The sequence below is a fragment of the Orcinus orca genome, chromosome 5 (assembly GCF_937001465.1).
Source record: "Orcinus orca chromosome 5, mOrcOrc1.1, whole genome shotgun sequence".
Lineage (NCBI taxonomy): Eukaryota > Metazoa > Chordata > Mammalia > Artiodactyla > Delphinidae > Orcinus > Orcinus orca.
The window spans coordinates 19,276,229-19,348,317 of NC_064563.1; the positions used below are offsets into that span (position 1 = coordinate 19,276,229).

General features: G+C 43.5%; 1 protein-coding gene across 1 annotated transcript; it reads left to right on the forward strand.

Annotated features, from left to right (window-relative positions):
* The first annotated feature begins 3,424 nt into the window (after positions 1-3,424).
* MINDY4B (MINDY family member 4B) lies at positions 3,425-44,469 on the forward strand. Its single transcript, XM_033402716.2, has 12 exons — positions 3,425-3,531; positions 3,769-3,796; positions 5,604-5,771; positions 13,722-13,841; positions 14,773-14,864; positions 17,498-17,663; positions 18,538-18,603; positions 23,338-23,408; positions 25,168-25,240; positions 26,014-26,175; positions 41,792-41,972; positions 43,619-44,469. Exons 1-12 carry the CDS (start codon positions 3,425-3,427, stop codon positions 43,759-43,761), a joined length of 1,377 nt encoding a protein of 458 aa, XP_033258607.1. The 3' UTR covers positions 43,762-44,469.
* The last annotated feature ends 27,620 nt before the right edge of the window (positions 44,470-72,089 follow it).

Here is a 72,089-nt window from a genome sequence, read left to right on the forward strand (position 1 = left end):
GGATAACCCCAAATTCTACATATTTGTGTACACCTTTCCTGCCCTATCTCTCCAGATCTGGCCCGAGATGCCCCAATCCCATCCTTTCTTTCTACCCTACTTCTTACACCCAGCTCCTACTCTAAGTCTTTTGACAAAATGCCCGAGAGAGGGGTGGCTTCCTCTGGATGTAGCTGAGTCACATTCTTAACTCCTGGTGTGGTCCAGAGGCCAGCCCTTTCCATTTATGGAACTCTTATCAACATCTAACTGAAAAGAAAAAGAAAGGAAGGGTAGTAAAGACAGCACTTTCTTGATTGAAAAGAATGGGACCATGAATTCCAACTTAGAAATAAAAGGAGCAAAAGGGGTTGGGCAAGGAATGCTCTCAATAACAAAATTTGGCAGTAGCAAAACTCTTTACAATAACCATATCATTTGGTTCAGGCATTCTACTTTTAAGGATTAAACAATGGAAAGATAAATAAGATCTACATAAGTAGAGTGATATACCATTTTCATCTATTAGAAGTCTCAACATGGTGAAGATATGGAACTATCCCCATTTCACAGATAAATAAACTGGGCACAGAGAGGTTAAATAACTTGCCCAAGGCCACACAGCTATCAAGTGGTGAAACCATGATTCAAAACTAAGCAGCTGGGGCCCAGAGGCCATGCCCTTTACCACTCGGCTTTCCTACCTGCCCCCTGTGCTCCCACAGCCCCGAGCCACTGTTCTCACAGCATTTTCCCCTCCCTGTGTGCCTGTTTCCTCTGCTAGAAAGAGCAAGAACCGTATCTTACTCAACTTGGCATCTCCAAGTGCCTGACACACAGGAAGTACTCAAAATATTTTTATTGAACCCAACAAAATGGTACATTAGTAAGTTGTCTAGTCAATGGGGCTTATGCTTCTACCTTTATAGAATTCTCTGCAAACCAGGACACAGACATAGTTCCAAATATACAGACTTAATAATGATTCTTAAGAAAAATAGTTTTCTCAGCTACTCCTCTTTCTTGGTTTGGGTTGTTAAATTATTTAAATGGTAGATCCAGAATTAATTTTTTAATATGACTTTCTAAATTGGAAATTCCAAGACATTTCTCACCTTTATATTATTCGAGAGCAAGGATCAAGTATTTTCATTGGTATTCTATAGCGGGGGTTAGGGGGTGCCCCATAAATATTAAATACTGATGCCCCCATTAAAACTATAAAATTATAAAGAGGAAAGCAGAGGAAAGCTTTTTTTAAAGGAGGATGTATGGTTAGAGGAGGGAGATAAGAAAGGATTTCTTTATGCCTCTTATGTTTACAATAAAAGTACTGAACCTGGTGGAAGTTGATGAGACCTGTGAATATGAAATGATTAAACAATCCCTAAAAGTTAGTTTAAGAAACTGGAAGTAGAGCGTTCCCAAGCAAAACTGCGGACATTTAAATCTGCCTCTGGTTGATGTGGTGACTTGCTGTGTTTCAAGATATAACCGGTCCCCTCAGCCCTGACTACTCTAGTCATCATAAATCCACATAGCCTCTTTGCTTTGACCTCTTAGTATTACCAGAATTTTACAAAACTCATGATCAGATATGTCATAGAGAAAGTGACCTCCGGCTGAAGAGGTCCAATTTAGGTCAGAAAAGACAGGAACCCTTTTCTGGTAATCATTATTTGTTTTGATAAAACCATTGTACTTCTCAGGGTTCTCCAGAGAAACAGAACCAATAGGACATGTGGATCTCTCTCTCTCTCTCTCTCTCTCTCTCTCTCTCTCTCTCTATATATATATATATATATATATATATAATATATTTCCTTAAACTAATTGGCCACATGATTGTGGGGACTGGCAAGTCTGAAATATGCACGGCAGGCTGGCAGGCTGGGGGCCCAGGGAAGAGTTGATGTTGCAGGCTCAGGTCTAAAGGCAGTTCAGAGGTCAAATTCCTTCTTTCTCTGCGGACCTTGGTCTTTTCTCTTAAGGCCTTCAACTGATTGGATAAGACTCACCCACATTACAAAGGATAATCTGCTTTACTCAAAATCACTAATTTAAATGTTTTTTGAATTTTTGAATTTTATTTATTTTTTATACAGCAGGTTCTTGTTAGTTATCCATTTTATACACATTAGTGTATATATGTCAATCTCAATCTTCAATTCATCACACCACCACCACCATCTCCCACCCCCACTTCCTCCCCTTGGTGTCCATACATTTGTTCTCTATATCTATGTCTCTATTTCTGCCCTGCAAACCGGTTCATCTGTACCATTTTCCTAGGTTCCACATTTATGCGTTAATATACGATATTTGTTTTTCTCTTTCTGACTTACTTCACTCTGTATGACAGTCTCTAGATCCATCCACGTCTCTACAAATGACCCAATTTCATTCCTTTTTATGGCTGAGCAATATTCCATTGTATATTCTTTATCCATTCATCTGTCACACCTGTCAGAATGGCCGTCATCAAAAAAATCTATAAACAATAAATGCTGGAGAGGGTGTGGAGAAAAGGGAACCCTCTTGCACTGCTGGTGGGAATGTAAATTGGTACAGCCACTATGGAGAACAGTATGGAGGTTCCTTAAAAAACTAAAAATAGAACTACCATATGACCCAGCAATCCCACTACTGGGCATATACCCAGAGAAACCATAATTCTACCATTTAAATGTTAATCATATCTAAAAAATATCTTTACAGCAACATCTGGACTGGTATTTGACCAAAAACTCGGTACCATAGTCTAGCAAGTTGACACATAAAATTAACCAACACAACCATCAGTATTCTTTTTTATGCCAGTTATTACAGCTACAATTCATTCAGCCAATAGGAAGAGACATACCTTTAAATTTCTCCCCAAAACAAATCAAACCAGTCCCTCTTCAAATTGTGTAATATTTCTGTGGACTAAAATCTATATCAAATATCCTTTGGCCAGATTCTTCCTCGGCCTACGTATTACCCAATAGTGGTTGCTATCATTTTTCAATATCAGCATGATGGCTTTTATCCTCTTTGACTACGTATTTCCAAGGAGGTACCACAGAATAAGGTGCTATCACATTCCACCAGCATGGTATCTCTCATCGATTAAATTATCCCAGTTGCTCTGATACAGGTAAGTAATTGCAGTCCCTTTGTTTATAAATCTGTGTCTTGGATTAAACATTCATGGCGTCCATACAGTGAATAAAAACACAAAAGTATTCTACCTCTAATGAAAGTTTAATCATTATCTGATAGCGGGGGCTTACAAAACGCCCAAAGCTGCAACTGGGTGGTGTGATCTCCTTGCTGGTCAAAAAGCAGGGGTTGCACACACTTCACCTGGGCATCTATGCCAGCCATCTCACTTCACTGCCAGCTCTCTCTCTCCCACCTGAACAACTTCCTTCTTCTAATTCCTTACATTATCTAAACAGCCATGGAGCCCTCGGACCGGGAACAGAGCTCCCAAGAGCTGGATTTAGAGGAGATAACTAGGAAGATTTCATTTCTGGACAAGTGGAGGGAAATCTTTAGTTATCACCGGTAAGATGTTCTCATTTTCTCATTTCTGGAGAACCAGAGGGATTTTAGGTGTTTAAGTAATCAGCTTTTATGCTTGCCACGTGAGAAGTGTCCGTTACAGATTTACATTTTAAATGCTTCAGGTATGACTGTTTGCAGAAAGAGCCATCCCTAGCAAGGTTGAAGTTGAAGAGGTTTGAGGGTATAAGGGTTGAACATAGTGAGTAATTTTCTTGATGTTTTCTCTTTCATTTATAGGTTGGGAACCAATAATACAACTTCTCAGGTAATTATTTTTCTCAGAGCCAGTGTGTTTTCCTCTAGCTGCTTCTTCAAAACAATCACATTAACAGCATAATCTGCATTTATTCTGTGCACATAATGTCACTCAGGCACCCAGCATTTAACGTGTGAAAACACAAAACTAGAAACCTTGTTGAAGATCTTTTCTTGCGCCTTCTTTTTTCATAAAAATCTCTTCCTACTTTTTCTTTTTAATTGGGGTATAGTTGCTTTACAATGTTGTGTTAGTTTCTGCCGTACAATGAAGTGAATCAGCTATATGTATACATATGTCCCCTCCCTCTTGGACCTCCCTCCCGCCCCACCCCATCCCACCCATCTAGGTCACCACAGAGCACGGAGCTGATCTCCTCTTCATCATTAAAAGCACCATGTGGTTATTATTTTAGAAAAAAAAAAATGAGAATCTAGAGTTCCTACACTTGTGAAATAACACTAGATTCTGACACCCAAGTGCTTCAGTGATCCTGGAGAAAAGTAGTTCTGAAAATAGTTATTGTCTTGTTTCAGCTTCTGAAAAATTGTTTTCCTTACCATCTTCAAATAAGGAAAAGATGACTGAATTCAGGTGTTAACATGTATTTTAAAATCTGTTATACAGTATAAGATGAAAGATGTTTTTCTCTCATATCACCTGAAAAGGTTAGAAGGTAATGGACTTTGTGTTTCAGATATTAATTCAATCACTGAACAAACACAGCATAAAATATTAAGGTGATTTTCTTGGCACTAATATATGATACAATCAAACAACTGAATTATTAATATTTTAACTATTACCACTAAAGCACCTTGCTCCAAGTAACCTGTGATCAAAAGCCTTATTATATGTGCTGAAACTCTCTGACCCAGTCTGTTAGAATTGGGGAGATAATACCTCTGTTTTAGTCCTGAAAGTATTAAATGGAGGTAGCTATCATTTGGGGGAACAGAATAGTCAAAAGATAAAACAATCTTTACAAGGAAAAAGAAATAAATGTCAAGTTATGCTTTACACAAGGTGGGGGAAACCCCCTGCCAAAAATGTAAAGATTTTCCATGTGATTTGCGAAATGCATCTTATCCCACCAGTAGTCTGTGACTTGGATGCTGTGTTTCTGAGATAAGAAAGCATCTTAGCCTCTAGGAATCCAGAAAAACTAGGAAGGCAGTTTCCTTCATGTTTCAGCTACCAACTGGGCAAATTTGTTTCATGAAATTAGGATAGAAGTAAATTGGAAGAAGAATCAATGCTAACTTATATTTAAATGCCGTAAGAATCAGTTAAGAAAAGTAAAAATAGATGTTTTTCTCAAAGGTAGGGGGTGGATTTTTTTAAGGAAGAAAATTATTATATTCACTTGCTAGGCAACAGGAATCTGAGAGAATTAAAAGGAGGTAACCTGACTTTGTTTACTGGCCAGTTAACAACGTAATGAGAAATACCTCATATAGACTGGAAAGATTCACTCATTGTTTATAAAATGTTGCCTTCTCAAAACAAGAGACAGTGACATTTACATTCTTCTATAAACATAATTTCAAGTCAAGGTCTTGATAGCGTTAATTATGTTTCCATAGTTACACTTAACCTCTCCGAGTCACATAAAACTTAGGAGAAACCCTTTTGACACAGACACTGGGATTTTTCTGCCTCTTTTATTGCTATTTATGAAAATTTTCAGACAGCTTTAAAAGGGAGACAACATTTTCTGAACACTGATATTTCAGAGAGAAAGAGAGAAAAGAGAGGAAAAAAGGTCATCACCAGCTCCGTTTGCTTTGTTTTTTGGTGGTGGCACTTTACACAGAATCGTGAAGGCAACCATATATCTGCCGGTGAAACTGAAGATGGAACAGGGATACCTCAGCCAAAAGGACACGGACATTGGCCATCGAGTAGCCTTTGTTCTATTCCCAAAGCCTCTATCATCTCTTCAAAATCGGGCGGCCTTCCTATCTCCCTAGCAGTGGCCACGGTAAGTATAGCTTGTCAATTAAACATGAAATGAAACGTAATCTTCCCCAAACAACAAGGCTGGGGAATCTTATCTGCTGTCATGTGAGAGTATTATGGAAGATAAGACTACAGACGGTGGTTACTGGTAAAAGGGGAATATAATTAAAATGACTTATTTATGGTATTTTTCAAGGACACCGGTGACGTTACAGGTTTTCCTCCCAAACTCTCAGTCTCTCTTTATTTACTCCCTCAGTGTGACAGTCAAGTGTGAAGCCATGAGGGAGTTAAATTCAAATAATTTACATATAAGGTAGGACAGGGCAGCCGGTGAGGACTGCAAAGGTGGAAGACGAGGTAGATGTGGGAGACAGGACCCCTGTCCTGTGTGGGCAGGAAGGAGGGAGATGGGGACACATGTCCAGGCCCAGTCTTGGGGCAAAGAGATGATCTCAAGAAAGAAACGTTCCCTGGGGCTGCCAACAAATAAGCAGATTTGAAAAGAACCCGATGTGTAAGAATCCAAGTGGACCTGGAAGCTACTGTTCCCAGGGACTGTTTGTTCCATTCAAAACTTGACCAGGGCTGGGGAGAGGGGCTGAGGCAGAGACCCAGACACACCTCATTGCATGGGCTGGGGGCAATGCCTTGACGAATGGCCAAAGGACCAGCTGTCATGGTCAAAGAGGCATGATCGGGAATTGGGGAAGTGAAGCCAGGGGTCGAGGCAGGGACAAAGCACCAGAGAGGGTGAGAGATCCCACCAATAGGATTGTCCTGTAATATGGCCCTTTCAATCATAGTGAAAAGCAGGGCTTTGAGGGACAGTTTTCTCACATTCACCCCATTTCCTCAGCCTCCAGACCACATTCTAGATACTTAGGCAGAAACCTCTCCTTGGGGCCCTAAGGACAAAAGTCGGAAGAAGCACTTCCTTTCTGAGGACACGCGGCCCTGCACCTGGGCACGCTTGCAGAACCCACCCGGGACCAGCCTGGTCTTCTGGGTAAAGACCAGCAAGGCCTACGGTCAGACCTGCCATGGACATAAAGCTCTGTAGTCTGTGCCCTGCAGGCAGGGTCCCTGATGAGAGGCAGGCGTGGGGGCCAGACCCCCTCTGGGGAAACCTCACAGTCTCCGCCTGCTTGTCGAGCCCAGAGGCCAGGCTGGCCCCGCAGTATTTCTAACCCTCAGTGTAGCTGTTCCTGAGGCTCCCCAGGTGGAACATCATCGTACACAGGGACTAGAGTCCCCGTGTTCTTTTTCATCACGCACATCCGCGCAGGCTTCACAGAGCAACTCTCTCCACTGCCGTTGTTGCGGCACAAACGTGCTGGGAGGCCCACGTGCTCTTTCTTATCTTCACAGATCTTTCTGCCTCAATCCACCTTCCCTCTTGTGCTCCAGTGCCAGATGTCACAGGAAGACAGGCCAGCAGGGCTCCCTTGAGATGCTGCACGTTGCTCATTGGCCTCACAGTTCCTGGATGGTGCCTTAACTTGTGTCTTAGGTGTCTAGTTCATCACTCTCCTTTTGAGGAATGAAGACAGGTAACGTGTAATCCTATTAGCATCTCCAGGCTCGGTGGATATTCTGCCTACACTGTGCTGTAGAAACAGTAGTTAGAGCAACTACAGTGTCCCTCAATATCCTCAGGAGATTGGTTTCAGGAGCCCCCAGAGGAAACCAAAATCCTCCGATGCTCGAGTCCCTTACAGAAAATGGCCTAATACCATTGCCCCCCCGCCATATCCGCAGATACAGAGGGCCGAGTGTATACACATTTTACTGTAAAAGGTTTTTAATGAACACTTTAATAAAAAAGTATTATTGGCTACTAATGAATTTCTATGGAGAATGTCATTTTAAAATTTACACATATCAGGAAATAGGCTACCTTTTGTATGGAAAATAGAGAAAGCTGATTCTACACTGATACCGTATTTGCCTGTATATGCACACAGAAATTCCAGAAGACTTCCTAAAATGTGACAGTAGGCGGAGGGAGAGGGGCAAGTGCCCTGGGTCGGGGGGAGTCTTCTCAGCATAGCTTTTTGTACTCTCTGGATTTTGAACCATGTGAATGGACAATCTATTTCTAAAAACACCGTCATGCCTTTTAAGAACAGGAAAAGAAAGGCATTCACAGGTGTTTCCAAAGTCTTCTAGTTCCTCTCTATATTGTGGAGGCAGGAGAGTCTGGGTCCCACTTGTCTACAAACACAGACGTGATGCAATTGGAGACCTCCTCAGTGACTTTTCCAAGGTAATTCTCTCCCTTTGGAAAAGGCTGGGAGACGAAAGAATCAGACCTGATGGAGGGTTCAGGAAGTCCCAGAAGCAAAGAGAATTGATTTTTCTTCAAAAAAAAAAAAAAACAAATTTGGACGTATTCCCATTATGAGGACCAGATGATAATGTATCCTTTAAGTAACAGTAGCATTAATTAAACACACCCTGGGATTTCAAGATGATGAGCCTTGCGGTTCTGAAGATTCTGAATACTCGTGTCCAGGGAGGCAGTTTGGAAGCTTGACCAATTCTAATCGACACTTTGGCCGTGCAGCCGCCTGGCAAACTATTAGAGCGATTGGATCCTAGCACTCACATGAGAGTGTTTTTCGTTGTCATTCTGCTGTTCACATTTCCCGCCTCCATTTGGAATTGCGATTCACAGGATTTCCTGACATTGGCACACACTTTTTGCTGGGAATCTGCTGAGAAAGTAGGGAGTGGGCAAAACAGCCAATGCCCCTTTGCTTTCCCCAGCTCTCCTGTTTCTCGCCTTTTGTTGCCCTATTTCCAGTACCACAGGGTTCTTCCTTCCCCCAGCCGCACGTCTTATAGTGTGTGTGGTGTAATGAACGGCGGGCAAGGCTGCTGGCCCAGGTGGCATCATCGGAGAAGGTGAGAGTCCTCCTCTGGGCTCTTCCACAGCAACACCCCCTCCCCCGCTGTGCTTCCCACCAGCAGGAGTTTTTCATCCTCCTTCACAGTCAGACCCTTCTGCAGGACCCAGCCTGGAATACATTCCTATTGCCTCTTTTATCAGCAGCCAATAAACAAACCCCTAGTGTATTTGCAATATCACCCAGCAGGATCATATTAAAACTGTAATACTGGGAGATCAAAATATTCTGGGGGAGAACCAGAAAAATGAAGCTCTAATCGAGGGTAACAGGCAATGGGCTGGCTTTAGGGGAGCAGGAAGCAGAGCCTGGTAACCCCAACATAGGTCTGGCTGATAGATGGTCCTCAGTAGATGTTTCATTCATTCATTCATTCATTCATTGCCTCTTGGGTGATCCCCAAGAGAGGCATCGCTGTACAGGGTAGTGGGTGTCATTTGTGTGCCCCTTCAGAAGCATACTCTACCCCTGTCCGCCCTGCTTTCTGCGCTGGAGACTGAGCTGTACTCACCCCATCAGTAGGGCTCCCTCCTCTGACTTCCTGTTGAGTTTGACCAATGGGAGCCCTGGAGGGAGCCTGGAGGGACGGAAGGGAATGAAGTCAGGTGTGCAAAGCTGGCTGAATCCCTCTCCTCAGAAGGCAGTCCTCTCCCAGGACTCTCTTATCCCTTCCACCCCTCCAGGTGTCAGCGACATAAAAACTTCTCACTCTTGCTAACCCTGGGGCCCTGCATTAGCCGCTGTTGCTGCCCCACATGCAGCCCACCTCTTTGTAAATGGTCCCTGAATTAAAGTTTCCTCAAGTTAATTATCCTGACTCCAGTGCCATCTGTTTCCTGCTGGGACCCTGACTGGTACCAGTTGAAAGGCTTGCATTTGATTCCTGGCACTACCATTTACTATCTATGTGACCTTGGGCATGCCACTTCACTGCTCTGGGCCCCAAGTCCTTTAACTGTAAAACAAGAGAGCCGAATCAGATTTTTAAAAATTCAACAACTACTTCTTGCGAGCCTACTAGGTACCAGGTACTGCACCAGATGCTGAGAAATTGATGGTGAACACAACCAGGTAAAGAGACTACCACTCTATTTGATGGGCTAGTTTAGAAATGTCTTCTTAGGACACAGTAATTCTAACCTCTCTGATTCCATGATGGTCCAGTAATTTCTAAAGCAGGAAAAGATTTAGGGAAGGAGCTTCAAAGCGAATTATTCTACTTCAAATTGTGGGCAGGGACCATGTGGGAGAGGACTGGACAGGGACAGGTGGTCACAAGAGGTCCCTCTAAGACCAGGGACAATGGACAAGGCAGTCAGGGTAAGGAAATGAAATCTGTTGGGAAGAATGATCCAGGACGTGTGTGTGTGTGTGTGTGTGTGTATGTGTGTGTGTGTGTGAGAGAGAGAGAGAGAGAGAGAGAGAGAGACAGAGACAGAGAGAGACAGAGAGACAGAGAGAATGAGCACCATCGTTATCATCATCACAGCAATCAGGGAAGAGAGGTATTCCTGGAAAACTAACAAAGTGAAGAGAGAAAAACCGTGCTTGATTGTGTTAAGTAATAACAATCATTATAGTCATTTATTAGGACCATTTGCCATTTGTGTCTAGTTACCAGGCAGCACAACAACATACATGTATCATTGATTATGTGTCAGGGTAATCTTGTTATAAATTATACCGATATGAAAGTCAGTGTTGGGAGGAGGGATAAATTGGGAGATTGGGATTGACATACACACACTACTATATATAAAATAGATAAATAATAAGGACCTACTGAACAGCACAGGGACCTCTACTCGGTACTCTGTAATGGCCTATATGGGAAAAGAATCTTAAAAAGAGTGGGTATATGTATACGTATAACTGATTCACTTTTGCCGTACAGCAGAAACTAACACAACATTCTAAATCAACTATACTCCAATAAAAATTTTAAAAAAAAGAAAAGAGGGCTTCCCTGGTGGCGCAGTGGTTGAGAGTCCGCCTGCCGATGCAGGGGACACGGGTTCGTGCCCCAGTCCGGGAAGATCCCACGTGCCACGGAGCAGCTGGGCCCGTGAGCCATGGCTGCTGAGCCTGCGCGTCCGGAGCCTGTGCTCCGCAGAGGGAGAGGCCACAGCAGTGAGAGGCCCGTGTACAGCAAAAAAATAAAATAAAATAAATAAAATTTAAAAAAGAAAAGAAAAGAAAGTCAGTGTTACATAAGTAAGGTGAGTCATCTCTGTTGCCACCCTGGACACTGGGGGCTCCCTGAGAAGCCTGCAGCCCCCCTGTTCTAGGCCTTCCCGAGGTGAACCTGGACAGTGGCTCTCCCTAAGTTGGAGGGGGCAGCTGGCAACAGAAACGGGAGTTTGATTTGGCTTACTGAGCTTTTTTAATTGAATTTGAATTCTCAGCTTTCTCAGCCACAATTGTCTTAGGCTGTCACATTATCCATGGCTTCTCCTCCCTTACCCCTGCCAGTGTCTGGGCTTTTTCCATCTGGGCTGGGACTTTCTTCCATGCAACATGAGAGGTTCCAGTGTAGACAGGCTGTGTTTTCACAAAGGTAATAACAGCACTTATGGTTCCCACAGTCCTTTCCATACTTCTCCTCTTGCAGTGGTAGCTTTCAATTTCAGTGATGGGGACAGAGCCGGGGTTATCCCCATTTCAGGATAAGCAAAGAAAGCCTTAGAGAGGTTTGACAATCTGTCCCCGTTCATGTGGTCGGCATGTTCAAGCAGAGCTGGGGCTTCTCAACCCTGGAGTCAGGAGTGAGCAGTTTTCTTCTGTGCAGTCTTGATGTCAGGGAGACACTTTCTGTCCATACTCAGGGCTCTGCTGGGGATGTCCGGGGTTGGTGGCCCTCTTTGGTTGCGGTGCACACCGAGTCTGTGTCTCCCAAGAGCAGCCTTCTCCTCCCTCTCCTTGATGGCCACCGGACAGATAATTTTCCTTCAGGTGCAATTCTAGGCTCTTGCTTATTCTGAAATGCACCTGTCTCTATTTCTCTGTAGAGGCAATCTTTTCTTTTGAGGGTGGGTACAGAGGTGGCCAGGAAATAAACTCCAGCCATGGAACCAGACCCTGGTTTGAGATGGGGAAGACCATTCCAGAGGCATGCTTCTCCTGCACCTGTCCTTCTCGGAAACCATTAGAGCCCACGCTATGCACAGCTGGGAAGAGGTACCCTGGCTCTGACCGGTTGGGCTCCATGTTCCTTTTGTCCACACTCTTCAACTGGCTCCAAATGCCTGAGTGTGATATTCAAAGCCCTCCAGGATCAGACACAAGGTACTTTCCATTCTGAGCTTCCACTGACTTCCTGCCCTGTGGCCCCAGAACACACAGTGTTCTAGACCCAGTGAACCACTCACTGTCCCTGGATACCCTGGAACCATGTGTGTGTGTTTGCAGATCTCTCTCTACCCAGCCTCCCCGCCTTTACAGGCGACAGACCACTGTGTGGTCTGTCACAGAGTGTGGGACATGTGCCTGTGCTGGAGCATGGGGTGCTTTGGGGATATGGCAGTAAGCGACACTGAATAGCACTGAGTTACCTCGTGGGAAAGTCAGCCCCTTCTCCACTCTGGCAGGCCAGGGAGAAGACCCGGTAAAGGGCAGCACACATTGACACCTCTTTAACACCTCTTATCTCCCTTTTAATTACAAAGAGCGCAGGGCTCAGTCAGAGCTTTCACAGGCAACAGTTTCTAGCATAATCTAATAACATCGTTATATCTCTATATTTTTTATTATGGCAAGTGATTTTGATTCTCATTTAAGGATGTGGTATAAAGTGTCCTTTTAAATAAACGCTTTATTTATTTATTTAAATGAATGTTTCCTTGTAAAATGGGGATTAAATGAGATAATGCACATATCTGACCCTTTGTAAGCTCTTAATGACGGTGAACTGATTTGAAATAAACGAGAAACTGCCAACTTCCCTACCAAGAAAGAAAGAAAGAAAGAAAGAAAGAAAGAAATGCTTTAAATAAATGTTTTCTAAGTTATAAAAGAATGGCCCAAGCTAATGAGAAATATTAATTCAATAATTATTGGCATACAAAAATGACAGCAGTTATAAGGATGGTACATACACGATTAAAGCTGGGGAGGCAGATCAGTGGTGTTAGCATGGGTACGAATACCAGCTCTGCCTGACTTGCTGGGTGACCTTAGGCAAATACTTTCCTGTAAAAGGAGGATGATAACAGTACCTTTCTCAAGGAATTGAATTAACATAATGAATGCAAAGCACTTAGCCCAGTGCCTGGTGCGTAGAAAATACTCAATAAATGCTAGACACCATCTGCCAGCCTAGTTTAAATGCCACCTCTTCCACGAAGCCTTCCTGAGTACTTCAGTCGGAAGTTCTCTCTCCATACCCGTACCCCACACAGGACCTAGCACAAGCTGAATGATTAATATGCCTCTGATTATAAAGGGATTCTCTTTTTGTCACGGGTTTGGTTTACAAAGGCTTGTACCCAATTTTCTGGGATTTTCTAAAAGACCCTCTCCAATCTTAACATGCTGCAGAGTATCCAGAAAAAAACTTAAAGATTCTAGGGCAAAAAAACAGAGGCTGCTTGTTTAATACCAATTTACACCACTATTGTACTCAGACTGCTGGAATCAGAGTCCTGCCTATTCCTTTTTTCTGGAGCAAGAGAGAAAGACCCTAACGTGGGAGAGATAGGAGTTACAGAGTCATGGTTAGAGGAATGAGAGGCATAAGGAGAGCGTAGTCGCCCGTCGTGGATCTTAAGGGGGTACAGGGAAGATGGCTGGCAATGGAAGGTGAGACAGACACAGAGACAGAACTCGGATGGGGATAAAAAGGTGCAGAGTTGACACTCTCAGCCTTCAGGATAAAAGGTCCTAAGTGAACCCTATGCAAACCTTTTGCACAGAGCTGGACAATTACAATCAGGGAATAGAGTAATGTGTGAACCTGACTCCAGGAAGGCGACAGGCCCTCCTCCATGGTTTCACCACCTTGCTTAAGTCTGTTTGCTGAGGCCTTGTGTCTTGTTTGAACCATTTATTTCCCCTCTTTTCAGAAACTGCGCCAGATCCTCTTTGGAAATACAGCCCAGGTCTTCAGCTCTGACTGGACAAAGGCCTATTTCCGGTTTCATGATCCTTTTTCTGACCTGGCTTTCGCTTTGGAAGTGGGAAAGGTAATAGCAGGTGATAATTTTTTTTTTTTTTTTTTGGTGGTACGTGGGCCTCTCACTGTCACGGCCTCTCCCGTTGGGGAGCACAGGCTCCGGACGCGCAGGCTCAGCGGCCATGGCTCACAGGCCCAGCCGCTCCACGGCACGGCATGTGGGATCTTCCAGGACCGGGGCACGAACCCGTGTCCCCTGCATCGGCAGGCAGACTCTCAACCACTGCGCCACCAGGGAAGCCCAGGTGATAATTTTTTAAAGTCCTAATCCCATGCTCCCTGTCTGTGTTTCCTTCCATCCTCCTCCATACGAGGCATGTTTTCATTATCATCATATGTAGAAACATATCGACGATTTAAAATGTAACCTTAAATGATAACAGACTGTTGAAAATTATGACACGCTATCTAGGATGTCACAAAGTCTCAAACTCCTCCCCACTCTCTTCCAAATTTTCGTTTTCCTGGCACTTTTCTCCAGGTCCTAAGCATTCCTAAGAATCTAGAGGCAGGAAGAGATCTAGGAGTTTCTTTCTGGCTTGTTTAAAACCTCAGTAATTCAAACCATTGATCCCTAGCCAGGCAGAATTTCAAGAGCTAGCCGACTGGTTCCTTACCTCCTGCAAATCTAACGGTTGGACATGAGGCACGAGCCCAGTGAAGGTGGGGCGGAGGGGGACAGGCATCCCGGAGTGCCAGTCTATGGGGCTCCACAGAGAAGCTAGTCATTGCAGATTCTAGCCCAGCCCATGGGGAGGGGTGGCACATGTAGAGAACAGTGGCCCTTCACTAAGCCTAGGGGATGCTGTGTCCCAGAAGGGAAAAGGTTGCCGAGAAGAATAAATAATGACATCCATTTCCAAGACTTCTCTTTTATAACGTGGGCCCTGAGGGTTCCACCACCATTGTAAACTCCTCACTGCTGACCCTCTGCTTTTCAGGGAGGTGCCCGAAGCATTCAGATGGCTGTACAAGGATGCATCATTAAATATTTGTTGTTTACAAGGAAGGGAAAAGACTGTAACTTTCTCAGGTAAGAGGCCTATGAAAAGTATTTGCAAAGAATTACCCATTTCCCGAGAACCTTTGTAGGCTAGATAACCACCAGGGAAAATTCCCCAGGTTGCCTCAGGAAGGAGACTTGCCTCATAAGAGGACTTGCCTCGTAAGACAGAAATGGCTCTGGCTCTCCCAGTGGGACTGAATTTCGTGAGTAGGTAGAGCTCTTCCAGAGTCCCTTTCAGTGTTCAGTGGCAGGGATAACACTGACAGTTTTTATGCTCCACTGCAGAGCACCCTGACAGAGGAGACGAAGCACCAGGTCTCCAGACAGGCTTACCTGACAACATTTGATAGGAAGTCCCAAACTAACAGTTCCAGAGAGAGAACAAAAGGGGTGATGACAAACCTAATAAATGAAGGATTCGTCCTCCTCTTTAATCACGCTGACAAAGTACAGTATTTGGTAGTTGCCTATTTAAAAAATCAGTTCAAATTATTTTGTTCTTAGATGCTAATAAACCCCTATCAAACTCTATGGTTGGTATTAGAGGAAACAGAAATAATTAAAAGGCATCTACCTACCCTCAGGCAGGGTAACTTATCACCCAGAACAGGAACTGAACGTCTAATCTATTCTAAGAACGTGAATTACCAGCTTCCTTAGAAGCAGAGCCAGAGATGGGAATTCTTCATGCAGGTGATTTATTAAGGGAATGCATGCCCTCAGGAGAAACCCCTAAGAGAGCAGGGGAGCAGGCTAGGGAAGGAGGAGAAGCAGAGGAGGACTGTGGCTGCCAGTGATGTCTAGCCTCCGCCTGAGCCATGGGAGCTCTGGGGGGCAACTGCTCCATCTGCAGATAAGGGGGCGGGGCCTTTACACCTCCCACCCTCATCAGGCATCCGCTATGGACCCTCCTATGGGCAGGTGGCACAACTCCCAGTCACTTCCAGGGAAGGTGGCTCCAGTTCATCAGAGAAAGTTGAAAAGTATGAGCCCCTAGCAGCAGTGCCCAAAGCAATGGGGGGGGGGGGGGGGCGTGTCCACCAACTGAGTAAAAGGGATCCCAAGGGATCTAGATGGAACACATACAGCATTTGCTCCATGAATAGCAAGCAGTTAGCACAGTACCTGGCTTGTGGCAGGTATTACATAAATGCTAATGAGTAATTGCTATTATCGACCTGCTCCATGAAGCCTTCCTGAACCTTCCCAATCACAAGTTCTCCCTCCTGCCCCTGTAGTCTCACAGCACTTTGTTTGACTCATTCTACCTTGGACAAGGGTTTTGGAGTGTGAGGGTCCTGCTACTGATTTCGATATCACCATAGAGCTAGATGGATTCTATATATCAGGAGTCCCCAACCACCGGGCCACAGACTGGTAGCAGTCCGTGGCCTGTTAGGAACCGGGCCACACAGCAGGAGGTGAGTGGCAGGCGAGCGAGCGAAGCTTCATCTGTATTTACAGCCGCTCCCCATTGCTCGCGTTACTGCCTGAGCTCCACCTCCAGTCAGCATTATGGTGAGCTGTATAATTACTTCATTATATATTACAATGTAATCATAATAGAAATAAAGTGCACAATGAATGTAATGTGCTTGAATCATCCCCAAGCCACCCCCCCACCCGTTCATGGAAAAATTGTCTTCCACGAAACCGGTCCCCGGTGCCAGAAAGGTTGGGGACCGCTGCTATAAATCATGGCTGAGTTCATTCACTAAACTCTGTCATGTGTTTCTTCACCAGGAAGACAGTTGTCAATGTTAAACATTTAGAAAATGAGCATAGGAAAGGTCTGTGATGTAAAGATTGGCTCCCATTTCTGGGGAATTCTCACCCACTGGGATTATTTGATGGAATCTAATGGTTAAGAACAATCTAATGGTTAAGTCAGGAGGCACACTGCCTGCATTCAAATCACTGCTCTACTGCTTTAAAGGTAAATGACCAGGGGCAGAGTACTCAACCCCCTGTCTTACTTTCCTCATCTCTAAAATGGGACTAATAATATTGATAGCATCCACCTCACAGGTTGTCATAAGGATTAAATGAGGTAATATGTGTTAGGTGCTTAGAACAATTCTGGGCCCAGTGAGTACCAGATGAGTGTAAACTATAAGTTAGTAAGGGGGAAGTGGGCCTCAAATGATTCGTAGGACGTGATCAGTCAGGAAGAACAGACAGAACTTGCATATTAAAGGCAGACAAGTACATGAGAAAAAGCATGGAGGTAGAATGCAGAAACTATGTCTAGGGAACTAGTCCATCTGGGGCAGAGGGTTTGCAAAATGGAAACCTGGGAGATAAAACTGGAAGGATTGTTTGGGGTTGCACTCGGGAAGGGCCTGTGTTATCAGATTAGAGAGTTTGGATGGAGCCTGGCTGGAATTCAGGAGAGAAGACAGTGTTGAGATTCAGCAGGGGCAGTAATGCACAGGGAGGGATCAGTGGAGAAACCAGAGGATTAATGCTCTGGGGTGAGGATGCCCGTTCAGTGCGGGCAGAGAGGATGAGGCCCTCCACAATGTTCTCACAGTGTAGGTTGACGAAGGAACCAAACTGACCCATCCTATACTCAGAAGGGTCCATGAAAGTGGAGGCCCAGGCCCTCAGCTAGGGGATACTCATTGCAATGCGTTGCTACCCCCCCCCCCGGGCTGAAGTTTGTGCGCGATGAGCAAGCAGGGGCAGAAGCACGCGCTGGCCGCGGCGCTCGCAGGCATCCTGTGGGCCGCAGGAGCAGCTCGGAAAGCCACCATCTGCCTTGTCACTGAGGACACTTACATCGCCCCGACTCCTGACTACTCTGGGGACGGTTTCACTGAACGGGTGAGTGCACTCCTGCCCGTCCTGTCCTACCAGATAAAGGATGGTGAAGCCTGGGTGAGTATTAGACTCACCATGGAACTGGAGGTGGAACTGATGCTCCTGGGTGGACCTCCACGATGTAAGCATCTGATGTGGCCAAAGGTACCTGCCAAAGAGGCCAGGATCAAGGGCATAAGTAATCCAAGCAGCCAAAATAGAGACGCCTGCTGTGAATTTCTCCTTCCAGAATTCACCAGGATCAAGAATACTCCATACCCAACAGAAAAGAAGCAGATTCACAGACATAGAGAACAAAGTAGTAGTTATCAGTGGGGAGAGGGAAAGGGGAGGGGCAACAGAGGGGGAGGGGATTAAGAGGTGCACACTATTATATATAAAATAAGCTACAGGTATGTTGTACAACACAGGGAATAGAGCCAGTATTTTATAATAACTATAAATGAAGTATTACCTTTAAAAATTGTGAACCACTATATTGTACACCTGTAACTTATATAATATTGTATATCAACTATACTTCAACAAAAAAAAATTTTTTTAAAGAATATCCCATGCCTGAAATTATCATAAACTCCATTTCCGTAGCCACTCTTCTAAACTTGGCTAAATTCTACCTATTAGGGAAAAAATCTGTTTACAGTTTTCCTGCTCAAGATACCATATTGGTTTAAAACTGAGGAATGTAAAAGTGAGGCCGGTGGCCACCCAGTCTTACCATGTACGTTTTACATGGCCTTGTGTATATGTCAGTTTCTAGCAATGTGATTTTGCAATGAAACAAAGAACTCCCTTGAGGTACTAACAGTGAGTTGACATCTTCTAGATATAACTTTCATCTTCCTTTTCATTTTTATCTTCTATTTCTGATTTATAGCTCCAGCTGTTTGAACTTTTAGAGAAAGAAGCCACTGAGAAATTCATCTATGATCACGTACAGTGTGTAAGTATTTAAGTGTTGAGATAATTCCTTTATGTTGAACTGATCATACAGGAATCTTCTTCCTTTTATAAAGTGTATTTCTAATGATGCTTGTTAAGAAAAGCAGGTCATTTTGAGGACTAAGAGAGGGCAGAATGAGGGAAAGAGAAACCTGTCTCTCCCTCCCCACAATCTAGAAAGAGGCCAGATCACACACAGGCCCTCTCACAAATGCCTCTTTCTCCTTGGCTAATCAAACCCAGAGAATAATACTATAGAGGGCATATACAATAAGACTGCTTTTATGGGAAGAGAAAATGTTAGAGCAGCCTTGCCTCATCTAAGGGATAAAACACAAAAATGGTAGTCTAAATTGCCAAAACGGCCATTCACATTGGCTCAGAAAAATGACTGCCAGTCTGAAAAAGGTGGCCCCCTCTCACGTCTTCTATCAGCACCTTCCACACAATGCCCTCCCCTGCAATGAATCTCCCCCACCTCCTGTGTGGGAAGGACACAAAGTAGGGGATAGGGATGGTGGAAAACGGAAGGTGCTTTTTTTTTTTTTTTTTTCCTTTTGCGGTACGCAGGCCTCTCACTGTTGTGGCCTCTCCCGTTGCGGAGCACAGGCTCCGGACGCGCAGGCTCAGCGGCCATGGCTCACGGGCCCAGCCGCTCCGCGGCATGTGGGATCTTCCCGGACCAGGGCACGAACCCGTGTCCCCTGCATCGGCAGGCGGACTCTCAACCACTGCGCCACCAGGGAAGCCCCAGGAAGGTGCTTTTTTAAGTTTCCTCTGTGGATAAAGAAATGAAAGTTGATTTTCTAAAGAATCAGAACCTTACAATGTAGCAGAGGAAAATTAGAGTAACCCTGAAGCCATATAAATGTGGCTTGTATGGAAAGGGAAAATTTGATTCATGAAACTCACAACCCCATTCCTTTCAAAGGTCATAGGGACAGAAAACTTGGGCATGAGTTCTCAGTCACACACTAGCTACATGGTCTTGCTTAAACTAATTACCCCAGACCATCCTCCCCCACCCTCTCTTGGGTCTATGTGGTAGGCAGAAGAATGGTCCCCTGAAAGATGTCCATACCCTACCCCCTAGAACCTGTGAATGTTTCATTACATGGTAAAGAGGAATTAAGCTCGTTAATCAGATGACTCTAAAATAGGGAGATTATCCTGGATTATCCGGGTGGGCCCAGTGTAATCTCAAGGGACTTTAAATGTGGATGAGGAAGGCGTAAGACAGGGGAAGACTGATGTGATGTGAAAAGAGTACCACCCACTGTTGCTGGCATCGAAGGTCAAAGGTGGGGGCCATGAACCAAGGAACGTGGGCAGGGCTGCTAGAAGCTGGAAAGGGCAAGGAAACAGATTCTCCCCTAGAGCCTCCAGAGAGAATGCAGGGCTGCTAACATCTTGATTTTAGGCCAGTAAGACCCATTTCAGTCTTCTAACCTCTAGAACTGTTAAGATAATAAACCTGTATTATTTAAGCTACTAAATGTATGGTAATTTGTTACAGCAGCAATACGAAACTAATGGAAGCTATATGATAGATTTTAAATACCTGACATGAAATGTTAAGCTAGAAGCCTGCTTAGGGACTTTTTGTGGTAGAGGGAGATGTTTAATGGGGCTACACGGAGAGGAACCATGTAAGAAATGACTCTGCCAGCAAACAGAGGCAAACCCTTTCCTCTCTGTCTTCCATCTCTTCAACTCAGACCTGGGAGAGTCTGATTCAATAAGAAAGTCTTTCACATCTGCAAGGGCTTCTTAAGTGTAGCCAGAGTTGAGAATAAGATGATTAGAGCTAGAGCTATACATAGGTTTTCCCCCTCAAGGACAAAGAGTTGATAATGGGGACCTACTGTACAGCACAGAGAACTCAACACTCTGTAATGACCTATATGGGAAAAGAATCTTAAAAAGAGGGTATATATGTATATGTATAACTGATTCACTTTGCTGTAAAGCAGAAACTAACACAATATTGTAAATCAACTCTACTTAATTTTTAAACTAATGTTTAATTAATAAAAATTAATTTAAAAAAAAGGCTAAGAGTTGAGCTGGAATAAGTAATGAAAGGAAGCAGAATCAGACTGCATGGTGCAGGTGGGCTTTGCACAAGAGTGGTGTCAAGCGGACCCAAGCTGACCATTACCATAGCCACGTGGGGGTTGGCACCATTTCCTGAGTGAGGGGGCATCTGGATGCATAGATACTCCTCTGAAGGGCACTCCCTAACCAGGGCTGCATGTGTGATCAGCCCCCATCCAGACCTTTACCAAACACCATTCACTATCAAAATGAAGCAGTTCTGTGCCCTGTCTTCAGGCAGAGATCACAAGCTAGAGGTCTGAGGGTTACATGTGGGCAGTAGGCCTATTGTTATTATGGGTTGAATTGCATCTCCCCTCTCCCCAGAAAAGAGATATGTTTAAGCCCTAACCCCCAGTACCTGTGAATGTGTTCTTATTTGGAAAGAGTTTCTTTGCAGATGTAATCATGTTAAGATCAGGTCATGCTGGATTAGGGTGGGCCTTAATCCAATGACTGGTATCTTTATAAGGAGAGAGAAATTTGGTCATAGACACCGACACATGCAGGGAGAATGCCATGTGATAATGAAGGCAGAGACTGTCCCAAACCAAGAACACCAAGGACTGCCAGCAGCCACCGGAAGCTAGGAAGATACAAGGAAGGATCCTCCCCTAAGGCCTTCAGAGAGAGCATGGCCCGCCTCTGACACCTTGATTTCAGACTTCTAGCTTTCAGAACTGTGAAACAATAAATTCCTACTGTTTCAAGCCATTCAAATTTCTGGCCATTTGTAGGGTAGGTCTAGGAAACTAATACATCTATTACATAGGATCTGCAGCATTAGCTCATATGGTGGTGTATTTTTAAAAACTCGACTTGGTGAACTTCAAAAATAATCAGAAAATTCCACATAAAAACCTAAATGTTCGGGCATTCCCTGGTGGTCCAGTGGTTAGGACTCCTCACTTTCGCTGCTGAGGGCACAGGTTCAATCCTCGGTCGGGGAACTAAGGTGAAGCCACCCCTCAATCTGCACAGAGCAGCAAAAAAAAAAAAAAACCAACAACAAAAAAAAACCACACACAAAACCTAAATGTTTAGGTCCTCCCCACTCCCACCCAAAATCAGAAAATCCGACAGCACTAGGCCTGTATTCTAGCATGTCTTCAATCAGCTGGTAAAGGGAGCAGTGACTCCCATTAGACAAGTTGTGATAGACTGAATGATGTTACCTAACTGGTAAAAAGGACTCTGCAGATGTGATTAAGTTCAAGATCTCAGACCGGGAGATTATTCTGAATTTTTCTGATGGGCCCAATGAATCATAAGTGTTTTATAAGAGAAAGAGGACGGCAGGAGATTCAGAAAAAGGGATGTGATGAGGGAAGCAGAGGAGAAGAGGCTATGTGATGTGGAGTCATGAACCAAGGAATAAGGACAGCTTCTAGAAGCTGGAAAAGGCTAGGAGACATCATAGCCTCCAGAAGGAGCACAGGCCAACCAGTAGTTTGAATGGAGTCCAGTGACACCAGGGCTGGACGTCTAACCTCCAGAACTGTGAGATGATGGATTCCTGTGGTTTTAAGCCAACACGTCTGTGGTCGTCTGTTAAGGCAGCAACAGGAAACTGACACACAAGTGCTGTCCCTTGCCTCGGGCCCCACCTCTCCCCGTTTCCCTCACGTCCTGGCGTACACCCATTTGGGTTCCCATCTGGCTTCTGTGGGCACTGAAATTTCTTCTCCTGCCTGAAGATCCAGCCCCTGCAAGGGCATAGATAGTGAAGGGGACAAATTAATCCACAAAAGGAAAAGTGCATGCATTTTAGCAAAAGGCTTCCTGATATAATGACTTTAAAGAAGAGGCTTTAACCCTGGGCACCTTGAAAGCCAGCCAAGGAGCTTCTTTTCTGCAGGTAGAGTATTGACACAAAGCTAAGATAAGGCCAACCAGTGAGAGGCCCTGAATGAGGATGGATTTTATCCTGGAGCTCACAGGGCACCTTTGGAAAGTTCGGAGCAGAAAAGTAACCTGGCCAAGAAAAGAGACAGGGAGAAGTGCCTTAGAGAGGGACAGACAGTAATTTTGCTGTGGTTCTAGCATGTTCTAAGAACTACAGTAGGTCCTGTGCATTATTTCATTTAACTTTTGCAACAATCCTAGGAAAAGGGTCTTTTTATCTACATTTGCAGATGAGATTGAAACTTAAAGAAGCTGGAGTTAATATAGTAGAACTGGTTTTGAACTCAGGTTTGTATAAGTCCAAAGCTATTTCTAGAACGCTTCTCTGCTCCCCCTGAGTTTAACAGGATGATGAGGAAGGATGCACTGACAGAGGGAGGCTGGATAAGGGCCAGCCAGAGCAGCTCTGAGGAACTGAGCTAGGATAGATGCTGGAAAATGGAGAGGAAGTATACACTATGTCTTAGCCATGATTCGAAGAGAATCACATGATAGAAGTGGAGGAAAGATGGGTTGAAAACCAAGAGAATGATGGTGCCATTGGCACGCCTGAAGCAAGGAAAGAGGATGCATCTGAGGGTGGAGGTGACCAAGAGAAGCAGAGAGAGCTCCCATGGTCCTTTCGGCAGTTAGAAAAAAATCTCTCAGGTGTAAATCCTTGAATTCATGCCCACAGATACACAGAGATGCACTGTGTTTATGCAAATGTGTTTTTCCTTTGTTTTTCAAATAGTTCAAAGGAGAAGGAAGCCATGGTGTCATCTTGTTTCTTTACAGTCTGATCTTCTCCAGAACATTTGAAAGGTAAATTCTACAAATATTTGCACAGGTATTTCCTATAGCTCTGGGGTCACATAAACAATGCTCTCTTGTGTTGGAAAATATTTTCATGCCTTATTGGAAACATGAGTGCAATTTTTTTCTAGTGGACACTCTTCTGTTGATTCATCCTTTTCTGTAGTCAGTTTGGGCATATTCGTGGGAGAGTGGATGTCATCAGAAAAGTCTGAATCTACTTTTCTAGCACAGTAGTAGGTTCCTTTTTCTTGTGGTTATAAATATTGGCAGATACCACTCAGGCTTATTTGTACAGTTTTCATAAATGAAAATATTTTATGATTTCTATGTACGATAAAATATATATCCACAAATATTTATTTTGTCCCTATGAAATGCAAAGCCCTGTTCTTGGCACTGTGGGAAATACCAATAAAAGAGACTATGGCCCTGACCTCCTTGCAGTTTCCAATTTGGGAAAAACCAGGGGTACACAGAGAGACTGAGCAGTCCCAGGTGGTACTTAACGTGCCAAATGAAGTACAGAGACAATGAATCTTAACGGATTCCAGAGGAGGGAGGGGCCCCAACAGATAAGGTGGCCAAGGAAGGCTTCTGGGAAGAAACAGACTTTCTTCTGGACCCTGAGAAAAGGGTAAGCTTTTGAGAGTCAGAGAGAGAGAAACAGAGGGCCCCCAGAAAGGAAGAATTTCAAGCCTTGAAGCAGTTCCTGAAAACTTGTCTTTTGCATATCATACTTTTATGATCTATATTATTATTTGCTTAACAATGTCCTTAAATCAACACACACTTGGGACTTCCCTGGTGGTCCAGTGGTTAAGACTGTGCTTCCACTGCAGGGGAGGCACGGTTTCAATCCCTGGTCAGGGAACTAAAACCCTGCATGCTGTGTGGCACGGCCAAAAAAAAAATGAAAAAATTCAAAATCAACACACATTTAAATATCATCTTCTTCTTAAACATTAATATCCTCTAAATCATGTAGTTGCTGTGCTAAAGAAAAAATGTTTTAAATACGTCACTGTAAAATTTTTTTAATGCTCATATCTATACCACCTAACATCATGCCATCATTTAGGAAACACTGCCCTGAATTACATCTGATGCTTGACCCACGTCTTTAGGTCTTAGTCACAGAAGTGCTTGACCTTCCAGTCCTGTGAACAGGTTCGTTCAAGAACACATACAGCTCCTACAGCTCAGCATCTCCCTCCGGGCGACAACACGAGCCACTTTCCACCTCGATATTATACTGTCCTGGGTGGAACCCTGACCCCTTGGCCCTGGTGAAACAGTAGAGGCTTCAGCCGAGACATGGGCTTAACTCCCCAGCTGGTGGTTTCCACTTGAGCAGTCTGGTCAACTCTGCCTTGGGCCAGCACTCTCTGGAGGGGTCACGTGTCACCACCCTAAGTCAAGTGTCCCTTGGCACTCAGCGCAAACAGTTTTGCTACAGAGCCCAGCACCCACACGGAGCCCACACCCAGGGATTCTAACGTGTGAGGTCTGCCGCTTCGTCCTCCTCCCTGACCACTTATCACTGGCTTCCCCCAACGGCATCCAGAGCTTGCCCCGTCACCTCTGCAGCCCCAGTCCTAGAAGCTTTCCCAGTGACAGATGGAAACGTGCCAGGCACACGGGAAGGACAGTGACCAGGCAAGCCCAAGTCACTGCTGCTCTGCGTTGGGGGGGCGGAGGGAGGAGAGGCTGCATGTCCCTGGAGCATCACCGGCCGTGAGTGCTGATGGCTTCTCCCACTCTGCAGGCTTCAGAAGGACCTGGACGTCTCCACCACTCATCTGCTACGACCAAATGCTGGAGGTTTCCTGTGCAGGCAGGTGGGTTGGAAGACTTTGCCTTTTTATTGTAGCATCTCAATTAGGCTTTTTTTATTTTCCGGTAAGCAGGCCTCCCACTGCTGTGGCCTCTCCCGCTGCAGAGCATAGGCTGCAGACGCACAGGCTCAGTGGCCATGGCTCACGGGGCCAGCCGCTCCGTGGCATGTGGGATCTTCCCGGACCGGGGCAGGCAGACTCTCAACCACTGCACCACCAGGGAAGCCCTAGGCTTTTTTTTTTTTTTTCCTTTCAACTAAGCATATCCTCTCCTTAAGTGAAGAGTGATGAAATTATCTTTGAAAAACTAAGATGCTCCCCCGAGTTTCTTATCAGATTCTATCTTTCCACTTTCCATTACAGTCCTTTCTAGTTTACCTCTGAGAGCCTGCCATCCCTGAGATTCTAGAAACATTAGAAAATATCTTGACAAGACCGCCCAGGAGTCCCTAATAACAGAAAGAAAAGCACTATGAAAACTTCTTAGCTTCATGCAGCTTCAATCACAACTATGGAAACCTAAGTTTAAAAAAAATATGAAGGGAGGAAGGTCCCATGGGGAGTTATGGGGCATGGCTCAAGGAAAAAAAATCAATAAACTCCTGTTTTAACACTGCCAAACATTCATGACATATGTTTTCCCAGAATTATATATTGTGGGATTTCATTCTTTTCACTAAAAATGATACATTTTATGATGATTAAAAGAAAAAAGAAATTAACTCCTTGTGTCATCGCTACCTGAAATGTAAATATTTGTAAAATGTGTCATCTAGGCAGTTCTGAACATGATTTTAACTGGAAGAGCCAGTCCACACGTCTTTAATGGCTATCAGAAAGGAAAGTCTCAGGAAACGTTATGTGGGGTCCTGACCCGCAGTGACGTCGGCTATTTGCAGTGGCATAAGGACACCTCAGAGGATGATAGACTTTCACAGGTGAGTGTGTTCCAATTCTCAACCACACCACCAGAGTGTCACTATCTGGACAAGGCAATTCAAATCGGAGCTTACTTTTTCCTTTACTACTTTCCTGCATGCCTTCCACTTGCACATATAGACACACGTGGAGATTTTTCAGCGACTAAATGGAAATATCCAAGTCTACTTGCTTCCTATTTTACTTTGTATATTTTTATGTATACAGAGTATAGGTAATACAAGTAATATGCAAATAATTTTTAAACAATACTTGAAATACACAAATAAAGTCTCTGGCCTCCCCACTCATCAGAAATCAATACTGTCAGCAGAGAATGGTTACCTTCCCAACCGTGTATTATGCAAAACATGAATGCATATATTCTATCTATCGCTCAAAGCTTTAAAAAGAATAACTGAAAAAAAAAAAGGGAATCCCACGTACGAAACACCTCTCAAAAAGCTTTCTAGCTCAGGGGATGTACAACCTCTGACAACCAGAAAGTAGACTGTGCTGTTGAAAAGCACAGCCAGAGAATTAAGTAAGATGTGGTTCTGTAAAAACAACCAGGAGAGAGAGTGAGGAAGCAGGTATACCCACCCGAACCACAAATCAAAGATGCTTCTGTGATATTTTCACCAAAATGTCATTACAAAACCCAGGGAAGGCAAGGCAGATTCTATGAAAAGCCAACACTTCCTTGGAGCGGCCCTAACGCTAGCTGGGATGGAATTCAATGTGATGGTGACAACCCCCTCCAGGCTCACCGCCCACCAGCACCAAATGAGGCCCCATTACTCAGAGCCTGTCCTTCACTCTCCTGGTTCCAGCTCAAAATCCCTTTCAACGTACAGGGCTTTACACTTTATAATGTCCTTTTATATCCATAGCTTCATCTGTCTTTCCTCCTACTGTTGGCTCCAGCTACAATGTGTTAATCATGAAATCAGCATCTCACAACACATACAAATCACGTCTGATAGCACTGGGAACGTAGCGTCTGACTTTCGCAGAATTAGTATATTTTGTGTACAAGTGTGTCTTAAAAGTTTACCTAGTATTCCTTGAGTTTGAAATCTAGTCCATCATAGAAAAATGACACCAGAAACTAACATAACATTGTAAATCAACTATACTTCAATTTAAAAAAAGAAAAAATGAGAAGTGACAGATAAGCTAAAAGCAAAAGAAATGAACCCAATCCCGTCACCCAGGGTCAATCCTCTCAGAAATGCTTCCTTCTCTTTCTCATATAAATATGTTCTATCCTACTCCTCTGAACCCTGCATTTAACACTAACGTCCTTATATGCCAATGAATATATATCTTTCATCACATTTAATGGATACAAAGATTTTCCCTGTATGAATGTGAAGACTGTACTTTGAATATGCCCTAGACAGAGAATGGATTTGTTATTATTATAAAGTTCCTAATCGTTTGTTCCAGACAATTTGGGAATTCATCTTAGAATTTATTTGCTTAATATTTTCCTTTAAATCAACTCACTTTTACAATTTGAATCTAACGTTTTCTGCAGCAGTAATACAAACTATGGACTTGATGTGCTATTTTTTTCTAATACATATTAAATAAATAAGGAAACGTGTTTTGTTTTAAAGTTCACCCCTTGTGCCCTGACTTCCACGCCACATGCCACCAAGGGGCACGTGCACCATACTTTAGAAACCTGGTGTAAAAGTGAGAAGGTTCCCATAACACGTGGAAAACAGCCCTGTCCTGGGAACCAGGAGACTTGGCTGGAGGCCTTGCCCTGCCACTCACAGGAGTGTGACTTGGGCCAGTCACTTACCTGCTCTGAGCCTGCTTCCTCATCCACAGACTAATGTCCTAACACTTGCCCTGCAACCACATGACTGATGTGAACAGCAAACAAAACCATGAACGCTGAAGCCTGTTTGGAAAGCCTGAATGACCTCTCCACACATAAGGCTTCATAATAGATGATAAGGAATAACAGTAGAGTGTTTTATTCAGCCATGTTCATTCAGCATCTATTGATTGTGAGATTCTGTGTCCGATACAAAGAGGAGTTATACATGGGCCAATACCACGACATAAACTGAGTGCTGTAGGAAGGATAGGCAATAAAAACTAAATAACAGCGATCCTGACACTGGCTGCACATTGAAATCACCTGGAGAGTTTTGTTTTCTCAAGCGACTTTATTCTTTTAAAGCAGCTTTAGGCTCACGGCAAAGTGGAAAGTATTTACAAAGGTTTCCATGTATCCCCTGTCCCTACACATGCATGGCCTCCACATTACCAGTATCCATCACCAGAGTGGTACATTTGTTACAACTGATGAACCTACACTGACGTATCGTTATCATCCAAAGTCCATCGTTCACATTAGGGTTCACTCTTGGTGTTTACATTCTATGGGTTTGGACAAAGGTACAATGACACGTATCCACAATTATAGCATTATACAGAGTAGTTTCACCGCCCTAAAAAGCCTCTGTGCCCTGCTGTGCAACCCTCCGTCCCCCCCCAACCCCAGTCACCAATGATCTTTTTACTGTCTCCATAGATTTGCCTTTTCCAGAAGGTTACCTGGTTGGAATCACAGAGTGCGTAGCCTTTTCAGATTGGCTTCTTTCACTTAATACTATGCATTTAAATTTCCTCCATGTATTTTCAGTTTGATATCTCATTTCTTTATAGCACTGAATAATACTCCATTGGAATATTGTGAGTAACATTTCATTGAACAGATATTATTCTACTGATAAACCATGGTTTATTTATCCATTCACTTACAAAAGGTATCTTGGCTGCTTCCAAGTTTTGGTAATTACGAATAAAGCTGCTATAAACATCCATGTGCAGGTTTTTTGTGTGGATGTAAATTTTCACCTCCTTTGGGTAAATACCAAGCAGGGCAAATGCTAGATCATATGGTATGTTTAGTTTTGTAAGAAACTACCAAGTTGCCTTCCAAAGGGGCTATGCCATTTTACATTCCTACCAGCAATGGATGAGACGTCCTGTTGCCCTACATTCTTGTCAGCATTTGGTATTATCAGTGTTCTAGATTTCGGCCATTCTAATAGGTATGTAGTGGTATCTCAATTATTGGGGTATTTTTGGCATTGCCCTGATACTATTATAGTATATGATGTGGAACATCTTTGCATATACTTATTTGCCATCTGTCTGTCTTCTTTGGTGAGGTGTCTGTCAGTCTTTGGTCCACTTGTAGAGCTTTTAAAACTATCAATGCCCAGGTCACCCTCCAGAACAGTGTCAACTACACGTGTGTAGGACCTGTGTGCTCACACTCAGCCCCACACTTACAAGGTGCTGCACTTGGTTTGTTGCTCTGTTGTCACCGCCTTAACATCCTTAACACTTTTTCAACAAAGGCCCCCACTTTTTCATTTTGTACTGGACCCGACAAATTGTATAGCCTCGTCCTACCCAATGACTCTGTTTATCTGGGCTGGAGAGCACCTGGGCATTGAATTTTTTTTTAAGTCTTCAGGTGATTCTAATGTGCGCCCAAGGTTAGAAACCTCTGTTCTGGAACAGGGCTGCTTAACCTCAGCACTACTGATATTTTGGACTAGATAATTCTCTGTGATGGGGGCTGTCCTGTGCATTATGGGATGTTTAGCAGCATCCTGGCTTTTACCCACTACGCCCCCCGCCCAGTGTGACAACCAAAAATGTCTTCAGACATTGCCAAATGTCCCCTGGGGGACAAAATTGCCCTGCCTGAATCACTGCTCTAAAAAACAGAAAAAATAAAAAATCTTGTTAGACTTAGCTGATTAAATCCATGGCGTGCAGAATTGGAAAACTAGCTATTTCAACTGAAATTACAAGAAAGAGTATCTTCTTTCAATCAGTATCAGAAAGGTTGACAGCTTTCTATTCCTTTTTACCGTTTGCAAGGCTTTCGGGGCAAGTTTCAAACCTTATCTTAAATTAAAATTAAACAGGTGTTTGCTAAATAGCTACTAAGCTGCTCGAACACAAGAAACTATATCGAAGGCTATGCACCCCACCACCACCACCCCTGCCCTTGCTCCAAGAAAGAGAGATTGAGAGAGAGAGAGAGAGAGAGCCTCAGAGAGTCAAGAATTCACAGCCGTCCAGTGCTACCATTTTCCACGCATCACATTTCTTTTGATACAAGTCAGCTCTGACCAATAGTGCTATTAAATCATGCTCTAAAGAAAAATACCTGCAGAGCCTAAAATATCTTCCAATAATAAAGTGGATGTTTGTTGGGACCTTAAAGTCAATCAAGAGACCGAGGCCTAAGGTAAAAAAAATAAATAAATAAGAGCTTTCCTGCTGGGAAGAGGGCAAAATGTACCCGACCTCAGGACCACCGTCCAAAGGCCCGCTCGCAGATTGGAAGTAGGGCAAAGGATGGCGACAGGCCAGGTTAGCTTTTAAATCTACGTAGAAATCACATGTAGAAATCAAAGCTTCCATCTTTTCGAAAAGTGACTAATGTGGCTTCTCGTCCTTTCTTCTTAGAGTCAGTGTTCTCTCCCCAGGGAGACGCCTATGAATCCTACCCACGGTAAAAATTGCCTGAAATTGTACACTAATGGCTTGAAACCTGGAGGATGTTTATTATGTTGTCTCTCACGTGTGCTTCAAGTTTGGTTTCAGAACAAATGTATTAAAGAGCAGATATAGGCTGGTGGGTAGTATTCTTACTTGAACTGCTGAGATATATGACTATTCGGCAGTCACATGTGTACATATAAGGTTTATTTAATCTGAAGGTGCTTTTTTAGTTTCTATAGCAGCTCATTATATTCCCGGATAAGAGCAATCCACAACTCATCTATTATTATTAAAATAATTTTTACATAGAATGATTTTATGTATATAAGAATTTTATATTTTCTCATCATCCCCGAAGATGGTATTTTTTAAAGCTCATTTAGTCATTATAGTGCCAACAGCCACTTGTGTAGAGCACGTACTGTGTGCCAGGCTCTCTCTAAGCCACTGGTAATGATATCTTCTTTCATTTCATCCTCACTTCCACTCAAAGGTATAATCAGTGTTAGTTCAAGTACACTGGCTGTTGTTTGGTCATTCATTTTAGACATGAGAAAATCCAGACTGAGAAAAGTATAGGAAGTTGCCCTAGGCCACCAGCTAGGGAAGTGTCAGAGCCAGGGTTCTGACCCCAGACCCAGCTACATTCCAAGGCCCCTTCAGCCCACTGTGCCACGTTGCCTGTCATGATCATCTTGGCTTGTTTTCTGATAAAGTGGTAAATACAAAATGTCACCTTGGCATTATATCATCAGAAGTACTTTTGTAATCGATCACATCAATGTATTGACATAGATGTAGATCTGTATTACATAATCTATGAGATCAATCACAGGTCCAGTGATGCTGAACTACAACAGTTAGATGGTGGCAAGATCATGGCTCCGTTTTAGAATGCATGACGGTCGTGCTCAACATCTAGAACTTTATCCACTGACTTCTAGGTTAAAGCAGTGGTGAGTTTGAGTTGATCATGAACTGCAGGTACTGGTAGCACGCACCCTTTCAAGTACCTGTTACCCTTCACCTGTGGTTTGTCAGACCACAGCTCTCACTTACGTGCTAGAAGGACAAGCTCAGTGGCACTCAGAGACATGCTAACCAGAAGCCCCATCTGACTGCAGTGCATACAGATGTCTAGTATTTCACAACATTTTATCATAGAACTTCTTGCAGAACAACAGTTTGCTCAGAAAAGAACCAGATGTGGGTCTAGGACAATGCTTTAAGCATCACTGGATTGAGGATCTCACAATCACTCCCCTCCCTTTCTGCTCTGAGGCATGGTGACTCTGCACAGGACACGTGAATATGCCAAAAGCATCTAGGTTTAAGCCTTTTATGGGTACTTAGGGACTCCTGCCTAGGGTGGGTGCTCTAAATCAGAAGATTCTATGTAGGCACTGGTAATAGAAACCTAATATAAGAAGGTTTCTGAGTTCAAAAGAAAACCAACGTGCTGCCTGACAGATTCTGCTGTCGAGGTGAAACCCCTCCTGTACCACTGCATCTGTCTTCCCGAAGTGAATCTCTTCTTACTCGGTGACAAAATTGCAGAGATTGCAAAAACACACGTCTTTCAGTCCCAATGTCACAGCCCAGCGGGTGAGATTAAAAAATGAAAAAGGAGCTCTCATTAGATGACACGGCAAGGCCCCCAGAGCCCAGCAGACGGCTGGTTCCTGCAGCACACAGCCAGCTCCCCTCAGGACGAGGCACTATTTTGAAGCCTCCCGTCACTTTTCTATTTGAAGGTACAGGTTTGAGTGTGAGGTTCCAATACCTAAGTGAGAACGTAAAGCAGTTGGAATCTAACACCATCTGGAAAGCCTTAGGAGGTTTACATTACCTTCGCACCTGCCACAGAGAAGAAAAATCAACTCTGCTTTTTAGAAGGGACTGAAGCCATTTATATCTTGCTGGATTTATTCCCCCGGCAGCCCTGGCAGAGCACATCACCACCCGAGTCCTACCCTCTTCCCTTTTTACACTTTCCCTTTAAAGAGACTGATAGGAAGATAGCCAACCCTAAAAGTACCAGATGAAGCTCCACCCACTGTTCTCTACCACTGAGTCACTGAGGTAGTGCCCCGCAAACATGACAACATCCCTGCAGACTCACTGAGAGAATTTACATCAACTCAGGTTCCAGGTGGCAGAGATGAGAGTCCAACCACGAGCACTCATGCACACAAATTGTCACCAGGAATCAGCGAAAAAAGCACAACACTTCCAACACCTTTCTCTGGTTCAGATCACCGGCTGGGGGCCTTGGGACTTCAACATCAAGCTCGCTGTGCAAAGGCGTACTGTAAGAGCCATTGTTCTAGACGGCAGCGTAGGAAAGCATTACGTGGACGCCATCCTCACCCTCTGGTGCTTAGAATTGTCCCATCCTTCTTCCTATCTTCATAACTTTACATTAAAGGATACATGTTATGGAAGGCTTGACTGCTGCATGTAAGGCTGAACACACTGGGCTTATTACACGATGAGTGAATTTAAGGAGAAAGGTATTTTATTTATAGCACCACTGTATCACAATTTAATTTCCTTCTTACCATGGCAACATGAGGCAACACGCACAAATTCTGCATTGGTGGAATCTCACCAATAAAACATATTTAGAATCCTCCTTTGGGGGAGCTTGGCTGATAAATTGTGTCTACCCCAAAGCAATACAAATTCTTTTTTTTTAATTTAATTTTATTTATTTTTTTATACAGCAGGTTCTTATTAGTCATCCATTTTATACACATCAGTGTATACATGTCAATCCCAAACTCCCAATTCATCACACCACCACCCCAGCCCTCTGCCACTTTCCCCGCTTGGTGTCCATACGTTTGTTCTCTACATCTGTGCCTCTATTTTTGCCCTGCAAACCGGTTCATCTGTACCATTTTTCTAGGTTCCACATATATGCGTTAATATACGATATTTGTTTTTCTCTTTCTGACTTACTTCACTCTGTATGACAGTCTCTAGATCCATCCACGTCTCTACAAATGACCCAGTTTCGTTCCTTTCTATGGCTGAGTAATATTCCATTGTATATATGGACCACATCTTCTTTAACCATTCGTCTTTTGGTGGGCATTTAGGCTGCTTCCATGACCTGGCTATTGTAAATAGTGCTGCAATGAACATTGGAGTGCATGTGTCTTTTTGAATTATGGTTTTCTCAGGGTATATGCCCAGTAGTGGGATTGCTGGGTCATATGGTACATCTATTTTTAGTTTTTTGTTTGCTTGTTTTCTCCATACTTGAGCCTCTCACTGTTGTGGCCTCTCCCGTTGTGGAGCACAGGCTCCGGATGCACAGACTTAGCGGCCATGGCTCACGGGTCCAGCCGCTCCGCTGCATGTGGGATCTTCCCGGACCGGGGCACGAACCCGTGTCCCCTGCATTGGCAAGCGGACTCTCAACCACTGCGCCACCAGGGAAGCCCTATTTTTAGTTTTTTAAGGAACCTCCATACTGTTCTCCATAGTGGCTGTATCAATTTACATTTCCACCAACAGTGCAAGAGGGTTACCTTTTCTCTAAACTCTCTCGAGCATTTGTTGCTTGTAGATTTTCTGATGATGCCCATTCTAACTGGTGTGAGGTGATACTGCATTGTAGTTTTGATGTGTATTTCTCTAAAAATTAGTGATGTTGAGCAGCTTTTCATGTGCCTCTTGGGCATCTGTATGTCTTCGTTGGAGAAATGTCTATTTAGGTCTTCTGCCAATTTTTTGATTGGGTTGTTTGTTTTTTCAATATTGAGCTGCATGAGCTACTTGTAAATTTTGGAGATTAATCCTTTGTCCGTTGATTCGTTTGCAAATATTTTCTCCCATTCTGAGGGTTGTCTTTTTGTCTTGTTTGTAGTTCCTTTGCTTTGCAAAGGCTTTTAAGTTTCATTAGGTCCCATTTGTTTATTTTTGTTTTTATTTCCATTACTCTAGGAGGTGGATCAAAAAAGATCTTGCTGTGATTTATGTCAGAGAGTGTCCTTCCTATGTTTTCCTCTAAGAGTTTTATAGTGTCCGGTCTTATATTTAGGTCTCTAATCCATTTTGAGTTTATTTTTGTGTATGGTGTTAGGGAGTGTTCTAATTTCATTCTTTTAGATGTAGCTGTCCAGTTTTCCCAGCACCACTTATTGAAGAGACTGTCTTTTCTCCATTGTGTATCCTTGCTTCCTTTGTCATAGATTAGTTGATCACAGGTGCGTGGGTTTATCTCTGGGCTTTCTATCCTGTTCCATTGATCTATATTTCTGTTTTTGTGCCAGTACCATACTGTCTTCATTACTGTAGACTTGTAGTATAGTGTGAAGTCAGGGAGTCTGATTCCTCCAGCTTCAGTTTTTATTCCCTCAAGACTGCTTTGCCGATTCGGGGTCTTTGGTGTCTCCAAACAAATTTTAAGATTTTTTGTTCTACTTCTGTAAAAAATGCCATTGGTAATTTGATAGGGATTGCACTGATTCTGTAGATTGCTCTGGGTAGTATAGTCACTTTCACAATATTGATTCTTCTAATCTAAGAACATGGTATATCTCTCCATCTGTTTGTATCATCTTTAATTTCTTTCATCAGTGTCTTATAGTTTTCTGCATACAGGTCTTTTGTCTCCTTAGGTAGGTTTATTCCTAGGTATTTTATTCTTTTTGTTGCAATGGTAAATGGGAGTGTTTCCTTAATTTCTCTTTCAGGTTTTTCATCATTAGTGTATAGGAATGCAAGAGATTTCTGTGCATTAACTTTGTATCCTGCAACTTTACCAAATTCATTGATTAGCTCTAGTAGTTTTCTGGTGGCATCTTTAGGATTCTCTATGTATAGTATCATGTCATCTGAAAACAGTGACAGTTTTACTTCTTTTCCAATGTGTATTCCTTTTATTTCTTTTTCTTTTCTGATTGCAATGGCTAGGACTTCCAAAACTATGCTGAATAATAATGGCGAGAGTGGACATCCTTGTCTTGTTCCTGATCTTAGAGGAAATGCCTTCAGTTTTTCACAATTGAGAATGATGTTTGCTGTGGCTTTGTCGTATATGGCCTTTATTATGTTGAGGTAGGTTTTCTCTATGCCCACTTTCTGGAGAGTTTTTTATCATAAATGGGTGTTGAATTTTGTCAAAAGCTTTTTCTGCACCTATTGAGATAATTGTATGGTTTTTATTCTTCAATTTGTTAATATGGTGTATCACATTGATTGATTTGCATATATTGAAGAATCCTTGCATCCCTGGGATAAATCCCACTTGAACATGGTGTATGATCCTTTTAATGTGTTGTTGAATTCTGTTTGCTAGTATTTTGTTGAGATTTTTGCATCTATATTCATGAGTGATACTGGTCTGTAATATTCTTTTTTTTGTAGTATCTTTGTCTGGTTTTGGTATCAGGGTGATGGTGGCCTCATAGAATGAGTTTGGGAGTGTTCCTTCCTCTGCAATTTTTTGGAAGAGTTTGAGAAGGATGGGTGTTAGCTCTTCTCTAAATGTTTGATAGAATTCACCTGTGAAGCCATCTGGTCCTGGACTTTTGTTTGTTGGAAGATTTTTAATCAATTTCAATATCAGTGCTTGTGATTGGTCTGTTCATACTTTCTATTTCTTCCTGGTTCAGTCTTGGAAGGCTATACCTTTCTAAGAATTTGTCCATTTCTTCCAGGTTGTTCATTTTATTGGCATAGAGTTGTTTGTAGTAGTCTCTTAGGATGCTTTGTATTTCTGCTGTGTCAGTTTTTACTTCTCCTTTTTCATTTCTAATTTTATTGATTTGAGTCCTCTCCCTCTTTTTCTTGATGAGTCTGGCTAATGGTTTATCAATTTTGTTTATCTTCTCAAAGAACCAGCTTTTAGTTCTATTGATCTTTGCTACTGTTTTCTTTGTTTCTATTTCATTTATTTCTGCTCTGATCTTTATGATTTCTTTCCTTCTCCTAACTTTGGGTTTTGTTTGTTCTTCTTTCTCTAGTTACTTTAGGTGTAAGGTTAGATTATTTATTTGAGATTTTTCTTGTTTCTTGAGGTAGGCTTGTATAGCTATAAACTTCCCTCTTAGAACTGCTTATGCTGCATCCCATAGGTTTTGGATCATCGTGTTTTCATTGTCATTTGTCTCTAGGTATTTTTTGATTTCCTCTTTGCTTTTTTCAGTGGTCTCTTGGTTATTTAGTAACATATTATTTAGCCTCCACGCGTTTGTGCTTTTTACGTTTTTTTTCCCCCTGTAATTGATTTCTAATCTCATAGCATTGTGGTCAGAAAGGATGCTTGATACGATTTCAATTTTCTTAAATTTACCGAGGCTTGATTTGTGACCCAAGATGTGAACTATCCTGGAGAATGTTCTGTGTACACTTGAGAAGAAAGCGTAATCTGCTGTTTTTGGATGGAATGTCCTATAAATATCAATTAAATCTATCTGGTCTATTGTGTCATTTAAAACTTGTGTTTCCTTATTAATTTTCTGTTTGGATGATCTGTCCATTGGTGTAAATGAGGTGTTAAAGTCCCCCACTATTATTGTGTTACTGTCGATTTCCTCTTTTAGAGCTGTCAGCAGTTGCCTTACGTATTGAGGTGCCTCCTATGTTGGGTGCATACATATTTATAATTGTATCTTCTTCTTGGATTGATTCCTTAATCATTATTTAGTGTCCTCCCTTGTCTCTTGTAACATTCTTTATTTTAAAGTCTATTTTAGCTGGTACGAGTATTGTTACTCCGGCTTTCTTTTGATTTCCATTTGCATGGAATATCTTTTTCCATCCCCTCACTTTCAGTCTGTATGTGTCCCTAGGTCTGAAGTGGGTCTCTTGTAGACAGCAAATATATGGGTCTTGTTTTTGTATCCATTCAGTGAGCCTGTGCCTTTGGTTGGAGCATTTATTCCACTCACGTTTAAGGTAATTATCGATATGCATGTTCCTATTACCATTTTCTTAATTGTTATGGGTGTGTTTTTGTAGGTCCTTTTCTTCTCTTGCATTTCCCACTTACAGAATTTCCTTTAACATTTGCTGTAGAGCTGGTTTGGTGGTGCTGAATTCTCTTAGCTTTTGCTTGTCTGTAAAGCTTTTGATTTCTCCATCGAATCTGAATGAGACCCTTGCCAGGTAGAGTAATCTTGGTTGTAGGTTCTTCCCTTTCATCACTTTAAGTATATCATGCCACTCCCTTCTGGCTTGTAGAGTTTCTGCCTAGAGATCAGTTGTTAACCTTATGGGAGTTCCCTTGTATGTTATTTTTTGTTTTTCCCTTGTTGCTTTCAATAATTATTCTTTGTCTTTAATTTTTGTCAATTTGATTACTATGTTTCTTGGCGTGTTTCTCCTTGGGTTTATCCTGCCTGGGACTCTCTGCACTTCCTGGACTTGGGTGGCTATTTCCTTTCCCATGTTAGGGAAGTTTTCAACTATAATCTCTTCAAATATTTTCTGGGGTCCTTTCTCTCTCTCTTCTCCTTCTGGGACCCCTATAATGCAAATGTTGTTGTGTTTAATGTTGTCCCAGAGGTCTCTTAGGCTGTTTTCATTTCTTTTCATTCTTTTTTCTTTATTCTGTTCCGCAGCAGTGGATTCCACCATTCTGTCTTCCAGGTCACTTACCTGTTCTTCTGCCTCAGTAATTCTGCTATTGATTCCTTCTAGTGTATTTTTCATTTCAGTTATTGTATTGTTTATCTCTGTTTGTTTGTTCTTTAATTCTTCCAGGTGTTTGTTCTTTAATTCTTCTAGGTCTTTGTTAAACATTTCTTGCATCTTCTCGATCTTTGCCTCCATTCTTTTTCCGAGGTTCTGGATCATCTTCACTATCATTATTCTGAATTCTTTTCCTGGAAAGTTGTCTATCTCCACTTCCTTTAGCTGTTCTTCTGGGGTTTTATCTTGTTCCTTCATCTGGTACATAGCCCTCTGCCTTTTCATCTTGTCTATCTTTCTGTGAATGTGGTTTTTGTTCCACAGGCTGCAGGATTGTAGTTCTTCTTTCTTCTGCTGTCTTCTCTCTGGTGATGAGGCTATCTAAGAGGCTTGTACAAGCTTCCTGATGGGTGGGGCTCAGTTCCCTCCCTGTTGGTTGTTTGGTCTGAGGCAACCCAACACTGGAGACTACCTGGCTCTTTGGTGGGGCTAATGGCAGACTCTGGGAGGGCTCATGCCAAGGAGTACTTCCCAGAACTGCTGCTGCCAGTGTCCTTGCCCCATGGTGAGCCACAGCCACCCCCCACCTCTACAGGAGACCCTCCAACACTAGCAGGTAGGTCTGGTTCAGTCTCCTGTGGGGTCACTGCTCCTTCCCCTGGGTCCCGATGCACACACTACTTTGTGTGTGCCCTCCAAGAGTGGAGTCTCTGTTTCCCCCAGTCCTGTCAAAGTCCTGCAATCAAATCCCACTAGCCTTCAAAGTTTGATTCTCTAGGAATTCCTCTGCCCATTGCCAGACCCCCAGGTTGGGAAGCCTGACGTGGGGCTCAGAACCTTCACTCAGGTGGGTGGACTTCTGTGGTATAAGTGTTCTCCAGTTTGTGAGTCACCCACCCATCAGTTATGGGATTTGATTTTATTGTGATTGCGCCCCTCCTACCATCTCACTGTGGCTTCTCCTTTGTCTTTGGATGTGGGGTATCTTTTTGTTGAGTTCCAGTGTCTTCCTGTCGATGACTGTTCAGCATTTAGTTGTGATTCCTGTGCTCTTGCAAGAGGGATTGAGCACACGTCCTTCTACTCTGCCATCTTGAACTCGCAATACAAATTCTTAACAGAAGATTCCAATCAAACAGATTACATGGTGCTCAGAGGAATGAAAGGGGCATGATATTTGGCTGGGTTCCATTGGGAGGTGCTCAGTTTTGGTTTTGTGGGACTCCCTTTAAACCAGGTATGTTCTCAGCTGTAATCCGAAGGCTCATCCCTCAGAGTTAAAACCCAAAGTGCTGTGACAGACATTTTCCTCTTGACCAGAATCTCTCAAGGCAAGCGGGACTCTGCCTGTTTAGTGTGGGGTCTCTGGGTGATCACTTTGGGTGTTGGAGATTGTTATATTTATAACTACTTCATTTTCCTCCTACTTTAATAAAATCTTGAGTAGTTTTGAGTTCAGGAAAGAAAACCATTGCATTGTTGCATAAAATCACTACAGTGTGGTGTCAGCCCTTTGCAGAGTATGAATCTGAGTGCCTGTTGAATTTTGCCTACATTACAAAGATTCCATGAAACAATATCATATATGCCTACAGTCTATTACATCCACCCACACATAATTTACAGGAAATTTCGTTTGTTTAAAATCAGCCAGAACATCGACCTGAAGTTCAAATGGAGTGGCTTTTGATTACAAACAGCCCTCAGTTTCCTAATTGGTTGATCCATGTGTTCCAACCTTAACAATCCCAAGTCATATGGATCATATTTTGATTACACATAACCTTAGCACAGGAGGCACCATCGCAAGAAGGTCTGGGAAAGAAAGAGCTTATTTTATAACTATGAATGGCGACAGTGTTCTTTGGAACTTGGGGGCGGCTCCTGGAACTTAAACACATGGGGCTGCTTCAACGGCACATCCTCTGTGTTTTATTTCCGACGTAGCCAGTGGGCGACTTGCCCCACGTTTGGTGTGTGAGAGGCTCATGTTATACTCAGCCCAGAGGGGCCAGTGCTGGTGTGGTACCACCTGCACCCACTATGAGCGTATCCAGACTGGGGTGCTGTGTTTTCACCCCTTTTTCCAACTGTCAACTAAAACTGAGGTCATTTCTTTTGAACACAGTAATATAATTTTTCTCCAGTAGCTGAAGAGAAAAGCTTAAAGACAAAAGCACCTCTGATTCACCCACTCACCCACAACTGAAGAATTTAAACTCTAGAAAAAGGAAGAGATTTGAATAGAGCTATTGAGAAATCAGAATGTCAAGTTATTAGCCTTTAGTACTTGGGTTTACAAAACACGTGACCATTTTCTGAAAGCTGGATTTCCCACACAAAAGAATTTGCTCCTGAGCACACAGGACAACTTGAAGGACTGAGAAGAAAAGAAACAGAACTGAATCCTTTTGTCATGGGAAGACGTGCCAGGGCTGAGGGTCCAGAGCTCTCCCTGGCATCGTGGGAAAATGATGGGGGTTTCCATGTAGCTCATGTTTATCTCTTTAAGTAGAAAAAAAAAATTTTTTTTAACATTAATGAGTTTCAATGGCATTTAACAAAATGTGCTTCCCTGCCTCTTCAAACAATAGGGGAGACACCATTAAGAAAAATACACTATAATATCGAGATACCCTCAGGGGCTACTGCAGTGTGCAGGACCCTTTGTTACAGCACCTCCCAGAGTGGGGTTTTTGTGAATCTAATGCACTAACTTGAAAATTCAAGGCTGAATTGACAGTTGCCTGGAAAAAACAGATAACAAGCTGATTAAATCAGTGAACTTAAAATTATAGGTAATATTAAACTAGTACACTCAGCTCCAAGTACCTCTTCACAATTGATCTACACGTTAACACGCAGATATAGGTATATCTGTGTGAGTGAGGGTGTGTGTGTTCCCCTTATTTCCCAGAAGCTTTTTTTTGTATTCAAAATATTCACTACTTCCATATTCTAAATAGTCTCTTTTTCCTATATTCTAAATGGTTAGTGCTGCCTGAATGACCACCTGCTGAATGAAATACTGTCCTACCTTGGGAACGGGGGTAAATACACTAGTCAACAACAAAGACCACTTGACGTTCTCTTGTTCCACCCCTACATTTCTATTTCAGTTTATCTATTTATTCTCCACCTCACTTCCAAACTGAACTGAGATGGTTCCACCTCCTCCGTGAGCCCATCCCCAAAATGTTTTAAAATACAATCCATGCAGAGAAAAACTGCAGCGTCACCACCACACCATTCATAAATGCAAATTCATTCATGATGAAGCTTTCGTTTGAAATCTTCCTTCACACACTGCACCCTGCGCAGCTCCCAGCGCAACGCCGAGCCTCCAAGCTGCTTTTTGATCCTGATGCCATATCAGCATCTTTCACAATGTGGCCAAATCTCTATGCTCATCTGCATTCCCCTCTCCCCTTGCAGGTGGGCAGCATGCTGAAGACTCCCAAGTTACCTATTTGGCTGTGCAACATCAACGGAAATTACAGCGTCCTTTTTAGCACAGACAGGCAGCTGTTATCAGACTGGAAAGTGGAGCGCCTCTTTGATCTGTACTTCTACAGTGGCCAGCCCGCACAGAACAAGCCTGCGCACCTTACCGTAGGTGAGCATTCCAGATCCCAAGCGCCCTGACCTTTAACGCGCTCAGAGAGATGCGGCTACTGCCGGTTCACAGCTCATGCTAGCTCTACAGGAAGATGTAGAAGTGTGATCTCTGAGATGAAACCTAGGCATCAATCCCATGGGCCTAACCTAAGCATTGTAACGTGGAAATTCTAAACTTGCTTTAAATAAGGGCAGGGGGTCCGGAAGTAGCACAGAGGAACCAACAACTTTTAGGTAAGAGAAAAAACAAAAGGTTGAGAGTCAGATTTCCAAAAAAGTCTTCCCTGGGGTCTTCTATCTGTGAGCACAAGGCATGTAATGCCCAAGGAAAGAATTAGAAAAAGAAAGGGATGGGGCAGGGGGGTTCCAACTGGTCTATTCTATCCCAAGAACAAACATCAGATGATCAATCATCCTGGGACATAGTAACGAAACTGAGAGGGCATTTGTGTTCAGATTAGTTCAAAAAGCATCTTGGAGGCCTACTAACAGCCAGCCACTAGGAAAGCAACGATAATGAAGGTACAGTCCCAGCAAACCTTAGAGGTTCTGCTCCAAGGGCAACCACACAATCCACTTCAATTCCCACCATATTTTTTTAAACACATGAGGAAAAAAGACTAATCTTAAGATGTCTTTAAACATTGGCCTTTTGGACAAGGGAAAAACCATGATGAGACTGGGAGGCTGTATCTGGTACCTCGGCAGCATAGACGGAGCCTTGCTGATTTGACGTCTGACTCTTTGCATTCAGTATCACAGGTCTGGTGTTAAGCAACTTGTCATTATTATGACTAAATTTGGAAAAGTATCTTAGTGACTGCTTTATCTGTGTGACTCCTAATTCTTTTTCTCTACTTATGAGAAATATCTATATAGCTATATAGATATACATGAGCCCATTTCATTTAGTGGGACGTTGACAATACATTCCTTAAAATATATTATTGTTTCTACTTTACTCTCTTCTTTGAGGAAAGCACCGTTTTTTGTTTTTGTTTTTATTAGCTCACATGCATGGCAAACGTTCTGTTCCGGGTGCTGTGTTGAAAACTTTACATGCATTATCCCATTAAATTCTCCCAACAGTCATCTGAGGTACATACTCTGATATTTATTTTACACAGAGGAAACTGAAGTGGCCAAAAAATGATTTCTAACTGAGTAAATGAGGCTGAGGGATGTTAAGTACCCTCTCAAATGTCATTTGAGACCAACCTGGGCCTGGAACTCAGTTCTTGACTACTCATGAGAATACTTTGCCCTTCACCCCCAAATGCAAAGGTACTCTTAGAAGCATTGAGAAGTGGTAAGCTCTCTCTTTTCTTGTTTTTCCTGACAACATCTGGTGACCTACACCCGGCTCTATGTGTCCCATCTGGTGCTGGACCATGCCATTACATGTCATCAATATTCCGTTTCCAAACTCTACAACAAACCAGGTTATCATGGTCGTGTTTTGTATGGGGTGCGTCTAAATACCGTCATCTACTAGAATCCCCCTCTGCTTACCCAGTTCTAGGAACACAGCTTCCTGAGCCCAACTCCTGCCCACCCATCTCACCTTCCTTCCTTCCTGGCTTCCTCCAAAACGGTATACTATACGTAGGCTGGGGTCTGAATGCTGGCTGTTTCCCCCCTCAGATACTCATTCCCATCACTGGGAAAGAGTCCGACATGAAGATGAACACAGGCCAGGAAGACGGTTTTCTCCAGTGGAGGCAGCAATCAGAACCAGGTGGAGAGAGGCCACCGTCAGCTGGAATGGAACCGTTCCCCTTTACTAAAGAGAAAGCCAGGATGTGCAATGAAGTCTGAAGTGTCAGCACCGCTGGGATACAAAGCCTAATTGGGGGAGAGACCATTTCACATCTACATTCCTCATTCCGAAGCCCCACCAAACCCCGCCCCCCGTGAGCAGTCTGTTCTTTCTTTGGTCCTCTATGAACTGTCTGCAGTTGCTATATCAGTGCTGTAGGAGACGTGCAGGCCACTTCCTGCAGCATCTGGAAGGTGTGTCCTCTATACTCACCTAGACTGGTGCCTTCATTTTTATTCAAAAGAGAAACTGAGGTCTCTTTCCTTCACGTTCTCTCCAAATTCCTCCTTCTCGGTGTGATTCTCCCCGGGCATTATGGAAGCAGGGAGCTAGCTTTCATTTGGGGATGAAGTTATCAGTAATACATCATCAGATTTTTAGTTATGGCAAGAACTCAAGCCTTCTCAAAGATTTCCTGGTATGAAGAGCATTCCCTTCCAAGGTTACATTTTGAGTGCCCACATTAGCAAGTTCTTGTCATTAAAATAGTAAATGGGCTTGAAGTGGGGTCTATTCCTGGTCGGCTGGCTATTGCAACTGGCTGGGAGTTCAAGCCATCAAGGAGAGCACACAGAAGGAGAGATTCTTTCTATCAGTGCTATGTTTGCTTCATTTCTTTATAAGCTAGATATAAATACATAGACGGACAAACAGATAAACTGAGAAAGAAGTCTGATTCCTAGACAAAATAAAATTAGATACAAAAGTAAAACGTCTTCTTATGTCATTGTTCAAGGGGGAAAACAATTCTTTTTAGAATATGATCTTTCCCTGTCCTGTTGAATGCTTACACTTTTTCTGTAGAAATACACAGAGCAAGACACATATTCTTTCTAAAAGAAGCACATGGGGACCACCTAGACCTTTTTCCTACCCACCTCACTGGTCTACCGACTCATAGAATTAGGGCTTTGTAGTCATAAGCCAAAGGTTCGTTTGCAAAGAACAACTTGTCTGCACCCGTTGTCCAAATTAATTTGTTAAGTGCATTTTCTTTTGGCTCGAAGAATAATGTTTCAACTTGAGAAGGATATAGAAAATGAAACTTCAAGGTGAATAATGAATTATGTCAAAAGAAAAAGGCCAATATGGCTTGGATTGCCGATTACAGTATCCTTATCATGGATGCTTTCATTCGGGATTTTAAATACATTGGACAAGTGAGTGGATCCCTACAGACCCTCAGCATACTTCTTAGTCTTAGCAATATTGTGCTTTTCCTGAGGTGCGAGCCTGTTTTTGTTTTACGGACACTGACTTATTTCTAACCAAATCTCCCTTTTGGTGTGGACTGCTGGAAAGCTTAGAGCCTAATGAGAACCACAGCAAGTGCATCGGTCAGAAACCTCCCAGCCACAAGTAAGAGATCTCACTAAAATTGTCTCACACAGCAAGGACATTCCTTTCTAACAAAATGGTCCAGATAGGGGCCCGTGACTCTCTTAGATCAACCACGGTTCATCCTCCAGGACTGAGCACAGGATACTCGGTATCAGAACATAATCAGGACTCTGTAGAAGGAAGAAGGGCAGGACAACCTGTTGTGCAGACAACCAGCAGTGTTGCCTTGCAGTATATTAGTCCTTACAAAAGGCATTTTTTAATTGGCCTCATTTCTGAATCTATTTTCTATCCTACCCTATTTTTCTTTTGAATTCTTAATTGATTTATAATTTATGTTACTTTGCTGTATTTTATGTGCTGTTATACTATCTTCAATTATTCCTGGAACAAATGTATTAATAAGTAAAATAATAGAGGAAAGATTAAGAACATGTTTTATATACAGTTGTATAATAATTTTGACATAGAGAGGCATTAATCACTTTGTATGTCAATATCCAGTGAAAATGAGTGTTTATTTCATCTTAGGAACACGGCACCCAATAATGTTTGATTCTTTTTGTAACGTGGAAACATGTTATTGAAAAGTAGCTAGAAATCTCCTAGGACTGGCAGTTCACCTTTGAACTTTCTGTGTTTTGAGATAAATGACTTTAATTGTCCTGTCAGCTTCGAAAACAAAAAGCAGGAAAAAGCTATTTGCGTGAAGATAGAGATAATAATTTTTCTGAACAGTTACCTAAACTGAATGTGTTTTTAGTGAGCCCATGCCCCTGAGGAGACGGCAAATACTTTTGGTATGTCCCTCAAAATCATTGTTTGTTCTCAGCGAAGATGCCCGTATCATTTTTGTCAAGGGTATGCTCACCAATGTCACAAGACCAGGCGGGACCAGGCCAGGGGGCAGGCGGGCCTGAGTTTCCCTGGCCAGGTTTGGCATCTGCAGGTTATGTTCAACCTTCCATCACACCTGGACCTGATTTTATTTACAAGTTCGTAACACAAACTATGGATATACACTGTGGACTGTTGTAATTGCCTCGTCAGGGCCTCAGAGACACAGCAGTTCACTCATTCATTCAGGGAGCTTTTTATTTTTTATTGCAGTACGCGGGCCTCTCACGGTTGTGGCCTCTCCCGTCGCGGAGCACAGGCTCCGGACGCGCAGGCTCAGCGGCCATGGCTCACAGGCCCAGCCGCCCCGCGGCACGTGGGATCTTCCCGGACCGGGGCACAAACCCGTGTCCCCTGCATCGGCAGGCGGACTCTTAGCCACTGCGCCACCAGGGAAGCCCACAGGGAGCTTTTTAAACATCACCTATGTGCAGGCACGTGGCTGCGTGCTGGAGAGATACAGTGAGCAAACTCAGCCGTGGGCCCTCTTCCCTCTGGAGCTCTTTTGAAGCAAAGGCTTTCATCAAGAAACCACTTTAGTGAATATAAACTTGGAAACTGAGATAAGTGTTCAGAGGGAAGGTATTTCTGATGTGTAATAGCTTCTAATAAAGGCTGGAAGTTCAGGAAAAGGCACCTCTGAGGAACAGAGGGCTAAGCTGAGGTAGGAAGGCTGAGTGGAGATAAGCATGGGACGGGCAGAGCGACGAGCAGGTGCCAATCCCTGCAGTGGACATGCTTGAGGAACAGAGAAGCAGCGGGTCTGCCACGCAGACCGTGGCATGGAGCGTGGCTGAGAAGCAGCTGGAGGGGCAGGGGAAGACCCACCACAAGGCACTGTAGACTAGGAGGCATGGGTTTGGAAGGTTTGCAGTGGCCTGAGAAGATGTGCATTTTGAGAAAATGCCTCAGTGTGGAGAATGGATTAGAGAGCCCACAGTGGACACGGAGACTAGTTAGAAGGCTACAGCAGGGGTCTGGACAAGAAATGACCAGAGCAGAGTGGTGGCAATAAAGGTCGGCCAAAGTGGGCCACTCAGGAGAAACTACGTGGTGGGTAAAGCAGAAAAGGCCAAGAGATCGATTGCTGGGGCGGGGGTGTGGGGGGAGGTGAGGGTGAAGGAGGCATCAGGAATAGCTTCTAAGCTTCTGGTTTGAAAGTTGGATGGAAGTTTGTGTCTTCATTGAATTTAAAAACACTAAAAGAACAGCCGTTTTGGAGGGGAGGAAATCCCAAGTTCAGTATTGGATGGGAAACATTCACATGCACGGGCAGAACAGTGGGTTAGAAATAACGATCTGGACCTCAGAGGAGAGGTTTGAACCACATAAATACATTTGGGAGGTACCAGTGGTGAGGAACATGGTGGTCGGGAATAAATTTGCCTGAGGAGAATATGATGTAAGAAGAGAACTGGGCCTGAATCTGAGCCCCGAGGAGTTCCACTGTTAGTGGTCAGGCAAGTTCTGATGAGCCTGGAAAAGAGACAGAGAAGGAGCAGACAGAGATATAGGAGGTGGCCCTCAGATGACATCGGAATAAAAGGTATTTTCAGTCAGTGACTCTTTATGTCAAAACTCAACCAGAGAGAATGGACTTCGAATAAATACAGCCTGTCAGTTTCAGGATAGCCGGAAATTAATTCTGTTGAATGTATTCATATCCCCTCTCTTTCCAAGAAGGACCTGGGGTGGCTGATAACTTGTAAACTTTCTGAAGAACTTGGTGTGTCTTTTTTTTTTTTCCTCCAGTTATTAAACCCAATTTTTAAAACTTCTCACTGCTGTCCACAAGGTGGTGCTATGAGAGTGACTTTTTCAATCTCATCAAAAATAATTAAATGTGGTCAATTCAATCACACACACAAAAATAAGCAAATAATTATAAAATTCATGCGACGGATATTTAATTTTTGTGATACTTAGAACTGGTGTCACTAAGCATGGCGGGTAGTACTGCTCTCCTTGGAGTCTTTCTCTCTCTTCAGCTCCAATGGCGGTGAGGGGGGAGGGGTGTGGAGGGGGTGCGGCAAGAACTATAAATGTTAGCTCTAAAATACTTCCATCCGCATTGCCGCCTTCCTGGTGCAGACACCACTGGACTATTAAAATAGCTGCCCGGGGCTTCCCTGGTGGCGCAGTGGTTGAGAGTCCGCCTGCCGATGCCAGGGACGTGGGTTCGTGCCACGATCCGGGAGGATCCCACATGCCGCGGAGCGGCTGGGCCCGTGAGCCATGGCCGCTGAACCTGCGCATCCGGAGCCTGTGCTCTGCAACGGAAGAGGCCACAACAGCGAGAGGCCCGCGTACCGGAAGAAAAAAAAAAAAAAAAAAGCTGCCCAGGTACTCCTCTCCCTTTCTCTCTTGGCCTCTTCTGTTTTCAACACAACAGTTATCTTTTAAAACTTTGAATCTGATCATATTACATAGTAGAGTCATGCTTATGGACTTTGAACAAAATGCTGAAATCTTAACATGATCTCCAAGAGCCTGTGGGATTTAACTTCTGATTCATCTCATGCCCCTCTCTTGCTAACCACCATGCCCCACCCAAGCCAAACTCACCCCCATCTCAGGAGCTTGGCGCACAGCCCCCTCCCTCTGCCAACAAGGATGCTCAGCCCTATCTCACTCTTCAGATCTCTGCTTAAAAACCACTTCCTCAGATGGACCTTCTCCGACACTATCCCCCATCTAATAGCTCTCCCAGGTTTGTCTCTCTTAGCACCTTGTTCTCCTTTATACACTCACTGTGGTGGTTAATAATTACATACTTATTTGTATGCTTATGTGTTGAATGCCTAACTACCCACTAGCCCGGTGGTTCTCAAACTTTTTGGTCTCAGGACGTCTTTATGCCCTGAAAATTATCAATGACCCCGAAAACTTTTTGTTTATCAGGGTTATTCTGTTAATATTTATCCTGTTAGAAATTAAAGCTGAAAATTTGTTTAAATATTTATCTATTCATTCATTTAAAATAACAATAATAAACCTATTACATGTTAACCTATCTTATGAAAAACAACTGTATTTTCCAAAGGAAGCAGTGGCATTTCTTTACATTTCCATAAGTCTCTTTCATGGCCAGCTTAACGTGAGATGGCTATATATTCTCATATCTGCCTCTCATTTCAATCTGTTGTGATACAATTTTAGGCTGACATACATGAAGAAAATCTGGCCTCACGTAGATATTTAGCTGGAAAACAAAGGAGAAATGGAATAGCTTTGTGGCTATTCTTCTTTGATACTACACCAGAACTCTACAAGTAGTCATTTCTGAAAGGTTAGTTGCAATGCAGAAAGTGAAACCGTATCAACGAGCTTTTCAAACTCTGTTATATTAAAATTCATTGGTGTACCTTGCACTTTCAATGCATCTTTCCCATGCACTAGTCATTTGGAAAATATTGCTTTGTTGAATTACGTAGATCATTAAATGTTGTCGTATTTTATAATGCCATATCAAAAACTCATATGAATTACTAATGAACTCTTGCTACATGAAACAACATGGATGGAGCTCATAAACATAATGTTGAAGGAAAGAAGCCAGAGAGGAAATGCTACGTGCTACACAGCTCCATTTATATATAGTTCAAAAATAGACAGAACTGGGGCTTCCCTGGTGGCGCAGTGGTTGAGAGTCTGCCTGCCAGTGCAGGGGACACGGGTACAGGCCCTGGTCCGGGAAGATCCCCCATGCTATGGAGCAACTAAGCTTCGCCACAACTACTGAGCCTGTGCTCTAGAGCCCGCGAACCAAACCTACTGCAGCCTGCACACCTGGAGCCCGTGCTCCACAGCAGGAGAGGCCACCGCAATGAGAGGCCCACGCACAGCAGCCAAGAGTGGCCCCCGCTCGCCGCAGCTGGAGAAGGCCTGTGCACAGCAACGAAGACCCAACACAGCCAAAAATGAAATAAATAAAAAATTCATTCATTAATTAAAAAAATAAATAGGCAGATCTGCGGTGATAAAGGTCAGGAGAGCGATAAGCTGTGGAAGTAGTGACTAGCGGGGGTACAGGAGCGTTGTGGGGTGCTAGTAATGTTACATTTCCAAGTCTGAGCACTGGCGACACAGCTATGTTCACTTGCAAAAATTAATCAGAATTATACATTTAAATGTATGCTCATTTCTATATGCAGATTATAATTAATAAAAAGATTTTTCTGAACTAGGACGTTTGAGGATAGACATATAGATCAACGGAAGGGAATTATGAGTCCAGAAATAAACCCTAAATTTCACGGTCAGTTGATTTTTGACCAAGAGGACAAAACAATTAAATGGGAGAAAGAATAGTCTTTTCAATAAATGGTGGTGGGGTAACTAGATATTCACATGCAACAGATGAAGTTGGACCCTTATCTCACACAATACACAAAATTTAACTCAAAGTGGGTCATAGATTTAAATGTAAAAGTTGAAACTATAGGAGTCTTAGAAGAAAACATAGGAATAAATCTGAGATTTTGTATTAGGCAAAGGTATCTTAGATACAATACCAAAAGCACAAGCAGTAGAAGAAAAGATTGATAAGCTGAACCTCTCAAAATTAGAGACACTTGTTCTTCAAAGAACACCATCAAGAAAAGACAACCACAGACTGGGAGAAAATATTTGAGAATCATGCATCTGATAAGAGACTTGTACCCAGAATATGTAAAGAACATGTATAACTCAATAATAGTTCAGTTTTAAATGTGCAAGTGATTTGAATAGAGATTTCTCCAAAGAAGATCTACAAATGGCTAAAACAACACACAAAAAGATCTTCAACATCATTATCCCTTAGGGAAATGCAAATTAACACCCTAAGAAATATTACTTCACACCCACTAGGATGGCTGTAATCAAAAAGACAAGTGTTGGTAAGGATGCTGATTGCTTCATTGCTGGTGGAAATGTAGAATGGTACAGCCACTTTGGAAACCAGTTTGGTAGTTAAAACGTTAAGCATGAAGTTACCACATTAGCCAGCAATTCACTCCTAGATATGTACCCCAGAAAACAAAAGCCTATGTCCACACAAAAACTTTCATGCAAATGTTTATATCAGCATTATATTATAAATGACTATTTATAATAGTCAAAGAGTAGAAACAACCCAGAGGTCCATCAACTGATAAACAACATATTGTATATCCATACGATGGAATATTATTCAGCCATAAAAAGGAGTGGCCCAGATAGATGACCACATCACAGTTGACTATAACATAGATGAACTTCAAAAAACTGTGCGAAGTGAAAGAAGTTTGTCACAAAAGACCACATACTATATGATTCCATTTATATAAAATGACCAGAAAAGACAAATCTATAGAGGCAGAAAGTAGATTCGTGGTTGCCTAGGGCTGGGAGGAGAGGGTAGGCAGGGAGGATGGGTGGAGAGTGACTGCTAAAGGGTACAAGGTTTCTTTTCTGGATGATGAAAATGTTCTAAAATTACATCATAGAATTGAATACACACTCTGTACATACACTAAAGAACATGTAAACAGATGAATTTTATGGAACGTAAATTATATCTCAATAAAGCTGTTTGTAAAAAATTGCTATTTATAAGGGGTACTAACACCATTTGTTTGAAAGGGGCCATAGTAAAATAATAAGGATCTGATAGATTTGCAAAGACAAGAAGTCTTTGCCTCTGACCAACGTGTCTTGAGAGGCATGACTGTTTATGGTGGAGGGAGAGCCATGGCCGCTGAGCCTGTGCGTCCGGAGACTGTGCTCCGCAACGGGAGAGGCCACAACAGTGAGACGCCCGCGTACCACCAAAAAAAAAAAAAAAGAAGCTGGTACTTTGGCCTATTTCAAACACTGAAATCAGACCCTCCCCTACTTGATTAAGCCCCTTCACCTCTAATTAGCTTTTGTTTTGCATGAGATTGTAACCCAACGAGGAGGGGGGCAGCAATGCAAATGGCCCCTTCCTCTCCCAGAAGCCCCAGCTTCCCTGGACTCTTTCCCCTTTCTCCCCTGGGTGTCTGAATGGCTGACCACCATCCACGAGAGATGTGCTGCGGGGAACACACAGGTTACCCCTCAGCAGCAGCCCAAGAAGCCACGATGTGCAAGAATTAATCAGACTTGACCAGGCAGAAAGACAGGGCAGCCCTGACGGGCAGAACCAAAGTAGAAGGGGAGCAACCTGCTTGATCGCTACTTAAAAGTAAGACAGATTCACTAACTGAGCAATTTAAAGCCACCGGGGAGGAAAGAGCTGTGCAAATGAGCTGGCTAAGTGAACTCAGCTGTCACCATAGAAAGTAAAATAGCCCCTGGCTGATGGGCAGTTCACAGGACAGTCTCACAGCACAGTCAGTACCAGGTCTCGGGGAAGGTGAGGGCAAGCGTGCCCACTATGAGTCCTTTCCGAACGGTGAGTCCAGCTCCGAGTAACATCAGATACACTCCAGAGCCTGAATTTCCAGGGTAATCAAAAGGCAGAAAGTTGTTCCATGCACAGAGCTGTAATCACTGCTTAAAGCCGTTTGTAGCTGCCCCGGCTATTAGCGTGTAAAATGAAAAACCAATTTGGAGTCTTTTCCATAGAATGAGATTTCCCATTTCAAAAAAGGAACAGTACACCATAGAAAATACTTTGCTCCTTGGAATGATCTAGGTCACGTTGCCCTGCATACTCAGGTTGCGGCTGCTAGCGTAATGGAAAGGATGAAATCATCGTCCAAGAATTTAAGAGATCCAGCTATGTAAGGTGTGACGGATCTCCTTGCTCTGCCCCTCAAAGTGCTACCCCTTCCCGGGAACAACGGAAGAAATGTGTGTGAACAGCTGCCATTCCAACATACAGGCCATACCCAGGCTGGGTTTTTTCCTACTTTCTTCCCATATACATATATACACACACACTTTTTCAGATTCTTTTCCATTATAGGTTATTATAAGACGTTGAATACAGTTCCTGTGCTATACCGTAGGTTCTTGTTGTTTATCTATTTTATACATAATAGTGTGTGTATGTTAATCCCAAATTCCTAATTTACCTCTCCCACCCCCTGCTAACGCTCTGGTAACCATAAATTTGTTTTCCATTTCTGTGAGTCAATAAGTCTTAAAGCCATCTAGTCCCTTCTATTCTTCTCAGTACCTCCTTCTCACCCATTGCCTTATAAGTCATTTATTGATCTGAGAGATACATTTTTTTTTTTTTTTTTTTTTTTGCGGTACGCAGGTCTCTCACTGTTGTGGCCTCTCCTGTTGCGGAGCACAGGCTCCAGACGCGCAGGCTCAGCGGCCATGGCTCACGGGCCCAGCCGCCCCGCGGCATGTGGGATCTTCCCGGACCAGGGCACGAACTCGTGTCCCCTGCATCGGCAGGCGGACTCTCAACCACTGCGCCACCAGGGAAGCCCTGAGAGATACATTTAATCAGTCATTTGATGTTGATTAAAAGGTATCTTTTGGTGATCTAATCAAGACAGGTGCCTTTACTGATGAAAAGAATAGGGAGTGTGAGAGAAAGAGAAAGGAAGGAAGGAAGGAAGGGAGGGAGGGAGGGAGGGAGGGAAGGAGGGAGGGAGAGAGGGAGGGAAGGTGGGAGGGAGGAAGAACCTCCAGAGGTCTCAAGACAGACTGGTAAGGGACAAGCTGCCCAGAGAGCTAAACTGAGAAGAAAAAGAACAGTACAGCCCAGTAATTGTGCACGTTTTATGGAAAAGACATAACAGATACCTGTTTAGTCAGAAAAGCTGACTTCTTGTCATTAGTCTGCCTTGATATTTTGCACCAGAAGAAAATAGCATTCCCTTCTTGAGCTCCAATTTTCTCATTTTTAAATAACTACAACCCACAATCTGTTTCCAAAATTATTAGGATGACAGCAGTTACATTAACTACTTTAGGCTCCTTCAGACAATAGTGAAACAATCATCAAGGAAAGAAAAAAAATGCTTCACGCGTTAGTGGAACTTTAATAGTGAAGAACTTCACTTACGTTTTTAAACACAATGTGTCCGTGTACTTTAAAGACATGGTATTGAAGGCTATAGATAATGTTTCCTAACACTGACTTAGGTCCACATTCTGCCAATTGCTATTACCAAATTTTAAAAGTGACCATTTCATTCATGCAAATGCCTTGACATAAATTGGATGTTTTTAGAGCAACAGTGAACATGCCGAGCTGCCTATGAAATGATAGTAGCATTGTGGTATCAGGCAAATAATGACCCAAAATTAAGTTTGTTGTTAAGTTACAACAAGGGTCACCTTGTGTGTGCAATTTACAGCTGTAGGAAACGGCTTTTCCCTTAAACTCCACAGAATGGAATTTAACGCAAGACGGCAGGAAGGTTGAGAGGTGTAAAGCGGCCACTGTCCACATGGACTGGGTCTTTCCGCCAACACTCTTGCACCTGAACATTCTGTCAGCCCATACATCTCACCTCCACCCGAGTCTCACACCATGGGAACCTCTCCCTTCCTTCCAGCATCCAGGAACAAGGAAGTACCCGCTGCAACCTTCCAATTAGGTCAAATCCCAAGAGCCCTCTGCTACAGCAGAGGAGGTTCACACTTAATCAGAAGTCTCACACTCCCACCAGCTACCATCCATGCTTCTTTAATCTCTGCTTTAAATCCCTACTTGAAAATAGCTTCAGAATCTAGTATTGTATTGGAAATGCTGTTTACATAGCAAGAGAGAGAATCACAAAGAAAGCACATGACCAATTTCCAGCCTAACTCACCTGTCACTATATTTTTAGCTCGTAATCAAAAGGATATGAAATAGATGGCATTTAAATTGTGTTAGGTTTGCAATATGCTTTCCCGTGTATCAGATGCTATTGTAAGCTTCACAACGACCTTGAAGTTGGACTTAGTAACCTGTTTTCCAGGCGAGGAAGTAGATTCAGAGAAGGTAAGCGAGCTGCCCAGTGTGTTACATCTAGTGAACTACAAGGCCACTGGTTTCCTCCAGGACTCCTTCCCCCACCCCTCCCTCTGCTCGTTAATTAGTTCAAGGCTCACTGGGTAAGCGGGGGGCACAGGGGAGGGGGGCCAGCCCATCTTTTCCCAGGGCCCTTGGACCAGGGTCCCTGGTACTGCTCTCAAGTCATTGAGTCTGAGTCTTGAGGGTTGATAGAAAGGGAGACATCAAAGCTGAATGCTGTTCTGCCATCTCCCTGACCTCACACAGTGCCCTTCAAGAGTCCACAGCAGGTTAACCAACGTTTGGAATCTTTCTGAAAGGTGCCAAGACTCCTGTTTCCTCCAGCAAAAAGTGAATTCTGCCCCAGCATGCCATTGGTCCTTGTTGCCAGCACTGATTCATTCATTCATTCATTCATTGTCTGCCTCTCCTCGCTAGGATGTTAGCTCCATGAGGACAGGAATTTTGTCTGTTTTGTCCACTGATAAATCTCAGCACTGAAAAACAGTGTCTGGCACACCATAAGTTCTGAATAAAAATATGTTGAATCAATACACAGATCCTATAAGGTTTTCCTATTTTAACTAAATCACATCTTACCACAATGTATGTTTAAGGCCATGGACAAAATCCCCAGAAAACAAGGGAAACGTGGTGGAGGGAGCTGCCCCAGAAGGGGGTGCTCTCTGCACTAGGGGCGCTACTAAGTTATGGGCAGGGGGAGGTGCTTCGAGTGATGGGCACAGTTTTTTAAACCTGATAATTAAACAAAATAATCAACCTCCTCTAAGATATTTGGTAAGTACAAAAAACAACTGGATACCAGAAGCCTTATTTCAATGTTAAAAGAATACATTGTTTGGTATGATCTCAGTTTTTAAGTATGTAATGTGGTATACTTTAGTTACTTATGCACTTACTTAGAAAATGCTTCTAGCACTTCTCTGTAGGCAAAGATAAGATGCACTCAGAGCAGATCTCTGTCCTGCCCAGTCACGTGAGGCAGCGGTGTCCTGCAGCTGGCTGGACTCCCAGGGCAGAGTGTGCCAACGGTGTGCATCGACACCCAACTCCAAGTCCTGTGGCATCACCTGGATGGGTTGAAATTGGTACAAATAGTTCCGTCACAAAAATTGGCAAACGAAAACTCAGGGCTTTTTATCTTTTCAGAGATCTGCCGGTTAAACACTGACCAATATACCATTGCTTGAGGAGTCCCGTTAATTATAGAAGTGTAGGTGGCGGCCACCCATGACCCTGGAGAGAAGGGTGTGATTGGTCTCTGCCTTTCGTGGAGCTTAGCAAAACTCCCCTCCCCCTAGTAGGGAGGACTGGAGAACTGTGGGGATGGGTAGATCTCTGAGCATACAGTGCCCAGGCTCCTTCTGGATAAGAAGGTACTGTAATGCCCCAGCCCTGCTTACTGAAATTCAAGTTAGGGAAACTTGTTAGGAGAATCATGGTGTCCTAAGCAAGATCCAGTACTACCAGCAAAGGGCAATGATGCCATGATACAAAATTACCCCAAGGAAAAGGGGGTAGTTTTTTTAAATTTTTATTGAAATATAGTTGATTTACAATGTTGTATTCATTTCAGGTATATGGCAAAGTGATTCAGTCATATATATATATATACATATATCAATATATATACTTTTTTAGATTCTTTTCTATTATAAATTACAAGATATTGAGTAAAATTTCCTGTGCTACACAGTAGGTCTTTGATATTTATCTATTTTACATATAGTAGTGTATTTATTTTAATCCCAAACTCCTAATTTATCCCTCCCCCCTACCTTTCCCCTTTGGTAACCATGTTTGCTTTCTATGTCTGTGGGTCTGTTTCTGTTTTGTAAGTAAGCTCATTTGTATCAATTTTGTAGATCCCACGTATAAGCGATATTATATGATACTTGTCTCTGTCTGACTTACTTCACTTAGTATGATAATCTCTAGGTTCACTCATGTTGCTACAAATGGCATTATTTCATTCTTTTTTATGGCTGAGTATTCCATTGTGTATATATACCATAACTTCTTCATCCATTCCTTTGTCGATGGACACTTAGGGTGCTTCCATTGTCTTGGCTCTTGTAAATAGTGCTGCTGTGAATACTGGGGGGAGTTTAGAGTTGGTCCAGACTCAACACAAAGGCCTTGGGATGGGCTACTTCCCAGCTGTGCCATTCCTCAGCTGTTTCATGCTTTGCGACTCCATGACTCTGACCTTGAAGCTAACATGTGAAGCACCTCTGTAATGCTTCAGAGAGTACCAAGGTCATCTGTCCAATAGCACAGAATCGGTCTTCAAGAGCAATTCTATGATGCAATGAGTGGGAGAGGAATGATCACGTTTTCTGAGGGTACTCACACCTGGCATCTGGAAACAGGACTAAGCTACTCTATCCCAAGTAAGCTCCTGGAGTTTTTCAACAAATAAGCATGGGGAGTGGGGCATCCTATAGAACAGAATTCTAGGGGGAGATTCTGGGCTTCTTGTTAACAAGGTAGCATGGAGGCTCAAGCAATCACGTGATGAGCAGAGAACATTCTATATGTCCATATACAAGAAAATATATTCAGATAGTGAGAATGATTATCAGGAGATGATGGAATTGTGGATGATTCCCTTTACACTTTATTTTTTACGATTCCATAAGAAAAGTAAATCATAAGCCCATGTGTTTTGCTGTTGTGTCAAAAACATTCAAGTTCTTCCCAATGGCAGGAAGATGCCTCCACACCCAGAGGGTTGCCCCTATAGGGCTAATAAGGGAACCACCTGGATCGTACCCTCCAGTTCAGACCTTTCCAGGATCCGCTCCAGTCCAGGCACAGGGGAGAATGGCAGTGTGGGGGCCCTGCTGGGGCCGACTGGGGGGCTCGTGAAGGTGATGGGTTGTGTCACCAGCCTCACCAGGACAGGGAAGAGAAGCACAATCACAGTCAAGACCCAGAGGCTCCTGGATGCAGATGACACCATGAAGATCACCTACCACAGCTGCTCCCTGGCATTGTATTCAGTGAGAGGGACTGTGGCTGACCTTTGATCTTTTTTCTCAAATTTCTTTAATGTCATATTCTCACAATTAAACACATAAAAGGCAAAAACAAGACTGGTCAACGGGTGAAACTTTACAAGATTTCCTCTGGGTTTTATGTAAAGTAGGAACTCTAAGGACCTACTATGTGTGTGTTTGTGTGTGTGTGTGTATGTATACATACATAGAGACATATGACTGAATCACTTTGCTGTACACCTGAAACTAACACAACATTGTAAATCAACTATACTTCGATAAAAAATAAAAATTAAAGCGACTTTTTTAAAAAGTAGGGACTCCACAGTCGAGATGAGACTCTTGTGCCTTGCTGAGTCTCTGTGGGAGATTTTTTGTGGGTATGGGGTTGGGGAGAGGGACTTTCATCCTAACATTAGTTTGACTCTGGAGAAATCTGTCTCCACTCCTGAAGGCCGTGAGGGACGCTGATGCTGGCAGGTCCACCTCCCTGCCTTCCCCCCTCCCCGACCCCATGCCAATGACAGCTCCTCTGTGAGAGACAGAGGCCAGGGTAGGAACCACTCAACCGTAGTCTTTAATAACTCTGTCTCCCCATGCTAACATGGGATCAATGAGATCTAAATTGAAATGTGTGGTTGAATGACTTTCTGAAAATGTCCTGTGCCTCTGAGTCTTTGCAGAAGTTCCGCTCTCTTTCAGGGCAAGTTGGGGTGGGTACTCATGTGGATGGTTATTGTGCACCTTACCCCTTTCACAGAGATAGCACAGAGGAGACTGGCTTCCTGCTGCTGACGGAATGGGAAACGGGATTTGAGGAAACAAGGTGTTCTCCAGCAAGCAGAGTCTGAGAGGTGAAGGCTTCCGTGCTTCTCCTTTATTTAGGGGTGGAAATTCCACGAAACAGGAGCAAGGGACACGGGGAGGGAGACAGGGAAGGAGGAGTACCACGTGAGGGTGAGATGCATGGAGGGTGCTAGAAGCTTGACCTCCTGCCACTCCTCTGAGAAGCTTTTTTTTTTTTTTTTTTTTTTTTTGCCACCCCCTGCAGCATGTGGGATCTTAATTCCGCGACCAGGGATGAACCTGTGACCCCTGCAATGGAAGTGCAGAGTCTTAACCACTGGACCGCCCGGGGAAATCCTGAAAAGCCATTTAAAATGTGCCTCAGGACTGTTCAGCTGGGTGAGAAAGGGGAAAAAATGTATCTAGCAGCTCTCCTCTCAGGTTGAAGGTTTATTCCAGGGGGTGTTTTCTGCCCTGCATTTCCGGTTGTGTATGTATGGGGGTTTCATAACTTCCCATGCATCGGTGTCAACGGGGAGGCCCCAGAACAGAAGGCAAGAAGTCTGAGGGGCAAGCGTGAAGCTGGGGGTGGGCCAGGCATAGCTGGTCACCACTGCAGCCCCTGGACCTGGAGACATGGGTTGGTCATCAGCTGGCTTAACTCCTACACATGCGTCAAATATCAGATCGGATGCTTCTCCTCCAGGAAACCTTCCCCGACAGGCCACTCCTCCATGGTTCCACTAAATTGATTCACTAATCCTATGTTCACTGACAAATGATTCCAGCCAGAAAACTGTTAAAGGCTTTAGACTCTATAAAATAAATTACTATTTAGTAAACTAAAAATTCAAACACTCCACCTGCTGTTTTAACTTAACATGCCCAAAATAGACTCTCCGGTGGTTTTTAAATTCTTGTTCACTGTGGCAGAAATTGACAGTTATCGCCAAATATTCATTACCCTCCTTCTACAGTAATACAGTTACACTAATAGCTTTTATCTGGGCAGATGGCCTCCCAGAATACATTTCCCAGGCTCCCTAGCAGCGAGATGCAGCCACGTAACTCAGTTCCAGCCAATGGTATGTGAGCAGAAGTCAGGAGTGCAAATACCAAGTTGGGTCCTTAAAGGGAAAGAGTGAGGGCTTCGTCATTCCCTTCACCCTTCCCACTTGTTTGAATGTGGGTGGACACTGTGGAGATGGTCCATCTAGGCCCACATGGACGACAGCAGCACCTTCAGGACAGTGAATCAAAAAGATAGGAAACTGGGACCCTTCACCCTAGAGCTGCTACCCCCGCCCTGGACCCTCATATCCAGACTGTTTGGTGAGAAAAATGTACACGTCACGCATTCATTGCCTAAAAGAAAAAACCGTATTGACTGTCTTACTAGGACTTCCTAAGTTCTGGGAACTCAGAGTAGGACTGTGGAGATCAAAGATGTCATTCTTACCTAAAAGAAGCTGTTGGCCTAGTGACAAGGGAGACTATAAAAAATATCACGTACACAAGTGTGACAAGGGCTATGACAATTAAGTACAGGTGCTGGGAGAGTGCATGTGAGAAGGCTTCCTGAAGGAGGTGACGCCCATATGATTTCTAAACAAGGAAAGGAATCCATGAGGAAGAAAAACAAAAAGAACAGCATAAACAAAGACAGTGAGGCGGGAGAGCATGGTGCCTTCAGGTTAGAAGGCGGTGGAGCCCAGCAGTGACGGGAATGGGCTCGGTGGTCAAACTGCTCAGATTCAAATCCTGCTTTAGCACTTATTAACTACTGGACCTCAGGTGAGTCACTTAACCTCTGTGTGCCTACCTCGTAGAGTTGCCATCAGGACTACGTGAGCTAACCCATGTAAAAATCCTTAGCACAGTGTTTGACTTGTAGTACAGAACAGGCTCGGTAAGTATTAGATTTAAAAAAAGAAAAAAGTAGGTATGACCGGCACCCAGAGAGCAGAGTGAAGAGTTATCAGAGAAGATGCTAAAGGGATAGCCCGTGACCAGATCTTCAAAGAGTGTGGGTATCATCCGGAAGCCTAAGGGATTTTAAGCAGGAAGATCACGTGGTCAGAAAGATTTCTGCCTTCCAAGAGCTCAGTTGGACGGCAGAGGGGCACAGAGGTCACCAGGGGTCAGTCCTCCTTTCTAAATGAATCTTGGCTTTGCACAAAGAAAAGCATTTACTCCACACATCGCACCCCCTAGGCAAATATTTTTTGTGAACTGTAGACTGAGAAAATGGGTGGACCAAATATAGATGACCACCCTGGTAATGACAATTCAGCACGCCTTCTGGCGGAGCCTCACTGCCTTGTCCCTGTCTCAGAGGAAGACTTTTATTGCTTTTTACCACTATTATTTGATAACAAACTAAATTTCCACTTCCTGTCTTGCTAAGAAAAATTTCCATGGTCAGATGACCAAGAATATCATTTTCCACCTGAATGGGGTTGTCATTACAGGGGGCTCCCTTGCAGTCAGGGCTAAATTCACTGAAGCTTTTCTCAAGGTGGAGCCTGACTTACTTTCTTAGTCTGATTTTTCCACGCAAGCATATCCAAAAAATACTCTGAAGTTGGCCGGGCTGTTTACATCCCTCAGACGACCCAAGTGTATTCGCGCTCTGAACAGCGCTCTGGGAGCAGTGCGCTCTGGTGGCGGCTTTCTCTGAAATTTCTCCACCTGGTATCGGATGGCCCAGCTCCTGTCATGTAATGACTTTCCTCCCTGCAGAAACGGTGAGTGCCAACAAAATAGTGATTCTTTTCCTTAAATAAAGAATGCCAAATAAGGTCTGCACAGTTTCCTATAAAATATCTGCATATCTGCACTAAGGGGGAATAAATAGCATATGCAAATCCTTGCTGGAAGGTGGGAAGAGAGCCTTCTTTCCCAAATAAAATCAAATCACCCTGAAGCAAGATTTAATGGGATTTTTCTGTGAGTATGAGTGTAAGCAAATTCACCGAAATCCTGAAAGCTTCCCAGGAAAGACAATAAAAAGCACTGGAAATACCACCTCCATTTTCTGGAAGGGTAACCAGTTAAGTCTGCAGAGCCTCAGCTACAAAGGCATAGGTGACCCCTTGGTCTTTGGATTATCCCTTTTATAAATAATGGTGATCAGACACTGAAGCAGGAGAAAATTACGTGAAACACACCAGGAGACACACTGGGAATTCTCTGCCTCTGTAAAGGGTACATTCACCCATCATAGGCTCACTTCTGATCTCCCAGTCCCCTCCTACCTGGAAGTCTCACTTTTCAGATGGGACTGCACAGTGCAGTCTCTGAATTACTGGAGACTGGGTCTTCTCTCCTCATTAGCAGGGGCAATCTCCTGTTGTGTCATATGCATGGCTAATGTCCCATTATGCCTTCTCCATTACTTAGCCCTAATTACTCCAAATTAGTGATTTCCCATGGCACACCAAGGAGGGAGGAGCAAAACCTCTCCTCATTCTTTGAATGTCTCATCTATTCCTCACCCTCAAAACATTCCAGAGACAGGTGGCAGAGCTCCCCAGGACTCTAAATGACTCTGACAAAACAGAGTGTTGGTAGAATGACCTTTCAGAGGTGGGGAACAATGAAAATGAGACAAATTCCATTGATCCCAACATCCCTTTGTCATGCGCATACCAAACTTTTCAATGATTTCTACATTTGAAAAGCAGAAATTGTTCATTCACAGATCAGGGGAAGCTCCAAGACTATTGTTATAGTTCTTCAATGTCAGCTACTAGAACAGGAAAATGCCCAGAATATGCATGTGTAGATTCATCCCATCTCCAAGTTATCTCTGAGGAATTCATGATTTATTATATGCTGCCACTGTATTGAAATTAATTACGTACATGCATTATTTCTTCTACTAGATTGGAAAGTCTGGGAGGGCAGAGATAACATCTATTGCCTCTTTACTTTGGGGAACAGGCTGGAAAATATAATCATGCCTATATGAGTTCTCTCTCTCTCACACACACACACACACACACACACACACACACACACACACACACTGTATACCCTACAGCCGAGCACAGTGCCTTTCCTAGTACACTCTTTAATTATTTTTTAACAAATTGTTTAAAGACTTAATGACAAAAACAACATGTGAAACTGTTAATACACGTCATTCTTAATATTGTCAAATAGAGCTACATAGACATCAACGCATGAAAAGTAGATAATTAGAAAATGTTAATACTTATTCTGAAGGGTAGAATTTTTTGTCTTCATTCAAAAAATTTCCAAGATTTTTTTATGATGAACAGGTATCATTTTTATAATCAGGAAAACGCTATTCTAAAAATATTTCTGTAGCAAGCATTGTATATCTAAATTGTTAAAAGGATCCGTGTATAATTTTCAAGATGCTGAAAGCATCTGATTTTGCAGTGAGGGAGTAAGAGTTTAAAGGAGAAAAGGGAGGATACGATGAAGATTACTTTACAGTCTGCGTGTCCCTGAGACTCCAAGATCTGCTGTCCTCTGAACATGACTGAGTAGATGATATAAGAAAGACCCCCCCCCACTTCTACAATCAACACAAAGCCACTGAAACGCCAAAATGAAGATGATTTGGGGTTCCTACCCTTGAGGCCTAAAGCCCTGATACTGGGAAGACGATGGAACCGGGAGAATGTTAGGGATGGGCACCCAGCACCTGGGTCTCCACTAGCACAGATGTCACCTCTGCACAGGTTACAGAAAACTCTCCAGAAGATGAGGTACCTGAAGGCCCTTCCTTGCCAGGCTGCAAGCCTGGCGAGCCTGGGGCTGGACTTCCTCCCTCCTCTTGCACTCTGGCTCCTTTGTACAGGGCACGAGCTGCCACCCTGCACTGAGACCTGGCCAGAGAAGCAGGACATCAGGGGATACTGAGGACCCACGCCAAGGTGTAGATGAGCAGTCTTCACACGAGAGCCTGCACCTCTGCAGATAAACACAGACCTTCCCAGAGAAACTAGAGCAGGGATTATTTTAAGGTACCGGCTTTCTAGACCCTATGCTTCCTTAGGTACTCTGCTCAAACTGATCCACCTAGGAGAGGGGGCTGCACCACAATAGTCCCCTCCCACACTAGCCCTCACCTATTCCAAATCTTACGGTTGCATTGCCACAGGGTATAAAAACCTCTCCCTTTGTTAATTAATCAATCAGGAACCCATAACTCCTGCCTTTCTCTGTCTTATACACCTCTAAGGTTAAAGGCAGAGCTCAAACTTTAAGCGGGCCAGCTGGTGTTGGGGTGCACGAAATGCAGAACGGTGAAAGCCAATGGATTAGGGATTCTGTCAAATAGAACTATAATTGTGAAATTCAACTGAGTAGTTTGGCTTGTGTTGGGATGTTGTGAATTAAAATACAGAGTCAAGGGCTTCCCTGGTGGCGCAGTGGTTGAGAGTCTGCCTGCCGATGCAGGGGACACGGGTTCGTGCCCTGGTCCGGGAGGATCCCACATGCCGTGGAGCGGCTGGGCCCGTGAGCCATGGCCGCTGAGCCTGTGCGTCCGGAGCTTGTGCTCAGCAACGGGAGAGGCCACAACAGTGAGAGGCCCGCGTACCGCAAAAAGAAAAACAAAAAACTAAAATTGGAACTACCATATGACCCAGCAATCCCACTACTGGGCATATACCCTGAGAAAACCATAATTCAAAAAGAGACATGTACCACAGTGTTCATGGCAGCACTGTTTACAACAGCCAGGACATGGAAACAACCAAAATGTCCACTGACAGATGAATGGATAAAGAAGATGTGGCACATATATACAATGGAATATTACTCAGCCATAAAGAGGAATGAAACTGAGTTATTTGTAGTGAGGTGGATGGACCTAGAGTCTGTCATACAGAGTGAAGTAAGTCAGAAAGAGAAAAACAAATACCATATGCTAACGCATATAGATGGAATCTAAACATTATGGTAATGTTGAACCTAGTGGCAGGGCAGGAATAAAGACACAGACGTAGAAAACGGACTTGAGGACACAGAACCAATAGGATAGATGTAGATACAGATATATAGACAGCTATACATATAGATCAAAGGAGATTTATTATAGGAATTGCCCATGCAGTTATGGAGGCTGAGAAATCAGTCCCACAACTGCCATCAGCAAACTGGAGAGCCAGGAAATCCGGTGGTATAATCTAGCCTGAGTCCAAAGGCCTGAGAATCAAGGGCTAATGGTGTATATCCTAATCTAAGTCCAAAAACCTGAGAACCAGAACAGGGCAGGAGAACATGAATGTCTCAGCTCAGGCAAAGAGAGAGTGAATTCGCCCTTCTGCCACCTTTGTGTTTTATTCAGGCCCTCAGTGGATTGGATGATGCCCACGCGCACGGGGGAGGGCGGGCTGCTTTACTCAGTTCACCTGTTCGAATGCTGGTCTCTTCCGGAAGCCACAGACTTCCCACTCCCCACCCCCGGGGAAATAATATTTTCCCAGCTATCTGGGCATCCCTTAGCTGAGCTAAATTGACACATAAAATTAGTTATCACAGTCAGGGCTTGTCTTCCTGACTGATGATGGACAGGGGGGTCAAGAAGAGAAGATGGTTGTAGAGTCGGGTAGAGCAAGAACAAGCTGGAACCCACAAAGGCAGACCAAAACCTATGTCAGCTCTTGTTGCCTCCGACCTTAATGGTGTCCTGCAAAAGCCAGGGCCTTTCTTCATGTAGCTGAACACACATCCCCGCCCAGGAGTCAGAAAAGCTAAAGTAGACCCAGCTGCCGCCTCTTGCCAATGAGCTGAACCACAGCTCAATCAAAATCCCACTAATCCCTTCCCCAAGAGGAGACGCCAAGTCCCTTTTTTTGTTCTTGGGTGCTGTTCATTCTTCTAGCTGACTCACATGCCCCTTTTGCTATCCTGTAACTTACATACTGAGATATAAAGTTAAATACTATTGACACATTTTAAAATGTGATAAAAGGATAATAAGGGAAGAAAAACAAAACTATCTGGCTGATATATATCAAAATAAGAAAGAGGGCTTCCCTGGTGGCGCAGTGGTTGAGAGTCCGCCTGCCGATGCAGGGAACACGGGTTCGTGCCCCAGTCCGTAAAGATCCCACATGCCGCGGAGCGGCTGGGCCCGTGAGCCATGGCCGCTGGGCCTGCGCATCCGGAGCCTGTGCTCCGCAACGGGAGAGGCCACAACAGTGAGAGGCCCGCGTACCGAAAAAAAAAAAAAAAGAAAGAAAGAAATACCCTGTTAGATTTTTTCAACTGAGCATGAGTTTTTAGTTCTTACCTTTACTGTTGCCCTCAGCAAACACCTCAGCTGATTGTGGTTCCTTGCCCAGGTGGGGCGGATAAATCAATTCTACCAGGTCCACGTGATCGAAACAACAACGTCACTGCTTTCATAATCTACTTTACAAGCTAATTCTCAGGGGTTGTTATAATATCCCTTAAAATATACAGATTTCAAAGAATTAAATGTCATTGCTGGAGCAAGAGTCCTTCCATGCCCAACTTCCTGTATACATGAATAAATGTCCTCATTTCTCATATCAATAAAAATAAAAATGGGAAAGTATTTGGGAAAATGGGAAAGGTTTCGGTCTGCCTTTGTGGGTTCCAGCTTGTTCTTGCTCTCCCCGACTCTTGTCTCCTTCTAGAAATAAACAGTATTCATCCAGATACATGAATTAGTTGAAAAAATCATTTTATTAAGTTTATTTCTAATACAAGCTTACTTTTTCTTTGGCACATGTTTATCAAAATGTATCATACATTTGGGGCTTCCCTGGTGGTGCAGTGGTTGAGAGTCCGCCTGCCGACGCAGGGGACTCGGGTTCGTGCCCCGGTCCAAGAAAATCCCACGTGCCGCGGAGCGGCTGGACCCGTGGGACATGGCCGCTGAGCCTGTGCGTCCGGAGCCTGTGCTCCGCAACGGGAGAGGCCACAACAGTGAGAGGCCCGCGTATCGAAAAAAAAAAAAAAAAAAGTATCATACGTTTGCTATTCTGATCAACTCTACACAAAAAAATAACTATAATGACAACCCAAGCTAAATGTTTTTAACATTTGGAGCCCTGAGGTAACAGGAAATAATTACAAACCTTTTTTTACATACACATATTTGTTGCAGAAAATACAATAGCGTGATCAATAAAAGACTTTCAAGCATAAAAGTATATTATGTTAGAATAAAATTCTGTAGGGTAAGTGAAATAGAAATGCAAATTCAAGGAGAAAAAGTAAAGAAATAAAATGTTCTACTTTAAATATCACAGAAGAGGTTTTACAAGAAAGAAAAGCTTGTTCATGTGTTTTTAAAATAGGGATAGCTGGCACCCAATCATTGTATTTAGATTCCATTGGATATATTTAAAGGATTGATACATCAGTTTTAATTTAAAATGTTAATAATTACTACATGCCAGAAATTAAATCCTTTGCTATTATAAAAATCTGTAATGAAAAATTTTAGATGTCAACTTCGAAGTGTACAATGGGTACATAATTTCTTTAAAAAGTTTGCTTGGGGGCTTCCCTGGTGGTGCAGTGGTTGAGAATCTGCCTGCTAATGCAGGGGACATGGGTTCGAGCCCTGGTCTGGGAGGATCCCACATGCCGCGGAGCAACTGGGCCCGTGAGCCACAACTACTGAGCCTGTGTGTCTGGAGCCCGTGCTCCACAACAAGAGAGGCCGTGATAGTGAGAGCCTCGCGCACCGCGATGAAGAGTGGCCCCCACTCGCCGCAACTAGAGAAAGCCCTCGCACAGAACGAAGACCCAACACAGCCAAAATAAATTAATTAATTAATAAACTCCTACCCCCAACATCTTTAAAAAAAAAGTTTGCTTGGGTGTATCTAAGCAAAAAATAACAATAACACTAACACTTTCTGAGCCACTACTATTTACCAGGCACTATAGTAAGCTTTCTCATAATTTAACAGTCCGGTGACAACCATGTGAGGTAGGTTTTATTACCCTCATTTTGAGGAAGAGGAAGACAGGGTGTGAGAGGTATCATGTCATCTGTAGTTTGCTTTCAAATATTTCAACATAAACAGTGTGCTATAAATATATGTATTAGTTAATTTGGGCTACACCCTTGTGACAGTCATGCCCTAATCAGGAATATACACTCCAGGGGTGGTGTGCTGGCCTTTAATCAAAAGGCCCCACTCCAGAGGGAGCTGCTATAAGCTCCTCAGGTATTTTTATCTCTCACCAGCACTTGAAGTTTTTTCATTAGCCTAATGGATATTAAACATGACTTTCCATTGGTAAAGTTAACAGCTTGTTCAACATATATAGATGAATAACATAATTTAAAGAACCCACTGGCATCAGTGGTACCTAAGAAACTTAACCCTTATCAATGACCCCCAAGGCTGATCAACCCTTGTAAAAGGTCTGGTGTGCACCTGCTGATTCCAGAGGATTGTTGACTCCAACAAAACAGCGCACAGAATCCTGCCACTAAAATATAGCTGCATTATGGTTTTCTCAGGGTATATGCCCAGTAGTGGGATTGCTGGGTCATACGGTAATTCTACTTTTAGTTTTCTAAGGAACCTCCGCACTGTTCTCCATAGTGGCTGTATCAATTTACATTCCCATCAACAGTGCAAGAGGGTTCCCTTTTCTCCACACTCTCTCCAGCATTTATTGTTTGGAGATTTTTCTGATGATGTCCATTCTGACCGGTATGACAGATGAATGGATAAAGAAGATGTGACACATATATACAATGGAATATTACTCAGCCATAAAAAGAAATTGAGTTATATGTAGTGATGTGGATGGACCTAGAGTCTGTCATACAAAGTGAAGTAAGTCAGAAAGAGAAAAATATGGTATGCTAACACATATACATGGAAGATTGTTCTGAAGAACCCAGGGGCAGGACAGGAATAAAGATGCAGACGTAGAGAATGGACTTGAGGACACGGGGAGGGGGAAGGGTAAGCTGGGACGAAGTTTGAGTGGCATGGACATATATACACTACCAAATGTAAAATAGATAGCTAGTGGGAAGCAGCTGCATAGCACAGGGAGATCAGCTCGGTGCTTTGTGACCACCTAGAGGGGTTGGATAGGGAGGGTGGGAGGGAGACGCAAGAGGGAGGAGATATAGGGATATATGTATATGTATAGCTGATTCACTTTGTTATAAAGCAGAAACTAACACACCATTGTAAAGCAATTATACTCCAATAAAGATGTTAATATACATATGTATATATATGTATATATATTATATATATATTATATATATTATATATAATATATATATAATACATATATAGCTGCATTTCCCTCAGAGGTGACTTTTATGCAAGAAGAACTATGGGGAATCAATAGCTGGGACTCCATCAAGCTTACTAACAGGGACTATGCATGTTTCGTACCTACTTGCTAGTAAATGTCTGTGTGTAGCAGAAATCAGCCTGAGACCTCTTTTCCTTGAAACTCAAGGGTGGGTTTGCAGCAGTTCACATAACGTGACCCCACCACCCCAGATACTGAAGAGTGCCCAAAATCCACCAAGAAAAGGTTGTGCTTTGCCTATCTGGACTAGGTATGTTGGATTAAAAGGTTCAGAAACCTGCTCAAGGTCACACACCTGGAAGTGATAAACTAGGATTAGAACGTGGGATTGTCTGCCCTGCTACCCGCCTTGTTCCACTGCCTCCCATGGAACAGTTGCAGGAATGGAATATTGCAGAATGGTGCTATTGCAGGAGGGTGAGAGGTAATCTTCAAATGCCTCCTTCCAGGCAAGTTTGAGGCTCAGTTGTGGGTCACTCCAGAAAAACAACCATTTAAGAAGTTTACCTGAGGACTTCTAAATTGAAAATCCTTTCCTCTAACTCAGCTAGAAGTGGGCCTCCACGCTATTCAACTACACAGATAACCACACATAACTATGGCAAGTGTGGACCCAGAGGGAAACGCTCATTCTCGGGGTGTTGCAGGTGGCACTGAAGCAAAGATAGCTGCTGTGACTTAGTCTTTTTAAGATTCTTCCTTCTCTCCTTGGAGTCCCAGCCCTGATATGAAGAAATATAACTGGTTTATTGAAGAGCCTGCCCTTGCTAGTAACACAAACATGAAATAACTGTTGTTTTTCTTTTTTCTTCACTGAACCCCAACTGTCAAATGTTGACTCTTCTTTCCCTACTGGCTAGCATGACATCTCGGGCAAATCTAGCTTTCTGGTTATCAAAAGTTATTAAGGGCTTCCCTGGTGGCACAGTGGTTGAGAGTCCGCCTACCGATGCAGGGGACACGGGTTCGTGTCCTGGCCCGGGAAGTTCCCACATGCCACGGAGCGGCTGGGCCCGTGAGCCATGGCCGCTGAGCCTGCGTGTCCAGAGCCTGTGCTCCGCAACGGGAGAGGCCACAACAGTGAGAGGCCCGCGTACCACAAAATGAAAAAAAAAAAAAAAAAAGTTATTAAAAAGCCCATGCAGTTTATACCTCCCCATCTTATGTTTGATGCAACATTTTCTCTTCCAAATAACCAACCAGACTGTGACTGCAGGGCCTGATGTGGGGAGAGGTGGTGGTCTGCTTTCTCTCCTGCTCCCACATCGAGTTGGGAGATCTGGCTCAAGCCTACTTCATCCAATCCTAATCCCTCACTTCCTGCACCTAGCAGTCCTACCCAGAGCCACTTTCTCCCAGGATCCCCGTCGCCAAGTGAAGGCCGCTCTCTGGATGCCCTGGGTACTCTCATATCCTTATCTAACCGGCCAGTGACATCTGCCCCATGGCCATCCCCCCTCAATTCCACATCCCTCTCCAATTCGCTTTTGCCCTACTCAGGTAAGCGGAGGGCAATTCAACAAGTCCAGTGCCAAAGGTGATTCCGATCAAGGAACTATGACTGTGATTGGCTGAATAACGGCCTCCCAAGATGTCCATGTTCTAACCCATGGAACCAGTGAATATGTTATCTTATATGGTAGGTAAGTCTCTCTGACTTTGCAGATGTAGTTCAATGAAGGATCTTGAGATAGTGAGATTAGCCTGGATTATCCAGGTAGCTCCAAGATAATCACATGGGTCCTAATGGGAGGGAAGAAGGTCGAAGTTAGCAGAAGGCTGTGTGATGATAGAACCAGAGCGAGAGAACGAGCATGTCAGCACCTTGACTTTAGCTCACGGAGACGGATTTGACTTCCAAAGCTGTAAAATCATAAACTTGCATTGTTTTAAGATACTAAATTTGTAGTAATGTTATAATGGTAATAGAAAACTAATACAGTGGCCACCCACCCTTCCTGCTGGTTACTTTACAAGTAACCCCTGGGGACCCCTTCGCTTGAGTTTAAGTTTGCATAGAAATAACCACAACACCCTCCCACCCCCATAAATTGACAGCTCACAACTCCAACACTTCACTTTCTCCCCAGGCTCCGCACCTCTCACCCTCACTCCTACCCCCTGCCAGCTGTCTTTGGCTTATACATAGGAGCACGGGGGCGATGGCTGAGGTGGGCCGCTGATTGGCCCCAATTTTTACAGGCTCCTTGATACCTTTCTCTGTAGAATCCTCTGTTTTCGCCTTTGTCTCTGGCCATCAATTCCCAGGCCAAGGAAAAGTCCCACTCAGTATCTTGTTCCCTTGGGGGTCTGGTCCTGAAACAGTAGAGGCCACAGCACTTTTCTCTGAGGAATCTGATGTTCTGCAGGGTTAGATCCCAATTCCCTCACTCTGTATCTGGTGCCCTTCTCAGGAATTCAGGACTCTTCATTATGAGAAAGAATTAAAATGCCTGTTAACAGTGCATCATGTTAACTCATTCCTTGTCATCAGATTCTAAGGGTCAACAAAAAGGCCTGGTTTCCTTTTGTGCTTCCGGTACTTTGCTTCACCTCATGTCCAGCCCACTGCAATTAAATCTATCAGTCAGAACCAAGATCACCCAAAGCTATGCAATGTGTGTGCCTGGTGAAATTCATTCTACCGCTAAAGTGGTTTCCTAGGGCTTCCCCCTCACCCTCTGCCCTTTACTGACCAGCGTATCACTTAGGATGTATTTGACCCCGAATAATTAAAAAAAAAAACCTGCCAAACAGTAGCATCCATCAATAGGGAACTAGTGGGACTTCCCTGGCGGTCCAGTGGTTAAGACTTCGCCTTCCAATACAGGCGGTGTGGGTTTGATCCCTGGTTGGGGAGCTAAGATCCCACATGCCGTGCAGCCAAAAACCAAAACATAAAACAGAAGCAATACTGTGACAAATTCAAGGAAGATTTTAAAAATGGTCCACATCAAAAAAAAAGAAAAAATAGGAAACTGGTTAAATAAATTGAGGTACCTCCACTGCTATGATCTAAATGTG

Excerpts from the sequence above, each read along its gene's own strand:
- MINDY4B (XM_033402716.2), top strand. The coding sequence starts at position 3,425 with ATGGAGCCCTCGGACCGGGAACAGAGCTCCCAAGAGCTGGATTTAGAG. Across the intron at positions 26,176-41,791 it reads AGGATGATAGACTTTCACAG|GTGGGCAGCATGCTGAAGAC; the intron begins GTGAGTGTGTTC and ends CTCCCCTTGCAG. Across the intron at positions 41,973-43,618 it reads GCCTGCGCACCTTACCGTAG|ATACTCATTCCCATCACTGG; the intron begins GTGAGCATTCCA and ends TTCCCCCCTCAG.